We start from the raw sequence: 60,948 nt of genomic DNA, 5'->3' as shown, positions 1-60,948 counted from the left end.
ATCCATCGCAGGAGGTGGAGCAGAGTCGTGGCCATTACTGTGGCCTGCCAGAGAGTCCAGGCCTGTCGGTCAAAGCTCGGTTGAAGTGCCTGACGGAGAGAGGTGGCTATCCATCTGGAAGGAGCTCGGATGTTGCTGGCGAGCCGTCCACCGTTGGGTGCCTTGAGCATTAGTATATAGGCGAGGGCCATCTGCAATTGAAGTCGGAGATGAAGTCCGGCTCCCGTAGGAGTCCGGACGAAGTTCATCTGCAGTAGAAGTCGGGGACGAAGTCCGGCTCCTGTGGGAGTCCGAACGAAGTCTGCCTGCGGTAGAAGTCAGGGGCGAAGTCCGGCTCCCGTAGGAGTCCGGACGAAGTCTGCCCGTAGTTGAAATCGGGGACGAAGTCCGGCTCTCGTAGGAGTCCGGACGAAGTTTGTCTGCGGTAGAAGTCAGGGGCGAAGTCCGGCTCCCGTAGGAGTCCGGACGAAGTTTGCCTGCGGTAGAAGTTGGGGACGAAGTCCGGTTCCCGTAGGAGTCCGGACGAAGTCTGCCTGCGGTAGAAGTCGGGGATGAAGTCCAGCTCCCGTAGGAGTTCGGACGAAGTTTGTCTGCGATAGAAGTCAGGGGCGAAGTCTGGTTCCCGTAGGAGTCCGAACGAAGTTTGCCTGCGGTAGAAGTCGGGGATGAAGTCCGGCTCCCGTAGGAGTCCGGACGAAGTCTGCCTGCGGTAGAAGTCAGGGACGAAGTCCGGCTACCGTAGGAGTCCGGACGAAGTTTGCCTGTGGTAGAAGTCGGGGACGAAGTCCGACTCCCGTAGGAGTCCGGACGAAGTCTGCCTGCGGTAGAAGTCGGGGATGAAGTCCGGCTCCCGTAGGAGTCCGTCTGTCGTGGAGAACCTGGTCGATGCTGGTGGGGGTTTATCCATCGGCAGAGCTTGAGAATGCTGCGGAAGCTCGGCCGCCAGAGAGGTTCGGAAAGATGTCGTCGAAGGTCGGAAGTTGGCAGAATCCCCGGAGGGTCACTCCTGGCGCAAACTTTGACTGAGGGGGTATTTTGTACCCAACACCAGTCCCCCTACTTCCGAGTTCGAGTTTCGAATGGAGGAAGTACAAAAAAATTTTACAGCTGAAGTTGTCTCCTTGAATCCCGTGCACGATCGCCCTCAGATATTTTGGCATTTAATGCGCGCATGCCGGAGCCTTTTTCCAACCAGGGCGATCCGAAGGGTCCTTTCAGAATTCCCATCGGAGCGTAGTCCCAAGCGCCACATCATAATGGTCCCGCCAACGGTCAGCCCTATGCCGTGGTGAGTGAGACACGTGGCGGGCACTGGTTGACCTAGGGATATCTACTACCATAACTGTGTCAGGCCCCGTCGCTTATTTAAGCCCCCTCCTTCCCTCCAGGGGCTTCACTTCGCCTGAGAGTTGGCATCCTTCTTCTGCCTGAGAGTTTAGCCACCCCTATCGGCGCCCTTTTTGACTCCAAGCACTCTTCGTACCAGTCTCTGCCATCCCCACTGGCTCCCCGCCGCCTTCAATCTTTCGAGCCCCTTCGAGGGGTTCTCCCGCCGGGGCATCTGCCCTGGAGGCCAACCTCGAGAGGATGCCACGGACCAAGAGGAGTTGAGGGAGAAAATAGCGGCCTGCAAATTCTTCGGCTGTCGAACTGTCACTGAGGGTTCCCATCGCCTCAAAGGGGGCTCGAGGGAGAATTCCTTCAACAATAGGGATTTAATAATGGGGACAACCGGTGAGTGCGTTCCGCCCGAGAATTTTGGAGTAGTTGATAGGGGCGACACCGGTCAAGGGGGCAGAGTTATCGTCACAAGCTGTGGCGGGATTCTTGACGTCGTCGGGGCCGAGGGACCAGAAGCGGCCGGCGCCGACAGTGGGGCAGTAGAACTTGTTGCGGGGACGGTGGAAGTAGCGCATGCCGACCTTGCCGAAGTACCTAGGATGGTGGTGGTCGTGGAGCACATGGTGGTGGTGCACGCCTCCGACACCATCGCGGCCTCCAAGGTACCTCTGGTTCTTCTTGATGCAGGTCATCGTTGCCGCTGCCGTTGCCGTCGCTGCCCCTTGAATTCTATCCCACCCTTTTTCCCCTAGGGCTGGGGTTTCGACGATGGAGCGGAACAAGGCAGGGGGTGAGAGCTAAGGGATTTATCACACGTACTGAAAAATACTGCCGAGATGGACGAAACCGGAAGGAGAAGTTGGGAGCTTGAAGTGGTCTCCAACATGTTCCTTTTGAGTCTCGTAGTAATATTTTTTTTTCTCGGCCCCCAGGGTCTTGTAACGTACACCTTTGTTAATCAAGAATGAGAAGGAGATTTTGTTACTTCGTCCGCACTTTGCGTCGAATTGCTGCCTGCCGAACTTCTTTCATTTGCCATTGTTATTGTTGTATTCCCTTCTTTTTCCTTTTCTTTCTTTTTTTTTCTCGACATCGTCCGGAGATTGCTGGTCGTTGCCACGTCGGCTCGCTTTTCCAGTCATCCTTCTTCTTCAGCCTTAATGGTCCTGTAATGCATATTTAATAAATGACATGAGAAAGAAATTTTTCGCTACCTCTTTTACTCATGTATTGAATTATCGCTTGCCGAGCTTCTTTCGGCTTTTGCCTTGCTTGAAATCGATGCCGTTCGGAGGTCTCCGATTGCTGTCGCATTGATCCGTCCTTTCGTCCATGGCCACAGATTTGCCCGGGGCCGCTCGGGTTTGACGCCCTCTTTCAGAGTTCGAGCTCGGAGGTCCGAACTTCTCGTCACCTTGAGGAAGTCATCTTATCTCTGGCTCGTGTTTAGAGCTTTCTCGAAAGTCGGGGATTTTGATAAGAACTCCGATCCTTGCTGAGACAAGGTTCCTTGCATCTTTGATGCAATTCATTTTCTATTCGTCGCTGATGCAGTCCGTCGCTTTCCTTTTTAACTCCCCTCCCCTTTTTCTTTTTCTTTTTTCGAGTGAGGGTTTTTCCTCTGCTCTTGGTGGGGTCGAGGGAGCGCGAGGGGGTCACTGGGAAAGTTTTCTTCTTCCTATCTGGTCTTAAATGACCAGATCTTGACTGACGTCAGGGCGGGGTTCTTCCCCTATAATCGATTTTAGCTCAGGTTAGGACGAGGTCCTCCTCTTGTCGCTAACAGGGTTATGGGGGCGCATACGGATGCTGCGGGGCCTCTTCCTCCATCCGATCTGAGTGTAACCGGGCCTTCGACCTTGCTCAAGTTAGGGCGAGGTTCTCCTCCTGTCCCTAACAGGGCTGTGGGGGCACATATGGGCGTTGCAGGGCCTCTCCCCCCATCCGATCTAAGGGTAATCGGGCCTTCGACTTTGTTCATGTTAGGACGAGGTTCTCCTCCTGTCCCTAACATGGCTGTGGGGACGTATATGGGCGCTGCTTGGCCTCTCCCCCCATCCGGTCTAAGGAGAACCGGGCCTTCAACTTTGCTCAAGTTAGGGCGAGGTTCTCCTTCTGTCCCTAACATGGCTGTGGGGGCACATGTGGGCGTTGCAGGGCCTCTCCCCCCATCCGGTCTAAGGAGAACCGGACCTTCGACTTTGCTCCTGTTAGGGCGAGGTTCTCCTCCTGTCCCTAACATGGCTGTGGGGACACATATGGGCGCTGCAGGGCCTCTCCCCCCATCCGGTCTAAGGAGAACCGGGCCTTCGATTTTGTCGAGATGAAGTTCTCCTCCTGCTCCCGACACGGTTTGTTTTGACTGTCCTGTCGATATTGGCTCGTGCCAAGAGAGGAGACATGTAGATATGAAACTTTTATTTAAAATAAAGTTATCGGTAATACATTCGTAAGTTTTTTGAGCTCCATAGTCGTGGGAGGTCTGCTCCTCCGAGCTCCTTGAGGTAATAAGTTCCGGGCCGGACTACTTCTTTGACTTCGTACGGGCCTTCCCAATTTGGGGCGAGCTTCCCTCGATCCTGAGGTTGCGAGACGGCGGCTCGTCGAAGCACTAGATCTCCGGCTCTAAAGACTTTATTCTTGACTCTGGAATTGTAATAGCGGGCGACTTTCTGTCTGTAGGCTGCCATCCGAACTTAGGTACCTCCCACTTTTCTTCCAGTAAGTCGAGGTTGGCTTTAAGACCTTGCGAATTATGATGTTCGTTGAATGCCACGACTCGTGCCGACGGGAGTTTAAGCTCAATTGGGATAACAGCCTCCGTTCCAAAGGCTAGAGCGAAGGGGGTCTCCCCCGTGGGCAGTCTTTGGGTAATTCGGTACGCCCACAGCACATGATAAAGTTCATCTGCCCAAGTTTTCTTCGCCTTTTCGAGCCTTGTCTTGATCCCTTGCAGCAAAGTTCTGTTGGTCACTTCAGCTTCGCCGTTCGCCTGAGGGTGGGCTACTGATGTGAAGTTGTGGGAGATATTTAGGTCTTCACAGAACTCGGCGAATCTCGCTCCCGCAAATTGCCGCCCATTATCAGTGATTAGGGTTCTTGACAGGCCGAACCTGCAAACGATCGACTTCCAGACGAAGTCTTGCACTTTAGCTTCTGTGATTTTCGTCAGTGGTTCGGCTTCGACCCACTTGGTGAGGTAGTCAATCGCTACCAGGAGGAACTTCTTCTGCCCCGACGCCACGGAAAAGGGTCCAAGGATATCCATCCCCCATTGCGCAAACGGCCATGGGGCACTCAAGGGGGTAAGCTCGGTGGCGGGCTGTCTCTGGATGTTGGCATATCTCTGACATCGGTCGCACTTTCTAACGTACTCAATTGAGTCACGATGCATAGTCGGCCAGTAATATCCTTCGCGGAGCAACTTGTGGGATAAGGATCTAGCCCCCAGATGACTTCCGCAGATTCCTTCATGCACCTCCCACAGGCGTAGTCGGCTTCCGAAGGTCGAAGATATTTTAAGAAGGGCAAAGAGTATGATCTCTTGTACAGCCTGTCCTCATAAAGGATGTTCCGGGAGGCTTGATTTCTGAGCTTTCGAGCTTCTTTCGCATCATGAGGGAGAACTTCGTCCTTGAGATATGCCACCAGCAGGTCGATCCAACTGGGCTTATGATCAATTTCCATCATGGGCCACGATTCCTCCGTACTTGGGCACTTCAGAACTTCAAAAAGAACACCCTGGGGCAATTCAGCTGGAGCCAGTGTAGCTAGCTTGGAGAGAAGATCGGCCCTGGTATTTTTCATTCTGGGAATCTGCCTGATGTGGAAGCTACTAAAGGCGGGGACGAGCTCCTTTACCTTTTCAAGATACTTTGCCATGCTGTCCTCCCGCGCTTCGTAGTTTCCGTTGACTTGTCCCACTACCAATTGGGAATCGCTGTGGACTTGGAGCCGATCTACTCCCAATTCTTTGGCGATCCTTAACCCTGCGATCAGAGCTTCATATTCAGCTCCATTATTTATTGCGGGGAACTCGAAGCGCAGAGTGTACTCTGCGATGATTCCCTCTGGACTGATCAAGATCAGGCCCGCGCCTGCGCCCGACATGTTGGAAGACCCGTCCACGTAGAGGACCCAAAAGCAACCAGGGAGGTCGGCTTCTTCTTCAGGGGAGTTCGGTCGGGGCTCAAGGTCGTCCATTTCACCCTGTTCTGGTTCGGCCTCCTCCGAGATTGTGCACTCTACTATAAAATCTGCCAATATCTGGGCTTTTACCGTCGATCTGGGTCGATAGTTGATGTCGAATTCGGTGAGCTCGATCGCCCATTTCACCATCCTCCGGGAGGCATCTGCCCGGTGTAGAATAGCCTTGATCGGCTGGTCGGTGAGTAACATTACGGTGTGCCCTTGAAAGTAGGGTCGGAGCCTCCGGGCTGCAATCAACAGGGCGTAAGTTAGTTTCTCTAATTTAGTATACCTGATTTTGGTGTCTCTCAACGCGCGACTGACGTAGTAGATCGGTCGTTGAATTTTCGCCTCTTCCTTAATAAGGATCGCTGCGAGAGCCATAGGGGAGACCGTCAGGTACAAAAATAGCTCCTCTCTAGGTTCGGGCCTCGCCAACAACGGAGGCGAGCCGAGGTAGCTCTTCAGCTCTTCAAATGCCTGTTGGCACTCAGGGGTCCAGCAGAAGTTCTTCGACCGCTTGAGGGTTTGGAAGAAGGGTAGGCACCGTTCGGCCGACCTTGCGACGAAGTGATTCAAGGCTGCTACCCTCCCTGTAAGGCACTGAACCTCCTTTATCGACTTCGGGGTGGCCATCTCCTGGATGGTGCGAATTTTTTTCGAATTGGCTTCAATTCCGCGCCCCGATACCATGAAGCCCAGGAACTTTCTTGAGGTCACTCCGAAAGCATATTTAGTCGGGTTCAGCTTCATCTTATATTTTCGGAGGGCACCGAAGGTCTCCTCGAGGTCGGCGACGTGGTTCATGGAAGATTTGCTTTTCATGAGCATGTCGTCCACATAGACCTCCATATTGCGGCCGATCTGCTTCTTGAAGATTTTGTTCACCAGTCATTGATAGGTCGCACCTGCATTTTTGAGGCCAAAAGGCATGACCCTGTAACAGTAAAGGCCACGGTTAGTAATGAAAGCAGTCTTTTCTTCGTCTTCCGGTGCCATCCTGATTTGATTATAACCGGAGAATGCATCCATAAAGGTGAGAAGCTCATGGCCCGAGGTCGCATCCACCAGTTGATCAATTCTGGGCAGAGGGTAGCTGTCCTTTGGGTAGGCTTTATTCAGCTTTTTGAAGTCTATACACATCCTCCATTTGCCGTTTGCTTTTTTGACTAGGACAACATTGAAAATCCAGTCAGGATAATTGACTTCTCTAATGAATCCGACTTTCAGGAGTTTGTCCACTTCCTCGGCTATCGCTTTCTGTCTCTCTGGTGCATGACCTCGGATTTTCTCTTTCGTCGGTCGATGCTTGGGATTGTCGGCCAGGCGGTGCTCCATGACTTCCGTGTCAATCTCCGGCATGTCTGCTAAAACCCAAGCGAAAACATCCACGTTCTTTCGTAGAAAATCGATGAGATGCATCCGCACCTCTTCCCCCAGGTTAGAGCCGATCTTCACTACATGCTTCGCATTCCCGTCGTTCAAAGGGATCGAAACTAGATCTTCGATTGGGCCGCCCCTCTCCTCAGCGAGGTCGTCGCGGGCGTCCAGCCCATCAACTGGACAGAGGTCGGATTGGTCACTTCTTTGCAAGGCTATGTTGTAGCAGTGTCTGGCCAGGGCTTGGTCTCCCCTGACTTCTCCGACCCCCTGGTTGGTAGGAAATTTCAATTTCAAATGATAGGTTGATACGACGGCCCAGAGAGCGTTGAGGCCAGGTCGGCCGAGGATTGCATTGTAGACTGACGGTGCCTTCACCACCAAAAAATTCACCAGAGCCCTGGATTGTCTTGGATATCATCCCGCAGCTACAGTCAAAGTTATTACTCCCTCCACCGGGACAGCATCGCCGGTAAACCCTACCAGAGGGGAGCCAATCGGTTCCAAATGGCCGTCAAGGATGGACATTCTTGAGAAGGCGTCGTAGAATAAAATGTCGGCCGAACTTCCATTGTCGACAAGAATGCGGCGGACATCGTAATTAGCTATATTCAAGGAAACTACAACTGCGTCATTATGAGGAAATTGAACTCCCCGAGCATCTTCTTCAGTAAAGGTTATGAACTCCTCAATCTTTTGTCGCTTGGGGGGTACGGCCAATATGCTGATTGCTCCCTGTCGGGATTCTCCCGAGATGGTGTTAGCGAAATTCGTTGGAGGTCGATTGTCTGACCGCCCCACGCCGACGGCCGTTGCCGGAGGAGGAGAAGAAGACTGAGAAACTGGAGGCGAGGCCGGAGCCTGAGACCCGACCGCGGAGGCCGCGGATCACCGTGTAGATGCCTTGCGAGGAGGCATCGGGCGAAGATCTAGTGGGGGAAGGGGGAGTGGATGTCGAAAAAGATGATCGGAGGTGGTCCCGTTGAGTGCTCCTTTAAGAACAAGGGTGCTGCGAAGACACAGCCCCTTCCTCTAGCGCCAATCCTGTTGGTGCAAAAATCCGCCTACGTCGGAGAAGCTGGAGTCGAGGGAGTCTTGTTCACCGTCGGGACCTGCAAAAGAAGTCTAAACCAGAGGTGGGGTTGCTCCGACAAGACCCTCCGATACTCAAGTCAGTTCTCTGCCTCAACAAGAATGGAGTGCTCGAATAAAAATTTTAGCAGAGTTTTTAGGTAAGAAATGAGAGCTTAGAGAATAACGTATCTGGGCTCCCTTTTTTTAGGCGGGGGGAGCAACGGATTGATAGTGATTGTTTGTAAGTGCCTCGTCATGGGCTGCATGGGGCCAGGAGGAATTTATCATGAAGAGTAATGGGGTGGAGTCATGGTTGTCACCATGGCTCGCTACGTGGAATCTATTACAGAAAGTGGAGCGGCGTCCGTTGTCGTGACTCGTCAGGGAGTGGTGGAGCCGCGCAGCATCCGCCGTGGGGAGTGGAGCAAATTCGTGGCCATTACTGCGGCCTACCGCGTAGAGCCTGTTGTGGGGAGTGGTGGAGCCGCACAGAATCCATCACAGGAGGTGGAGCAGAGTCGTGGCTGTTACTGTGGCCTGTCAGGGAGTCCAGGCCCGTCGGTCGAAGCTCGGTTGAAGTGCCTGGCGAAGAGAGGTGGCTATCCATCTGGAAGGAGCTCGGATGTTGCTGGCGGGCCGTCCACCATTGGGTGCCTTGAGCGTTAGTACTATAGGCGAGGGCCATCTGCAATTGAAGTCGGGGATGAAGTCTGGCTCCCGTAGGAGTCCGGACGAAGTTCACCTGCAGAAGAAGTCGGGGACGAAGTCCGGCTCTCGTGGGAGTTCGGACGAAGTCTGCCTGCGGTAAAAGTCAGGGACGAAGTCCGGCTCCCGTAGGAGTCCGGACGAAGTCTGCCCGTAGTTGAAATCGGGGATGAAGTCCGGCTCCCGTAGGAGTCCGGACGAAGTCTGCCTGCGGTAGAAGTCAGGGGCGAAGTCCGGCTCCCGTAGGAGTCCGGACGAAGTTTGCCTGCAGTAGAAGTCGGGGACGAAGTCCGGCTCCCGTAGGAGTTCGGACGAAGTCTGCCTGCGGTAGAAGTCGGGGACGAAGTCCGGCTCCTGTAGGAGTCCGGACGAAGTTTGTCTGCGGTAGAAGTCAGGGGCGAAGTCCGGCTCCCGTAGGAGTTCGGACGAAGTTTGCCTGTGGTAGAAGTCGGGGACGAAGTCCTGCTCCCGTAGGAGTCCGGACGAAGTCTGCCTGCGGTAGAAGTCGGGGATGAAGTCCGGCTCCCGTAGGAGTCCGTCTGTCGTGGAGAACCTGGTCGACGCTGGTGGGGGTTTATCCATCGGCAGAGCTCGGGAATGCTGCGGAAGCTCGGCCGCCAGAGAGGTTTGGAAAGATGTCGCCGAAGGTCAGAAGTTGGCAGAATCTTCGGAGGGTCACTCCTGATGCAAACTTCGGCTGAGGGGGTATTTTGTACCCAACAGAACTTATAATTTGATCGTTGATAAATATAGAGATTTGAAAAATGATTACGATGCATTGCAAGAGGAGGTTAATAGGTATAAGAAAATGCTTTGTATTGTCGAGTCATCGATGGAAGAAAATTCAACGTAGAATCTATCTTTTTGCTAGTCTTTTGAATTCAGATATTGTGGAGAATATATTAAATCTTTTTTGTGATTTAGAAATTACTGGAGATATTCAGACTTTCTCTTAAATAGCTATATAATATTTTTTCTGCTAAATGATAAAATTTTAACTTAGATTTGTTCTCGCTTTTGAACTATTCATATGTATTTATCAGATTTTTCTACACTGCTTTGATATCTCCAAGAAATAACTGATAGATTATTTTATTGATTGATTTTACTAAAATGTATTGCATAATCTTGTATTAGATAACAATATATTTTGAGAAAGAAGAAATAGAACCATAATAAATTTTTGGATAAAAATATATAATTTAAATCAAAATATATTAATTACTTTACATTATTATTATGTTCTTTTTTTTTTTGTTGAGCTTTTCTGGTCCATTGCATAGTGCGGGTTACTTGCTAGTAAATATTAATGTGAGGCAATGGCTAACGCTTCAATTTTTCTTTTGTTGTTCAAAAAATGTAGCAATAACAGCATCACATTATATTTTTTTGGATTACTAATGAGTACGGATCGGATTTGGTCAGATTAAAAGAAAAATTTTATTTGATCAAATTTAATCAGATTGAAAAAAATTTTACTCGTTGCCGATCATTTATCATATATAAACCTTTTGAAACTGAAGTGAATGGTTTGGAGCGAGTTCGATTGAGTTGTATCAGTTTGAACTTCAATATTGACCCAATATTGATTTTAAATCCAATATTGACTCATTTAAGTTTATTTATTTATTTTATTTATCAATTTAATGCAAAAAAATATCTGAACTTTATAAGTTATAAATTTTAATTTTATTTTTAAATATATATAAAATAAAATAAAAAAAATAGAAGATTTACTCGACAACTACATTTGAAAGTTTTCACTTTAAAATTATTTCAAATTAATATGCTTTTATCAATAATTCAACATTAATATTTACATGAATCCAAAGAGATGACGTAATATTTTTTAGAATGAAGTATTGAAGTCTAAACAATGCCGTCCCAAAATGAAAGTGAGTTTGTAAATAATCAATTTTTTACAAACTCTAATCCGATTCTATCTGATTTATATCTTTTAATCGACCGAAAGCGATGTTTATTGGATCAGATTGGGTGGGTTTCTTCGGATTTTGGTTATTTGCTTAGTCCTAATCAGAAAAATTAACATTAAGATTGAAATCGGATCGAATACAGATCGGACACCAGCATATCCATATCCATATTTATTGTTTCTGACAAATTTAAATATGAATACGGATATTATTCGGATGTAAAAGTTCATATCTATATTTATTTTAAATAGATTTGAATAAAATTTGGATATTGAAAGTATAGATATAGTTATAGATATAAGTTAAATAATTAAAATTTATGACTATAAAATAAAAAATATTACTATATAGATAATAAATTAATTTAATAACATATTTATATAGTTATATTTTTTTTAAAATTAATAAGTGATGTATAAAATTATATAGAATTATAGATAAATTTAAATATTTAAATATAAATTAAATAATTATCTATTTATATCTATAATTTTTTTATTTTATAAATATAAATATAAATATAAATTAGATCTTCAAATTTTTATCTACATGTCAATTGATTCGAATACAAAAATATATCCGAATAGATTTTATTCATGTTATCTCCATCCCTAAATAGCGTTTTGTTTTTTTTTTTTCGTGGTTGACCGCAGCACGACGGAAGGTGGATGATGCGAGTCCGAGTCCCGCACACCGTTCCGTAATTCGCGTATCCATGTGCTGCTCCGTCCCGGTCACGTTCGTATCCGTAGGTTTCCAATCGAACGGCCAGGGCCTGCAGATCCCGCGGACGCAAGCCGCCGAGAAACGAGACGTGGTGGCAGACTGTAAAGCATCGCTGCTGTGGGCCCCAGCTTCCACCGATTTTACCGGCTGTAGCCCTAACGTATCCGTGGGCCCGCGATCCTTTTTATTTACGTTCCAGGAGTTACAATGCGGCAGTAAATGGAGTCTTAAAAAGAATAATATCAACGTGTCCATTGTTGATTGGCTGATACAGCACAAACGGCCATATATCCCTCCTTCCCGCGCTAACGCGGCGGGGAATTTCCCCCGATATAAAAGGCCCAGCGATAAAGCAAAAAATAAAAGTAAAAAGAGAAGCGGAGGGAAGAGAGGAAGGGGTGGGGGGGAGAGAGAGAGAGAGAGAGAAGAAGAAGAAGGGGGTTTTCGAATTCGTTCTCGCGATCTCCCCAAAATCCTAGGCCCGTTGGAATCCGATTCGCCAACCCCGGCTCCGAATTCACCGTCCGATTGGCCCTCTCCGGCGCTCTTCCTCTGTTTTCCGGCCGCGGATCGGGAGGATCGAGAGGGGACCGTAGAGATCTGGTTGAGATCCGTTGAGATTCTTTGCTGGTGGCATCTTCTTGGATCCATCTTCCCAGCTCCGTTCTTCGAAATCTTTGATGTTTTTCGGTTGGTAGATCGATTAGGGTTCCGAAAGGCAGCGGCTTGAGTCGATGGGCCCTGGTTCGATGGACGAGGAGGCCTCGAAGCCTCCGGCTTCTTCGAGTACGGATGATGGCGGTGGACAGATAGAATCTCGATTCGCTCATCTTTGCAAGGTTTTGTTCTTGTTATTTTCTTTGATCTGTTTCTTTTCTTTTCTGTTTTTCTTTTTCTTCTTTTCTTAGTGTATGTGATCTGAGATGGCGATCTGGCTTGAGTTGAAGGAACTGGCTCTTGGTCAGAGCATGGAGAGGCAAGCGATGGCCGCGTTTAAAGAAAGCAAGAAATTTTTCTTGACGAATATGTCAGCGATGGGAAACAGACCGGTGAATTTCTAATTACTTTCTTTTTCTCTTTATTTGATTCTTTTTGTTAATCGTCTAAAGATGAAATCTTTTTAGGCGGAGGAGATGGAGAGGTACTGGTCGGCATTTGTGCTCTACTGCGTGACCAGACTGGGCATGGGAGAGGTGAAGGAGGAGAAAGAGGGAGGCACGATTACCCTATGTCAAATCTTGAGCGCCGCTAAGCTTAAGTGAGTTGTCCTGTTCGTTTCCTTCTTCTCTTGTTGAATATCGCATGGGGTCTATTTGATCTCTTTTGATTTATTGCGTGCATTTTTTTGCAATGTAGTGTCGTGGTTTTCTTCAAAGAGGTGTCCCAGTTATCTCTCAAGGCTGGCCGTATTCTTAGTGGGCTCTACGGTTCTGACTGGGAGAAGAGGCTCGAGGTAAGAAATTGGTAGGAACAGAGTGTAATTTAAAAATATGTATTATATTAAACTAATTTGTGCTTTTGACATTTGATGAGCAGTTGAAGGAGTTACAGGAAAATGTTGCGCAGTTGATGGATCTGAGCAGGTAAAGTTGTGTCCTCAAGAAGATTTTTTATCTCTCGCTGCTACTGGTTTGAACCTTCACCACATTAACTGTTAAATTATGATATGGAATGGAAAATAAGTGGGTAAAATGAATCTGGGTTAGGCTTTCCCCGTTGTTTATTTAATCTTTTTAAAAAGGTGGGAAGAGTGTCAGCAAACTAGGAATATCGTTCTGAAGGAAATTCTGTGGATGAGCATGGGATAGTCTGATGATCTTGTTGTACTTGCCAATAACTCATGACTTTGCTAGAAATATCAACTCTTGGACTTCTGAATTCTAATTTTCCTACATCTAACACCAATGTTTGCATAAAAATGCTTCTCTGGGTCTTTGAATTTGGAGAGCATTTATCTGCCTGATATATTTATTTAAGAAGCAATTTGATCACAATACTTCATTCCTCATGCTTTTCATATTTAATGCACCATCTTTGATACTTATACTTGCCAATTATGACTGCTCTTGTGTATATATTGTTTGTGTCATCAGTAAGCAAAGTTGCTTGTGGTTTTTGTTCTTAATTCAATCATTTGTCCCATGTAAGTCACAGCTTTAGCTTATGAACATGATATGGTAATACCAGGTTCTACAGTAAGGCATATAAAGAATTCTTCTTGCTGAAGAACATTAGCAATGCTCAACAAACTGAAGATTCTAGAAGTGCGCAGTATGTCTCGGACTGTCATCGTTTTGGATGGTTGCTGTTCCTAGCACTGCGTATCCATTCAGTTGGCCATTTTAATCTGGTGACGTGTACAAATGGATTAGTGTCGATACTGGTTGGTTTTTCCTCTTCATCCTTCAATTATTCTGGGTTTTCTTTCTTCATTTTCTTGTTTATTTCCAATGAAACACGCTTTTGTGTATTATCATATTATCACAATCAGTAAGCACTAAGCACTGATGAAGTTTACGTTTAAGAGACTATGAAGTATCTGCTGATTGTGTGACAGGCCATACTCATTCTTCACATACCCAAACACTTCAGAAATTTTGCTATCCAAGATTCAGTTAGCTTTGGTAATGATATTTTGAGCCCATAAAAGTTGTTTTTTTTTTTTTCCTTATGAATTCTAGTTTCATAAATGGCACTAAAATGTTAGATCTGGTATTTGTGGTCTATCTCTTTGTTCAGCTAAGAGATCCAACAAGGGCGTGAACCTTCTTGCTTCCTTTTGTGACAAATATCATACTTCTGAAGATGAGTTGAAGAGAATGATGGAAAAAACTAACAAGTTAATCACAGATATTTTGAAGAAGAAGTCATGTCCTGCTTCAGAATGCAAAACAGAAAATTTAGATCACATCAACACAGGTCTAAAAGTCTTGTTTATTTTGTCATTATTATTGCATTTGGGTTTGTGAACATTTTCTTTATTGCCTTAAAACAAGTTCTTTGGCATCTGTATTATAACAGATGGCTTGACATATTTTGAGGATCTACTAGAGGGAAAGTCATTGCAATCGAGTATGCTTATTTTAGAGAAAGATTATGATGATGCAGTTAATAATAAATGCGACTTAGATGAACGCATGTTTGTTAATGATGAGGGAAGTTTACTTGGTACTGAGAGCTTATCTGGTGGAGCTATGGGCTCATGCAGCATAAGGGTATGTTGGCGTGAACATGCAAGTATGGCTTCGCAACTGAATTCTTTAACCTAACAAATTATTTAAGGTTCTTTACATTTATGCAGTGGAAATTTGATGGATTTGCTTCACCAGCAAGGACAATGACAAGCCTGTCAACTCCTCCTCATTCTCCTACGTCTCCTTTAAGTGTTACTTGTATCAATAGCTCTAAACTGGCTCCTGTTACACCAGTGAGCACTGCCATGACGACTGCAAAGTGGCTTCGAGATGTCATTTCTCCACTTCCACCAAAACCCTCAGCAGAGCTGGAACGGTTTCTTTCATCATGTCACAGGGATGTAACCAATGAAATTATACGTAGGGCCAATGTAATATTGGAAGCAGTTTTTTCAAGTAATTCTTTTGGAGAACGATGTATTTCTGGGAGTATTCAGAGTATAGATGTGATTGATAGAACATGGGCACAGGAGAGAAAAATGGAGGCCCTAAAGTTGTACTATAGGATTTTGGAGGCGATTTGTAGAGCAGAGTCGCAATTACTGAAAACCAATAATCTTTCTTCATTGTTATCCAATGAGAGATTTCATCGGTGCATGCTTGCTTGTTCATCTGAATTAGTTTTGGCGACACACAGGACAGTCATTATGATGTTTCCTGCTGTCTTGGAGGTAACTGGGTTAACAGCATTTGATTTAAGCAAAGTGATCGAAACTTTTGTAAGACACGAGGAAACTCTTCCAAGAGAGTTGAAAAGACATTTAAATTCTTTGGAAGAACGGCTTCTAGAAAGCATGGCATGGGAAAAAGGTTCATCATTGTATAATTCCTTGATTATAGCAAGGCCAGCTCTTGCTGCAGAAATTAATCGTTTGGGGCTATTAGCTGAACCAATGCCATCCCTCGATGCCATTGCAGTGCAACATAATATTCCAAATGGAGGCTTGCCACCCCAGTCTTCTCAAAAATTTGATGCTTTGCCAGGTCATTTCTTTATCCTTAGATGAAACTTCATTGTTTCTTTTTTTTTGAGACAATAGTAGTCAATAGTGGATCCAACATCATTAGAGGCTTTGGAAGAACCTATTCAGATGGCTTTCTCTAGTGTCATATTTATAATAAAAATTTTACAAATGTGAAAATCATTTGCTTCTTTTATCTGACATGAAATACAAATCTCTACCATGTGCATGAGTTCATACATCTTATGAAGACAATGGTATACGTTCGTTGTTAACATTTGTGGGTTTTAAGCTGCAGCTTTGTTGACTTGCTGTGAACCTTTCTTAACAATAGTTACATGTTATACATGCATGCCATTTCTTTGCAATTTCTAAAGGCCAAGGGACCCATGTTTGTATTCTTATTGTTCCTGATGCTACATTTTTAAAGCATGCTACATTTAATTCTGAAACACTGCTGCTTTATTGCTATATTAAGTCAAGAATTTCTATTTTAATCTTTTTCGTCATTGCAGTCCTGCATAGCCTAGATTTAAGAAACCTTATCATATAAATTCTGGTTAGCTGTATCAATCATGAAATTTCAATTTCTGTAAATAACACTTCATCATATAAATTTTGGTTGGCAGTTTGTCCTCATAATAAGAGTGAACAGGTCCTGGCACCTTATCGGTGCTGTCTTTTGTTCTTGTCACAGATTGAGACATAAGGAGTGAGTGTTGGAGTGAGTGCGATATTTTGTTAGGGAAAAAAGCTACTCATAGCTATACACAATTTAAATGATAGAGTTGTAGGTCTTCCTTCTAGAAATGTGTCCTGCAGACAGATTTCGGTGCATCTACAGATGGGGAATTGTTTCTAGGTTTCATTAGGGACTATGGGGGATAGGAATAGAACTTGAGCTAAAAGGGTGGCTTTTATGATTGACAAGTGTTTTACAGGGACTAAAGTGTGGTAGATAACCATTTAACAACAAACCAGCATATAAATTTACCGGGGGAAGGGCTGGAAAAAGGAGAAGAAAGAGGAAATGAAGTTTGATATAAAAGAAAGATGTGATAAATAGAACTCGAATTAAACTATATTTAGAATCCAATTTGCATAAGTTTTAGCTACCTCTCCTCTTTTTGGGGTAGAGAACCAAAACTGTTTACTAGGAAAGACTACCAAGGACTAAGAGTAAAGAAAAGATAAAAAAGTGAAAAAAGTTGCATTTGATCTCTCAAAATTCTCGAGCATTGGTAAAGAAATAAAAAAGGTTTAATATAAGTTTTGTAATGCATCTTTTAAAATAACGTTAACATAAGGAAGCTCATCAGATAGTTATTCTCCTAAAATCTGCTAATATGCTTCCGGGCTCTTAAATCTTAGTGAAGCCCCGCCTACAAGCTATCAGTTCAATTGGCCGCCGCACTAAAATCTACATGAGGTGGCGAAGGGAGAATGTCAAAAGAATGATCTAAAGTGATGCTTAAGTATACGAAGCAGTAATGGCGGGGTGTGAGTATTGGAAGATTTTTGTTGTGCCAAAGACCGAAGATGGTGATGTTGCTGCTCATAGGCAAGTTGACATAGTGGTGGTACCAAGGGGACATGTAATGAATAAATGAATAAGATGTTCTCTCTTGACACATTTATTTATTTATTTTTTACCCCTAGCTTTGCTGAATATCTTATGCATGCTGTATTAAATGTGTTATCCTTGTCACAGATCAGAATGGTGATGCCCGATCACCTAAAAGGATATGCATAGAGCATTCTTCGTTTACATCACCTGTCAAGGAACGTCTATTGACTTTTAACTGTCTCAGGTCAAAGTTACCGCCTCTTCAGTCCACATTTGCAAGGTTTGGTTTTCTTTTAGGAATGTTCCTTTTCTTTTCATATTTGTATTCTGAGAACTTAATGATATTTATTTCTTCACTGTGAGATTTTTACATTTGACTCCTATTTGCAGCCCATCACAGCCTAGTCCTACAGGAGAAGGGGAAACATGTGCTGAGACAGGGATTAAAGTTTTCTTTAGTAAGGTAAAATCTAGTGGACTATCCTTGGGTATATTTTCTTTTTTATTTGTTTGCATTTTAATTTTAAAGTTCGATTTTGTGCTTTGTAGATTTTAAAGTTAGCTGCTATCAGGATTAGAAGTTTGTCTGAAAGGCTACAGCTCTCTCAACAAATTTCAGAATGTGTGTACTGTGTTATCCAACAAATTCTGTATCAGAGGACAGCTCTTCTTTTCAACCGACATATTGACCAACTCATCCTATGCAGCTTCTACGGCGTTGCTAAGGTATGCATATCAATGCTTATGTAACTGTTGTTTGTATCTGATCATTACAATCAATGATTTCTCACTCACATTGTTTCTGGCAGGTTTTGCAACTAGGTTTGACCTTCAAGAATATTGTCAACAATTATAGAAAGCAACCACAATGTAAACCTCAAGTTTTCCAGAGCATCTTCGTTAATTGGCCATCAGCAAATCATAATGGGGTAATGTATCTTATTTTACTAGTGTAACCAACTTCTTTCTTGTCAGCCTTAAAACTGATGTTATCTCTGGACAGAGAATGGTGCAGGAGCATGTTGATATTATTACCTTTTACAATGAAATATTTATTCCAACAGTCAAGCCTTTGTTGATGGAACTAGCCCCTGCTGGAGATGTCACAGAAGATAAAAATAATGCTAACGGTATGAATTCTAATTTTTCTAATCATGTTGGCATGCTACATGGAGGTTTTCTGATGCACAGTCTTATGTCTTTCTACTGTATTAAGCAGGCCCAGGGTCACCAAAGTTGTCATCTTTCCCAAATCTCCCAGATATGTCCCCAAAGAAAGTTTCTGCTGCTCATAATGTTTATGTGTCTCCTTTGCGACAATCAAAGGTGTGCATTCTTTGATTTCACTCGGTTTTCTTCTTTTTATGGTAGGCAAGTTTCTCTGTCTTTTTCTTGGTTCAAATCCTCTTATTGCTTAGGGTGTTATTCCAAGATGAAAGAATTAAGAATTGTGTTTGCTCGGAAAAGAAGTAGGATCTGTGAAGCTAAAGGGGTGGTCCAATGCACAAGGCTCCCACCGTTACGGGGTTGGAAGAACGGGTTTGGTGTATGTCGAGCATAGAAAATATATGAAGCCGAGCCTAGAGAAATATGTGACAAGGCTTAAAAAATACAATTACATCTAGAATGTTTATTTCTCATACAATAATAATATAGGTATATTGCACTAAGACAATTAGTAATTGTATGCTTGCTCTTTTTTGCTGCCTTTTTTTTTTTTTTGCTGCCTTTCAAGGCTTTAATATGATGAATAGGTGTATAAAGATAAGCTGGTCCAACCAAGGTCCACAAAACTGGCACTGAGGAACTGTACTGGTAATGTTATTGGTGCGGTATGGTATGGTACACATCCTATATCGAGACAAGCTTCCAACACTGTTTCTCGCCTCCTACTGCCGGAAACTGGGTCCTATGAGATGGTTCCACTCAGTTTAGACCGGTATGGATTATTTCGGCTCATATACCGAACCGAACCTCGGTGTTGTACCGACACCTTATCAGTATGGTATGACATGGTATGGGCTAGTATGGCAGATCTTGGGTCAACGTTCAACTTAAGGGTGAAGATTTGGTAGTCGTGGAATATCTAGAAATCAATATCTATCGGCATTCAGACCTTTGGAAATCCGTAGTTTATAGAAGCATTCTATATTAAGCTTTCAAAATGTACACATATGAGGGTAAGAGTCTGTAAAAACCATTATAAAAATAAATAATTATTTTTGACAGCAATATGAATAAGTTACCATTTATTATAAAGGCTCTCTTTGGTTGGAGAATAGGAAAAGCGGGATATCATCCTTGATCCTCGTAATGCACCAAGATTCTGCAATCGCCCTGGGATTAGTAAACAATGCTTTTTGGTTGGAGTTTGTGAGGTCAACTGGTAAAAGTGGGATAGGAGATGGAAGAAACTTTCATCCTTTTATCAGGTTACTGTTGTTTGAACCCTCCCTCCCTCCTCTCCAAGAAAATAAAGTTAACCCTGTATAATGGGTTAAAATGCATTGACCAGAATAAACCCTAAAAGTGCATGTGGTGGGATAATGGGATAACCTAGCTCAATTCTAGGATTATCCTGCAACCAAACACAGCATAAAGTTGGATTTACATACCATGTATGCCATTGAGACCGTTATGTTATGCCCCGATCTACTTCCTTTTTTTTCAATTTTGTTGCTCTAGTGTCCATATTTTCCATGTTAGCTGTGATAGTCTGTGAACATAGGCTGGCTATATTGTGAAACCAAATTAATTATGTACGGGGGTGGAAAATGCTTTACTGCAGAGTCCTTTACATATATGTGTCTAGGCAAGGTGGAATAATTTGGTGGTCCTGGTGGTTGCATTCTTTTCTTTCTGCATTCTAGATGATTCAACAAAATGAGATGCAGCCTAACTCAACCATAAAACAATCAGTATCCCTTGCTATAACAACCTGTGGAGCTAAATTGCTAAATTGGGAACAACTGGTTCCCATGCTTACAGTCACCACTCTGATAGACATCACTGTCACTATCTAACTAAAAAGTGTGCAGCTAAATAATACGGACAAAATTTATTGGGTACATTTTGAACCAAGTTAGTATGCCTCTTTTTCACCAATCAATACCTAGGCAGAAAAGAAAAAGATCATGGGTCATGGATCTTGTGTTTTATTTTTTATTTTTATTTTTTTGACATTTAGTAATTTGAGATGTTGTGAATGTTTAGTTTGGTTATCAAGAAGCTGGACAAACTAAGTCATTTATTGTGGATCATGCCTTTCCATGTGGCCTTAGTCCTTTATCGTCATGCTGTTTAATTGATATGGGTATGCATTTAGGTATTTTCCACGTCCTTATTAGCCAATGTGATTGATTATTCTGGGTATGGTTAGTGTCTTAATTAAACTACAACAATGCACTAGCCATTTGAAGTGCTCTAAAATCAAAGCTAGATAATTTGAGCATCCATGCCATATATTATGATCTACAATGTCCAAAATATCTAAAAACAAAAGGGCTAATTTATGTGTATATACATAGTATTAATTGTTTGGTGCAATGTTTTAATTTAATTGTGGTTTAGAAGCATCCAAATGAATTAACCATGGTTTGTTTATGAAACTGAACGATGATGCAAATATGAAACCTTTAAGATGTTTGTTTTTTTTTTTTTTTTTTGCTTACATATAGCAAAGGGGCAGCCTCATGCACTAGGTTCTGGCCAGTGCGGGTATGGTATATATGCATGTGCTGGTGTATTTTTGGTTTTCAAAAGCTGGTGATGGTATCCATGGATGTAGACTCTCTCTCTCTCTCTCTCTCAAAAGTGTGCATAGTGAGTGTCATCATTATAGTGCTTCTGCTTTTTGCGATATTATTCTGTGTTATTTCCTTTCTTATGTTCCTACTGCCTGGAGACCTCAGTTCTCTGAGATAGATACTGAATGTCTAAGCTGGAAAGACAACTAACATGCGTCGCTTTCCACAATAATAGGTGCTATATAGATTGTCAACTATAGTTTGTCTTTTTCTTGAACAAGTAAATAGACTTCCAATTCTATGGGAATGATTCAAGTCTTATTCTGCTCATATATTGTATCTGTGAAAGCATTAATGCTTATCAGCAGGTTTTGATTTTGTTACTTATTACGGAACTATGAAAATTGACAGAGGGATGAGCTGATTTCACCGAGCTCCAGGAGTTACTATGCATGCATTGGTGAGAGCACTCATGCTTATAGGAGCCCATCCAGCGATCTTGCAGCCATCAATAACCGCCTTAATTGGTATGTGAGCTAAACACCGGTAAAACATAGGATCACTGCGTTCTGTTTGAAGCTGCTGATTTCTGACTCTCTTTTCCTGATCATTGGAATGCCAGTGGCAGTTTTAGGAGGATTAACAGCAGGCTCAACTTTGACATTGTGAGCGATTCTATGGTAGGTGGCTCTCTTGGCTATCCAAATGGCACTTTGGCATCTTCAGCTGCTCCTGCCACCCCAAACCTACCCATGAAACGCGAGCAGCCTGACCCCTGACTAGCTCTTGGACTACTGCCCTTGTATGTAGCCTGCTCTGACCCACCGTAACCTTTCATAGATTCTCTTTCGGGGAGAGTATAATTTTTATTTGTATCCTGCTTATATGAAATAGGGCATTAGGCGAGCAGCACATGCTGTAGAATAAATAATTCGGCTGCTCTCTCTGATTTGCTATATTTTTTTATAAATTGACATATATATATATATATATATGCTTACCTAACTTAATAAAAATTTCCTCATTGTCTCTTTAGCATGTGTTATTCTTTTGCATTTCTGTTTGTACGATGGAACCTTCTTGTTACGTCCCAAATCCAAGACATAATAAGATCATATTATCCAGATGTAGCACCCATAACAACACAATCAATCAATTCTGCTTAGCTAAAAATCATTATTAAAAATTATAAATAAAATATAATAAAATTTAATTCTATTATTTATTAAGTAAATAAGTAGATATTGGTACAAAGCATCTAAATCTAAAAAAAGATATTCAACTTATGTCTCAAAAATCATAAAATTGTTGACTACATGTTTATAATCAAATAATAATTAAAAAAATAAATTATAAAAATATCTTCTCAATTTTAATTCAATTTCACTTACATCTTCTTGTTTTCAAAAAATATCAAACTAATCATTTAAATTATCGAAATGTTTCAAAACTATCTAAGAATTTTTAAAATTTATATATATATTTTTTAAAATATACATATATGTAAATAAAAAAAATAATAAAAGATAAGATAACATTCATAATTTATAAATATGTTATTTTTTATAAAAATATATTTGTGAAATTATTTTTTATAATAAAGTATATTTTTTTATTATATATATATATTAATTATTTTTTTAATAAAAAATATGATTTCATCAATAACAGTCCATATACATGAAAATATGATAATTTGAAAATAAATAGAGTACAAAATTTATTTACCTCGTATGTCCTAGATCTTCATACTTCATTAGGAGAATCGACTAATTCTATTTAAATATTAAAAATATAATTAATTTTTTTGATAAATTCAATAAAATTAAATAATAAAAAGAAGAGATTGTTGATCCGATGATCAATTTGATAGATCGGATGGATCAGATTTAAATGACTCAATCAAAGAATTATGAAGTACGGATTCGATCAAGATCAAGATTGATCAACAAGATCCATAAATAATGGATTTCAAAGGCACTCCAAGGTGATCGACCCAACAAATTGCTTGGGCACTATAGTAGTCTGTGGCTCTTTCGATCAACTTGGATTCATAGCCAAGAGGACTTGACTTTGGACTAGTCTCAGAGAGAAAAGGGTACTTTACCTCCTTATGAACAAGGAAGGGTTTACTGGAAGCTAATACGCAGGGTGGCCACTGGGCTGATTCGTGACCCTGTTTTGTAAGGGTAAGGCAGGGGTTGATACAGGAGGTCGGGATCTTTCACTAGGTCAATGACTTGGATAAAGAGAGACAGGGAGTAGAGAGAGAATCAAGAGTGAGATCTCTTCTCTCTTTCTCTCTCTTTTCGTCTTTTTCATTCTTTTAGTTGAACAGGGAAGGGATGGTTGGTCTATAGTCCGGCAAGGTGGCGGTCGATAGAGGTCTAGCAGCAGGCGGCAAGGCTTGGCTATGGTGGGTGGCAGTGGATAGAGGTTCGACAGCGAGCGGCAAGGCTTCACCTTTGTGGATGGCGGTGCATACTTGACTACTGGCAATCAATTGGCATAAAGCTGTAAAACATGATCGAATAGGGCATTCTTTGGATCCATCAGCTTTGGGCCCTAGTCTGCTTGTCAGTGGTTGGGGCTTTGGCATGGGCTAGAACCAACATAGGGAAGAGGTCGGGGCTTCGACGGTAGTTGGGGCTCTGGCATGGCCAACATAGGGAAGAGGTTGGAGCTTCGTCGATGAGCATTAGCATTGGACATGGTCGGAAAAGGAAGATAGAGATCTGAAGAATAGTGAATTTTTGTTGGTTTTTCAGCAAAATCGATGGCAAGTAACAGTGCCTAAAGCCATAGAAAGAAGAGAGAGAGAGAGGTAGGATTGAGGCCATATCTCACTCCAGCATCAAACCCCAATGTCTAGCAAGCATGATAATGGTATGCCATGGATTCGAGGGAGAAAATAGGAAGAAAATGTGATGACTGGATCTATGGGGCCCGCCTGAGAGGTGGTGACCTATGGCTTCCCCAAAACGAGAATAGGGAAGTTTTTTTTCTTATTCTCCTGATGGTTCTTGAAGCCCCCACTGCCCTCTCTCCCTCTTTCTCCTGATCTTCCCAAAGCCCCACTGCCTCTCTCTCTCTCTCTCTCTCTCTCTCTCTCTCTCTCTCCCACTCTCTATCCCACAACCTCTTTCTCTCTCTCTCTCTCGCTCTTACCATCTCTCTCGCTCTCCCTCTTTCTCCTCTCTTTCTGTGTGTGGGCGTTGTGTGTGTGTGTGCGTGCTGCGAGTGGGGATAGAGAAGGAAAAGAAAAAGAAGAAGAGAAGAAAAGAAGAAGAAGAAAAGAAGAAAGGAGGGGGGGGAGGGGTGGTTTGTGGGGAGGGAATCTCTCTTACTTATTTTCTCTTTTTTCTCCTCTGATATCCTTACCATTTCTCTTAAATTTCTTGAGTCGTGCCTTGCTTCATCATGTTAGGAAGTCAGGCAAGATTAGTGATTTCTTTGTTATAATAATGGCTAGTGTTTAACATGGCGTTTAGAATTTTAAGAAATTAGGGAAGGATGTTAGGATTTTTATAGATTCTAAAAATTTAATTTTTAAGAATGTTGATGTGATGTTGAATTAATGTCTAAACATAATGTTGAATTATTAGGTGCTAAAGAATCCCAGGGGTGCACTTAAACTACTGGTTGTTGGAACCTGCGAGGTAAGTAACATTTACATTTATCATATTTAATCAGAGTTAAATGTGAATATATCACATCCCTTTGAAATGATACAAAAGCCTGTAATTGCATTCGATTTCATCATATATAACATGTTGCATAAATTTTCTATAATTATAAACGGATGATTGTGGTTTGAATGTTATAAGTGGAAATAAATGAAGTTACACGCTATGATCAGATCAAGCTTGATGAATTATGATTATAGCCTGTTGAAATGCATGGATCATAACAGTATCAAGTTATATCAAGTTATATTGAAGCCATATAAAAGACATATCGGAAAGAGAAGAATTTTTTGACTTATATGTTATTGATATATGTATCATCTGACTCTCAGCCTATCATGAATGATGTTCAGACTTGAGAAGTCCACCACGGAGCAAAGGATGGATTTGAGAAGCCCATCATGGGACAAAGTGTGGATTTGAGATCCCCACCACCAGGGCAAACGTGGATCTGAGATCCCCACCTCGGAGGCAAAGGTGGACCTTTTTGAGATCCCTTGCTATAGGGGCAATCGTGGCACCACAATAAAAGTTAATAGTGAAAAGAAATGGGTATCTGTATTTAAGTATAGTAATATGAAATTGAAATATCTGGATATGATGGACTATTATACTACTTACTGATTTTCATGTTCTAGAAAAATGAGCTTAAAGTATATTTTTAATATCATTACTTGCTTAAATTGATACATGATTAGGTTGAGATTTTATATTATCTGATGCATTTACATTGCACGTTAACATAAGTTAAATAAATTGGATAAATATATTTGTTACTTACTGAGCGAGGAAGCTCATAATCTTCCTTTGTTGTTTCAGATCTAGGTTTCAGAGGTTAGTTGGACCGATATTTTTAGGGATTAGTAAGATGCAAGGTCATTTTTTGTAGCTTGTGAAACCAATTATTTAAATATATGTATATTATGGGATTTTTTAGGTTGTGTAATTAAACTACCGCTAAGAGTTTTGAATTGTAAGTATTTAGATAAAAAATTTCAGCTTTATATGTTTGGTAATGTAGCAATACACACACACACACACATACATACATACATATATATATATATATATATATATATATATATATATATATATATATATATATATATATATTTATAAGATGGTGGTGAATAGTTGGTTACTCTGATATTACTGTCTCCTGTCTGTGAATGGTATAAACTACAGGTTATATTGATTCATTGACAGGTGAATACCTTGCATGTCTATAGGGATGATTTCGTGTAGGTATGCGGCAGCTGCTCATGCTCTCGATATTTAAGCCCGGGATCGGGGGCGTGATAGTTAAAGTGGTATCAAAGTATAAGTTTAGATTTGTAAGAAAATTTTGATTTTAGGATTTGACATACGTTGAGTCTAGGAGGGGTAGTTATCAGGTACCTAGAAATATTTTTATTTACCATAGGTGCTAGCGTTAAATTATGATCGTTCATGTCCTTATTGTTGAATTTTGATATTGTCTCAAGATAAATAAGAATGGCATCTCGACGTGCTAAGAAACTTGCCAGCATTGCAGATCACTCCCAAACTGCTGAATCTTTAAACCAACGGGCTGGTAATAATGATCAACAAATGAATGCTGGGGTGGCGACTAAAAATATTCAGACTGAACAATCGCAATAGCTTGTTGTACTTCAGATTGTGGAGACTATGATAAAAATGATGCAGAAACAGTAAAAGTAATTTAGGGATCAACAAGTGAAACAGCAGAAGTGGTTTCAAAAGTAGCAATTACGAATCCAAAAATAAATGCAGGAACAATTTTTGCAACAACAGTAGTAGATATTGCAGCAAAAGAAATAATAGTCTTTCAGTGTTGGACCTCAGATAGTGCAGCATGATAGTATAGTCGAATTTAGAAAAATAGCCCCTCCAATTTTTCATGGAACTACTGAACCATTGGATGCAAAGAATTGGTTAGAAGAAATGGAGAAAGCTCTTGCTATTTCAAAATGTTCAGAGGAAGATAAAATAACCTATGCCTCTTATATGCTGCAAGGGGAGGTCCTTGATTGGTGAAGAATGGTACAGACTAAGCATATTTCTAAAGTAGAGCTCTTCACTTGGGATAAATTTTGTAAAGCGTTTTATGAAAAATATTTTTCTCCTAGTATTAGAGTCCAAAAAAAAAAAAAATTTACCTCTTTGAGATAAAAGGGTATGACTGTAATACAGCATGAAGCCAAATTTAATGAACTCACTATGTTTGCATCTAAGTTGGTAAAAGATGAGGGGACTAGAGTTCATAAATTTTAGATGGGTTTAAGAGCAGAAATTTGGAAAGGAATAGCATCTCTGCAGTTCACCACCTATGCAGACATGGTGAATACTGTATTAATAGTAGAAAGAGAAAATGAGCAAGAACAGAAAGAAAGAAAGGGTCAGAGGAAGAGGTTTAAACCAGCCATGAGATAGAATAGGCAAAGTTCAACATGGTAGTCAAAGAAACCAATTCAACGGCAAGTGGTTAGACAACCTCAAGCAAGTTCAATTCATTATTCTCGGTGTGGGAGAAATCACTTTAATAAGGATTGTCTTTTGAATGCTGGTGCTTGTTTTAGATGTGGCCAGCAGAGTCACAGAATAGCAATATGTCCAGTACCAGCTGAGAGTCAGACTGCTTCAATACCTTCAATTTTTCGATCAGTGCGAGCACTAGTGAGCAGTGCCTCTTGTACCAAGTAGAATAGAGTGGGAAGCCAAAGATCTCAGACTCAGCGGCGAGTATATGCCATTACTCAGCAAGATGTCCAAGCTTCTAATTTAGTGGTAGCAGGTACTATTCCAATATACAACACCTATATATATGCTTTGTTTGATCCTGGTGCCACTCATTCCTTCATACCTACTGCATTTGTTGCAAAGCATGGTTTGCTGTTTGAACCTTTAGAGATAGTAGTATATGTTGAAACCTCAAAGGGAGATATATTAGTCACTAGTCATATCTACAAGTCTTGTGTTATTAAAATAAGGAGTTAGTAGCAGATTTGATAATATTAGACACGAGGGATTTTGACATGATATTAGAATTAGATTGGTTAGCTACCTATTATGCCTCAGTGGACTGTCATAAAAAGATCATAAATTTTCATATCCTTGAACAACCAGAGTTCAGTTTTGTGGGAAGTATAGAAACTGTCTCTCCACAGATAGTATCAGCTTTACAAGCTAGCCGAATATTAAAGAAGGGTTGTATAGGGTATTTGGCTAATGTGAAGGATATACAAATGGATGAACAGAAATTGAAAAATATCCTTATTGTGCATGAGTTTTCTGATGTGTTTTCAGACGATTTATCAGGGTTACCGCCAGATAAGGAGATTGAATTCTCCATTAACCTAGTTCCTGGTACAGGATCAATTTCTAAAGCTCCATACCATATGGATCCAGTAGAGTTGAAAGAGTTAAAGGAACAGCTTCAAGAATTATTAGATAAGGGTTTTACTTGGCCTAGTGTATCACCTTAGGGAGCTCCAGTTCTATTTGTGAAAAAGAAGGATGGGAGTTTTCGACTTTGTATTGATTATAGGGAATTGAATAATATGACTATTAAAAATAAATATCTCTTATCCAAAATTGATGATTTGTTTGATCAGCTGCAGGGAGCCCAAGTATTATCCAAAATTGACCTTAGTTCAGGGTATCATCAATTAAAGATCAAAGCAAAGGATGTGCCAAAAACCATCTTTCGAATTCGATATGGGCATTATAAATTTTTGGTGATGTCATTTGGATTAACAAATACCCCAGCTGCATTCATGGACTTAATGAATTGAATATTTAAGTCTTTCTTGGATCAGTTTGTAGTAGTATTCATTGACGATATATTGATATATTCCAAGAATAAAGCAGAACATGAAGAGCATTTAAGATGTATTCTCCAGATCTTAAGAGAAGAGAAATTATTTGCTAAATTTAGCAAATATGTATTTTGGTTGGACAGAGTAGCATTTCTTGGACATATGATATCTAAAGAAGGTATTTCTATAGATCCTAAAAAGATAGAAGCTATTGTGAGCTGGAATAGGCTGACCAGTGTGTCTAAATCCATAATTTTCTGGATTTGGCCAGTTATTATCGAAGATTTGTAGAGAAATTTTCTAAAATTGCTGCACCTTTAACTCGTTTGACTCAGTAAGGAGTTAAGTTTGAATGGTCAGAAGAATATGAGAGAAGTTTTGAGGAATTGAAAAGAAGATTGATATCGGTCCCTATCCTCACTATACCTTTTGGAAGTAGAGGTTTCACAATATATAGCGATGCTTCCCAAAAAGATTTGGGATGTGTTTTAATGTAGCATGGGAAGGTTATAGCATATGCTTCTAAGCAATTGAAACCTTATGAACAGAACTATCCTACACATTATTTGGAGTTAGCAGTAGTCATTTTTGCACTTAAAATTTAGAGACATTATTTATATGGTGACATTATGAAATATTCACTGATCATAAAAGTCTGAAGTGTATCTTTACTTAAAAGGAACTGAACATGAGACAGAGAAGCTGGTTAGAATTGATGGACTATGATTTATCTATTAATTATCACTCAAGAAAAGCTAATTAGAGGCTGATGCATTGAGCAGAAAATTCATCGATAATTTGGCAACATTAGTCACTTGAGGCATGTTCTGGTGGATCTGATGAAATTTGATATTGAGGTACGGAGGCATGAACATGGGGCACAGATAGCACATTTCAGAGTACAGCTTGATCTAATTGAAAGAATTAAAGATGCTTAAAATAGTGATTTAGAGTTGCAAAAAATTAAAGAATAAGTGAATTCTAAGATATAATCAGAATTTCAAGTTCATGAGGATGGGTCTTTGAGACTGAAAAATAGAATATATGTATCTAATGTTTCAGAGTCAAAAAGAAAAATCTTAAAAAAGGTTCATAAGACTAGCTATACCATACATCCGGGTAGTACTAAAATATACAGGGATTTAAAAAAAAAATTTTGGTGGAATAACATGAAAAGAAAAGTTGCACAGTTTGTTGCCCAATGTCTAACATGTCAGTTGGTGAAAGCTGAGCATCAGAGATCAGGAGGATTACTGCAGTCATTACTGATTCCTCAGTGAAAATAGGAGCATATCACTATGAATTTTGTGATTGGTTTACCAAGAATTCCTAATAGTAATGATGCAATTTAGATGATTGTGGATAAATTAACTAAATTAGCTCATTTCTTGGCATACAGAGTTGGTCACACTCTTGAAAGACTAGTTAAGCTCTATATTAAAGAAATTGTAAGGCTGCATGAAATCATTGTGACTATTGTATCAGATAGGGATACTAGATTTGTATCTCAATTTTGAAAAAATATGCATAAAGTCTAGGAACTAAATTAAATTTTAGTACTGCTTTTCACCCCCAGACAGATGGACAGTCAGAAAGAATTATTCAAATATTGGAGGACATGTTAAGAGCTTGTGTTATTGATCTTAAAGGCTCTTGGAAAGAACATCTATCTTTAGTAGAATTTGCGTATCGTAACAATTATCAATCTAGTATACAAATGGCACCTTATGAGGTATTGTACGGAAGGAAATGTAGATCTCCAATATGTTGGGATGATGTGGGCGAGAAGAAATTATTAGGATTTAAATTGGTACAGCCAACAGTAGAAAAGATTCATTTAATCAGAGAATGTTTCTGTATAGCACAGCGTAGACAGAAGAGTTATGCAGATACTAGGAGGTGAGGATTAGAATTTCAGATTGGTGATCATGTATTTCTGAAGATATCACCTACCAAAGAAATTGTAAGATTTGAAATTCGAAAAAAGTTGAGCCTTAGATATGTTGGTCCATTTGAAGTGTTGGAGAAAGTTGGTGCAGTTGCTTACAGACTTGCCTTGCCCCCTATACTAGTTGGTGTACATAATATTTTTCATGTTTCTATGTTAAGGAAAGAGATATCAGATCCCAGTCATATTATAGAATATGAACCCTTATAGCTTAGAGAGGATTCAAGCTATGACGAATATCCTATACAAATAGTGGACCAAAAAGATCAAGTGTTGCTAAGATGCGTTATTCCATATGTTAAAGTACAGTGGAGCAACCATTCAGTGTGAGAGGCCACTTGAAAATTAGAGGAAGAAGTAAAGCAAAAATATTCATATTTGTTTGAGAATCCAAATATTTTAATTTTGAGGATGAAATTTAATTAGGAGAGAGAATGTGATGACTGGGTCCATGGGGTTTGCCTAAGAGGCGGTGTCCTATGCCTTCCCCAAAACAAGAATAGGAAAGTTTTTTTTTCCTGTTCTCCTAATGGTTCCCAAAGCCCCCACCGCCCTCTCTCCCTCTTTCTCTCAATTCTTCCTGAAGCCCCACCGCCACTCTCTCCCACTCTCTCCCACCACCTCTCTCTCTCTCTCTCTCGCTCTCACCATCTCTCTCTCCCTCTCTTTCCCCTCTCCGTGTGTGCGCATTGTGTGTGTGTGCTGAGTGGGGACAGAGAAGGAAAAGAAGAAGAAGATGAAAAGAAGAAGAAGAAAAAAAAGGAGGAAAGAAATCTCTCTTATTTATTTTCTCTCTCTTCCCCTCGGATACCCTTACCATTTCCTTTGAATTTCTTGACCCGTGCCTTGCTTCATCGTGTTAAGAAGTCAGGCAAGGTTAGTGATTTCTTTGTTATAATAATGGCTAGTGTATAACCTGGAGTTTAGAATTTTTAGAAATTAGGAAAGGATGTTAGGATTTTTATAGATTCTAAAAATTTAATTTTTAAGAATGTTGATGTGATGTTGAATTAATGTCTAAATGTGATGTTGAATTATTAGGTCCTAAGGAATCCCAGGGGTGTACTTAAACTACTGATCGTTGGAACTTGCGAGGTAAGTAATATTTATATTTATTATATTTAATCAGAGTTAAATGTGAATATATTACATCCCTTTGAAATGATACAAAAGCCTGTAATTGCATTCAATTTCATCATATATAACATGTTGCATAAACTTTCTATAATTATAAATGGATGATTTGTGATTTGAATGTTATAAGTGAAAATAGATAAAGTTACATGTTGTGACCAGATCAGGCTTAATGAATTATGATTATAGGCTGTTGAAATGCATGGATCATAGCAGTATCAAGTTGTATCAAGTTATATTGAAGCCGTATAAAAGACGTATCGGAAAGAGAAGAATTCTTTGACTTATATATAGTTATTGATATATGTATCATTTGATTCTTAGTCTACTGTGGATGATGTTCGGACTTGAGAAATCCACCACGGGACAAGGCGTGGACTTGAGAAGCCCACCACGAGACAAAGCATGGATTTGAGATCCCTATCATAGGGGCAAACGTGGATCTGAGATCCTTACCATGGGGGCAAACGTGGATCTTTCACTACAAGAAATCTGATTTTTTTGCAACGAAATTTTTTCATCGCTAAAGATAAAATTTTCGTCACTAAAATTATGAGCGACGAAAATTTTCGTTGCTAAAAATTTATAGAGAAAGCCTCATAGCAAAAGATCTTAGCGACGAAAAAATTTTATTTCGTCGTCAAAAGTAGTCAATCAGACAACGAAAAAGTTCACAGCATTAGCGACAAAATATTTTTATCGTAAGAGCTTAAACTTTCGTCGCTAAAATTACGACGAAAAATATTTTCATAATCAAAAATCAATTGTTACTCGTTTGAAAATTTTTTTTTTATTATTTTTTTCAAATTTTAACGATAAAAAATAGCATTTTGTCGCAAAAATTAGTGACGAAAAAAAAATTTTGTTGCTAATTTAGTGACGAAAATAAATTTCATCGCTAATTTAGTGACGAAATATTAAATTTAGTTGTTAAATTTTTGACAAAAAAAAATTATTGTAATTTTTGCAAGGAAATAAAAAATTTCATCATAATTTTTGCGACGAAAAAAAAATTTTATCGCAATTTTTGTGACGAAAAAAAATTTCATCACAATTTTTTGATGAAAAAAATTTGTTACAAATTTTGCAATAAAAAAATTCATCACTAAAAGAAAAATAAAGAAAAAAATAAAATTTGCGATGAAAAAAATTATTTTTAGCGACAAAAATTCTTGTCATCACCATTTTAGTGACGAAATAAAAAATTTCATCGTAATATATAGTGAAAATTTGAATGTTTTAGGATCATCAAAATTTTTTAATTATTTTTTATGATAAAATTAATATTTTATCGCTAAATTAGATTATGGATGAAATAAAATATTTTTTATTTTTTTATCATGAAAGCATCTGTTTAAATGTAAATTTTCATAAGATCAAATATATTTTACATAAAAATATATTAATACAATAAAGATATTCAAATTCTAAATAGCAATTCTAAATAACAATAAGTTTCATAGCCATCATTGTCATATATAAAAATATGAGTTCATGCATCATTTAAAATTTAAAAAAACTATAAACTATGTATCATTAGAGTCATTGACCTCGTTTCCTCCTCCAGGCGTCGATCCCTGGCCTGATGTGTGTTGCGATGGCTATGTAGAGATGGCATCATGCGGCTGTAGAGGTACTAACTTGGAGGCATCGATACCGAGCCATCTTGCCATTGCAGTCACTATCCTCTCGAGCGTTTGATTACGATTCATCCAGTAAGTAATTTGATCATGCATCATGCTCATCGATATCCTAACTATCTCTAGCACTGAGGCATCATTAGATCGATCGGACGACGAACTATGGGATTTCTTTGATCGCATGTTATGCCCAGATCCTAACTGTCACCCGAGGACGATATCCAGGATCGCATCATCTGTCATCGAACAAACCTGCTGCGATCCAGCATCGCTGTCAAATCCAACCTCTCTCATCGCCTGCTCTCTCAATTTTAATATTTTTTCCTTCATAATAGATCAAATAACATCATAAATTTATTTCAAAGTCTTTAAAAGCATTCAAAATGTAGAATAATGATACTTACATGATGCTGCCTCACCTCCTCAGTCACAAACTCGCCACTCTTGTTTTGATAGAATTTACCATAGGCGTCGATCTCGGATAGTCCCTATTCAAATAAAAAAAAAGAAGAAAAAAAATATCAAAATAATTTAAATATTTAATAAGAACTTACAAAGTATAATTGCAAATGTAGTTACGTACCATCCTCTTCATTTTCTGTGTAAAAGAGGCACTTCCTTGAGTGTGAGTAGAATCAATCTTACTCCTATTCACTTTATTCGCCTCCGATCGTCGCTATAAAATACATACAATTATAACCAATAAAGGATATAATAATATCAAAATAACTTGAAACACCAAACATACCTGAAATGCCTCACTCCCAAAATGCTCGCATAACCACCGCCAATCGTCATTAGACCCAGCCTAATTTTTATAAGGCTAGGTCACAGGGTCAATCCCCTTCGTCTGCAGCTCATTGCAGTATTTATGAAGCCTACATCGCCGATCTTTGTATCTATTTGCAGTCATTTTGAGAATACATGCAGTCACTTGTTCGTCGGTGAAATCCTCGAAGTCAATATTATCCTATACATATGAACATTCATCATAACAGAAAGCAAATATATAAAATTATTCATATAATAAAGAATTATCCATATAACAAAAAATAATATGGATCATGTAATGATGTGCAATACATTCGAAGTTAATTCTTATCTTGATGTGAGAGACTAGGGCATCGCGGTATCGAGGGGCTACATACTTGAAACTTTCGACGGCCCACAAAAAATGATTCCATATATACAGACTGATCTCATTTGTGACTATACTAGACTCTGTGCCAATCGGATGATCTCAAAATATCTGTACTTTCAATTTTTTATTGTGCGTATGCATGTATTTCTCCAAAATGAGGCCCCTACTAGGACCATGCACTGTGCGTCGCTGCTGTGTTCTTGCGTATGAAAATTCATGAAATATACATATATCATCTACCAACAGATATATATAACAAAAAAATGTACATAGTTTATAAATTGATAGAGATGTACCTGCAGGGAGATGATGCTGCGGTGCCATGACCTCTGATTGGGCAGGCTCTGGCTGAGCACTAGTCTGCTCTGTGGACTCGAACAGCTGAGTCTCATCTAAATCCTTTGACTTGTCGTGCAAAATGCTAAAATGAAGATGTGTATCATCAAGTGGGGCTTGCTGTCTATCTCGTGAACGTCTATGTTCAGGACCAGCCATAATGCTGCAATGATTAAAATAATTTAAATCAGTATATAATAAAAAAAACTCAAGTATTACATGATGTAATAAAAAAATAAATTGAATTACTTATTCATATTAATTATTATTCTCAGAATCTGAACTCGTGTCTATATAGTCGTCCTCAACAGGACTTATAGAAGGCATCAATCCTGAAGTGCTATCATCATCGTCGTTGATGAAATCATCATCTATATGTGATTGTGATCTCAAATTATTGTTGGATCGTGCCCGTGCCCGTGCCCTTACCGACGTTCCAACAATAGAAACATCCTCAGGTTCGTAGTCGTCTCTTTGCAATTTCGTATGTCGATCGTGTCATCTGGCACTAATATGTTATCTAGTGCTTGCATTTGATATGCTTCGTTTTCAATAGTTGCACAGACTTCATTCTCTAGATCTTCATCATTCGGGTACGTGAAAAGTGCGGGATCGAACAAATGTTTATGTTGAGTCTTTATTGCAACTCGCTAAGGCTCTTTCATTTTGGTATCATCAATATACCATACTAGTCTCGCTTGCTTTGCAAAAATATAAGGATCACTTTCATACCACACGTGACTAGTATGGACACTGATGAGTTGAGGGTCTATAACAATTGGCCTGTATCATTCTAAAATATACCATCGATACTTGAATAACATGACCCATCGAAAACCACTATATCTCAGCTCTATAACCTCATGTAGAACACTAAAAAAATCTATTATTTTATCCTTGTGCTCGCCCTCCACGCTTATTCCATAATTTTGTGTGGTTCGATCGCGATCGCGATTTTTTGTTAAGAACCGCACACCATTGACTATGCATGCTGAATATACCGATGCACATCTGTCAAGTTTTTATGCAAGTATGGCTAAGTCGTCACTGATATAGTTAGGATTGCCTATACGTAGCTGAGCTATCTATAATTAAAAGAACAATAAGCATGTTAAGTTTGACAACATAAATACTATATAAACGAACCTTTAAATCATGGTGAATATTAACATAACTTAGCCATTCATCAAACCATGATGCGAATTGATTCCTATGTCATGTCGCTGCTAATGTAAGATTGATTCTTCTGAGCTCACTTTCATGCTTACTGAAGTGATACAGTAATAACATGTATATTTTAATTTAGAGTCTATGAGTACGTACATTCATGCATATATCAATAAAAAAAAATTAAATGTATATAGTCACATCATGTACGCTTCCATCTTCTCATAATTGTTTAGCACATACCAATGCATGTCGTTCATTTCTTGTGGTGTCAATATTTGAAAATCTTTTTTACCATATGGTTGGGCAACATTGGAGAACACAGACAATCCATCGGTCAGAATGTCGTCAACATCGACATTCCATTGTGGCCTTGTAAATTTGGTCTCCACTCTTTGAAGGTACATAGAGCAGAATGTCAGATATTCATTCATAACGTGTGCCTCTGCTATTGAACCTTCGGATCGTGTTTTGTTAGCGATGGTACTCTTGTATTCTCGCATCTCCCTATCCAATAAATTATCAATTGATATACATATATAATAATGAATGCAATAATGAATAATAAATATTACAATATCATGTAATTATCTTTTAATTAGATACATTCATTTTGTATGTACTGGCCCATCCAGTGTAGCCTCATGTGGAAGATGAACTGAAAGATGCACTATGATATCAAAGAAAGCGGGAGGGAATATCATCTTGAGCTTACAGAGAGTAATGATAATCTTCTTCTCTAATATGTCGATCTGACTTCACTTCAACGTTTTCATACATAAGTTCCGAAAATAAGTTTTCAGATCAAGAAATGCATCGCACACATTATCCAACAACAATCCACGTAAACCAACTGGGAGCACATGTTGTAGAAGCACATGGCAATCATGACTTTTCATCCCGATGATCTTCCTATCTTTCGGCTTGATGTACCATTTCAAATTTGAGGCATATCCATTGGGAAATCTTACTGATCTCAAATATGTGAGAAATTGATTTCTCTTTCTTCGGTTCAGTACATAACATGCCAATGGCTTCACCAGCCTATCCCCTTGTCGAATCAAATATAATTCCTTTCTAATCCGCATGTCCTCCAAGTTAAAACGAGCCTTCATGGTATCCTTCGTTCTTCCTTCGATATTGAGAATGGTATAAAATACATTATCAAATATGTTCTTTTCAATGTGCATGACATCAAGATTGTATTGAAGAAAAAATATTTTTCAATATGGAAGATCGAACAACTTGCTCTTTTTTCTTCAATTTTTGATACTTGTTCGCACGTCTACTTGGTTGGTCGGACCCTTATCAAGTATGACATCCTGTGAGTCAGGTAGCTGATTTAAAATATTGTCCGTAGATCAGAACCTTGACTGGGCACGTCGTTCATACTTGCTGTTGAACTTAAGACTTTTCCTCCATCTATGATCATCTGACAAGAAACGTCGATGGCCGATGAAACAAATCTTTCCATGAATATGGTCCGATGAAATATCATCATTACAAGTTGGGCATGCTTTATATCCTTTTGTACACCACCCAGAAATATCATTATATGCAGAAAAATTGTTAATTATCCAAAGCAGTGCTGCATGCATGCGAAAGATACCTTCTACAATATGATCATACATTTTGCACTCTTCTTCCCACAAGTATTGCAACTCTTCGATCAACGGCTCTAAAAATATATCTATGTCTCTTCTAGGGGCACGGGGACTCAGGATCAACAAAGCCAGCAGATTAAAAGGTGATTTCATGCACCTTCAAGGCGGTAAATTATAAGAAAACATCATAACAGGCCACATACTGTATGTAGTGCTAAGATTACCATATGGATTAAATCCGTCTGTTGCCAACCCTAGTCTAATACTTCATGCATCAGCTGTAAACCATGGATGTTCATGATCGAAATGTTTCCACGCATCTCCATCTGATGGATATCTCATGACATTATCATCGATGTTGTTTTCCTCATGCCATTGCATGTCACAGGCAGTGTTGGGTATAAAATACCCCCAGCCGAAGTTCGTGAAAGGCCGACCCTCCCAGGGATCTTCTGGCTTCTGATCTTATGCGGTGTCTTTCTGAACTCTTTGTCCGAGCTTCCATAATAGCATCCGGACTTCTCCAATAATGAGCTCCTCCATTCATCTACCGGACTGCTCCAAACGCTCTCTGAGCTTCACTATCAGTCGATTTTCTACAGTGATCGACTATTCTCCGAATCTTTTCCAGACTTCTTCCAGCCACGATCGACTCTACTCCGAACTTCTATTGCAAGCGGACTTCATCCGAGCTCCTACAAGAGCCGGACTCCGTCCGAACTTTTACAGTGGACGGATCACAAACGAACTTCTACAACGGACGGACTCCACCAGACGAATCTCTACTCCAAACTTCTTCCGGACTTCGTCAATGATCGAGCTTCTCCAGCAGCAGGACTTCTACAATAAGAAGTCTCCATTCGAGCTTCCATGGCAGTCGATCTTCGTCCGAGATTCTACAATAAGCGGACTTCATCCAGACTCCTATAAGAGCCGAACTTTATCTGAACTTCTACAACAGAATTGAATCCCGGACTCCTACAACGTTCGACCTTCCCCAGTGTCCTCAAGACTCCTCCAGCAAACGAACCTCCATAGCGCCATCCGAACTCCACTGTTGGACGACTCTCTGTCGGATTTCTCATGAAATCGGACCTCTCCGACGGATAATCTTCAGACGAGCTTCCACATCAGATAAATTTCAGACGGACTTCTCTAGCAATCGGACTCTTACCGAACTTCTCCAACAGAAAGTCTCCGTTCGAGTTTCTACAGCAGATGACTTCCGCCTGCAGCATCAACGCCCAAGGCATCCGACAATAGTGGATTCGTCAGCAACCTCGAAAACATCCGAGCTTCTCTTAGATTGCTGAGACAGAGAGCTATTCCGCTTCATCAGACGTCCCAGTCAAGCTTCAGCCGTCAGGCTCGAACTCTCTGGCAAGTCGCGACAATGGCCACTACCCCACTCCACTCTCTGTAACAGATTCCACGTGGCCCCACCACTCTCTGGCGAGTCGCGACAACGGACACCACTCCACTCTCCAAAATAAACTCTACGTGGCCCTGAACGGTCCCCTGATGCCACTACTCTCCGTAACAAACTCTATGTGGCCCCGAACGGTCTACTACCGGGCAGTTACAGATGTCGCTGTCAATCAGTTACGCTCCCCGTCTATAAAAAGGGACCTCCAGATACGTTCTTCTCTAAGCTCTAAGCTCTAAACTCTATCTCGAAACTCTGCTAAAATCTCACTCGAGTGCTCCATTTCTGTTGAGGCAGATTACTGACTTGAGCGTTGGAGGGTCTTGCCGGAGCACCCCCAACTCCGGTTTAGACTTTTCTTGCAGGTTTTGACGACGGACACAATCCCCTCAACTCCAGCTTCTCCGACATCGGTAGAATTCTGCACCAACAGAATTGACGCTAGAAGGAGGGCTGTGTCTTCGCAGGACCCTTGTTCTTAAAGGAGTACTCAACAGGACTGTCTCCGGTCATCTTCTTCAACATCTTCTTCTTCTTTTGCCAGATCTCCACCTGATGCCTCTCCGAAAGGCATCCACCAGGCGATCCATGGCCTCCACGGCCAGATCTCAGCGAGATCCGCAAGCTCCGACCGCATCTCCAGTTTTTCAGGCTCCTCCTCCGGCAACGACAGTCGGCATGGAGTAGTTTGACTTGTTGGTTCAGCAGGTCAGAGGCCTCACCGAAGCAGTGCAGGTCATGCAGCAGCAGCCGCAGGCATCTGTGCGGCTGGAAAAAGCATCGTCAGAGTTCCAGAATCCGACGATCGGGCGGGCCACTTGGGCCAGTCGCCCTGTCTTCCCCGAAAAAGGGAAGCAGAGGGCAGAGAGCCCACCGTCTGATCACGATTCTATCTCCGGAGGGTCCCTACCTCCGTTCTGCCAGAAGATCCTCGAGACTCGCAGTCGAGAGGATCTCCTGGATCAAAAGTTTCAGGAGATGAACCGACGGATCGAAGAGCTCCATCATGCTCCCCCTGCTTACGGTGAGGATATCTGTACTGATCCTCCTTTCTCTCAAATGATTATACAGGAACCAATCCCGCCAAACTTCAAGCTCCCCCAATTTGAGAGCTATGATGGGACCTCGGATCTGGTTGACCACCTGGAGGCCTTCCGGATAATGATGCTGCTCCATGGCGTGCCAGACACCATCCTGTGCCGAGCTTTTTCGTCTACCTTGAAGGGAGCAGCAAGAAATTGGTACTCGGCACTGAAGTCGGGTACTATCTTCTCCTTTGATCAGATGAGCCACCAGTTTGTTGCTCATTTCGTCAGCAGCTGGCGTCCCCAGAGAGGTTTGGAGTCCCTCATTAACATCAAGCAGAAGGAGGGAGAATCCATCCGAACTTACATTAACCGTTTTAACGCCACTGCATTGGAGGTCCGGAACTTGGATCAGTCAGTTACAATGGCTGCCCTGAAAAGTGGTCTTCAAAAGAATGATCTTCTATTTTTTTTGGAAAAGAAGTATCCCAGGGACTTCGCTGATCTGCTGGCTCGGGCCGAAGGATATGCCCGAGCAGAGGAAGCCTTCAAGCTGAAGGACGAGGAGGCCACGAAGGAGCGGCAGGCGGGTGACTCCAGCAAGCTCGCAGTTGAAAAAGGGCCGAGTGAAGCTCGGCCATGTTCTCGAACTCCCTCCGGACACAAGCGTGTCTGCACTCCTCTCCGGGCTCGTAGGCAGAGAAGTCCGGACTGCAGAGTTCGGCGGAGCTCTCCCTTAGGAAGGTTCCACAGCTACGTCCCTCTTAATGCTCCAAAAGCCCAAGTGCTGATGGAGGTCAGGGAGCAGCTGCCAAGGCCGGAAAGGATGCATACACACCCCGGGAAGCGCAACCCTAACAAGTTCTGCCTCTATCATCGTGACCACGGCCACGATACGGAGGAGTGCATTCAGCTCCGAGACGAGATCGAGGAGCTCATCAGATGAGGTCGGCTCGACAGATTCATCCGACGTCGGCCTGAGGGTAGGGAAGATCGGCCGAGGGCCCTACCACAATCAGAGCCGTCTAGGAGGGAAGAACAGCCTGAGGATCGACCTTCAATCAGGATCATCAACACCATCTCTGAAGGACCCCGATGGAGAGCAGACCTTCCGCGACCATGGGACTCAAAAAATCTACGAGTGTATTATCAATAACTTTGCCTTAAATAAAAGTTTCATATTTGCATATCTTTTCTTTTGGCATGAGCTTATAACGACAGGGAGTAACTCCTTCAGACAATCGAAACTAAGCGTGTCAGGAATAAGAGAAGGACCTCGTCCCGACACAAATGAAGGCCCGATTATTTAGAGATCGGATGGGGGGAGAGACCCTTGTAACGGTCCTTATGCACCCCCACAGCCATATTAGGAACAGGAGGAGAACCTCATCCTAACATGAGCAAAGTCGAATGCCCGATTATTTAGAGATCGGATGGAGGGAGAGGCCCTTGCAACGGCCTTTATGCCCCCCCACAGCCCTGTTAGGAACAGGAGGAGAACTTCGTCCTAACATGAGCAAAGTCGAAGGTCCGGTTATTTAGAGACCGGATGGGGGGAGAGGCCATTGCAATGATCCTTATGCGCCCCAACAGTCATGTTAGGAACAGGAGGAGAACCTCGTCCTAACATGAGCAAAGTCGAAGGTTCGGTTATTTAGAGATCGGATGGGGGGAGAGGCCCTTGCAACGGCCCTTATGTGCCCCTGCAGTCCTATTAGGAGCAGGAGGAAAATCTCATCCTAATATGAGCTGAAATTGACTGTGTCGGGAACAGGAGGAGAACCTCATCTTGACACAAATAGAGATATGATCGTTTAAGACCGGATGAGGGGAAGAGCCCCCTCAACGGCTCTTCTACACCCCTACAATCCTGTTAGGAGCAGAGGAAAAACCCTCGTCCAAATATAAAAAAAAAAAAGAAGAGAAAAAGAAAAAGCGATGAGCCACGCCAGAGATAAGGAAAAAATGAACTACATCAATGATGCAAGGAACCTCGTCTCAACGAGGAAGGAGACTCTTATCAAAAATCCTCAATCTCTAAGGGGGAACCCAACACTGATCGGAGAAAATAGACTTCCTCAAGGTAACGAGAAGTTCGGGCCCCCAAGCTCGAGCACCAGGAGGAAGCGTCAAACTCGAATGGCCTCGAAAAGACCTTCGGTCATGAATAAAAAGGGCAAATCAATACGACAATGATCGGGAACCTTCAAGCAACGTCGACATCGAATAAGGCAAAAGACAAAAGAAGCTCAGTAAACAATAACTCAAAGTAAGGATAGACAAGGTAATGAGAAAACTCCTTTTCATTTCATTAGTAAAGTGTGCATTACAAAGCCTTTGAAGGTAAAAAAAAATGACAAGAAAAGAAAAGAATACATGGAAGAATGAAAGGTAAAAAAAGCTCTAAGGAAGCTCCGCTTCTTCCGACTTCGAACTCTCGGTTCCAGCCATCATCAGGGATTGCTTTAAGTTCTCAACTTCTTCTTTCAGTTCTTTCTTTCTTAACAGCATCTCCCGATATATTTGGTAGAACCGCCGACTCTCGTCCTCCGACTCCCGAAGCCTCTTCCTCAGAACTTCGGACTCCGTCTCAGCATCCTTGACCGCCTGCTGCTCATAGGCCCGCTGAATCTTCAGTCGCTGCAGTTCGGCCTTCTCCTGTCCAAGGGCCATGGACAGTTCTTCCATAGTCCCCCTCAAGGAGCGAAGCTCGTCGGAGCCTTGTACCGAAACGGCCTGGACTCTCTCAGACAACTGCCTCTGAAGGCGGGCAACCTCGTCGTTCACCGTCTTGAGCCTCCTTCGGCAGTCATCTACTTGCCCGCACCAGCCGACTCGATAGGCGTTGTAGTTCGCCTCGGCGTCCTGCAGCTGCTTCTGAAGGTCGGAAAATTTCTTCGACCAGTCCCGATCGCGGTCGGCCTGAGTTGTGAGCCAGGATGAGCTCCCTTCCAACTGACCGATCTTCTCCCGTGTAGCCGCCAGCTCGACCTCAAGGGAGCTGATCTTGGAAGCCTGAGTCCAAGATCGATCACTGGCGCATTTTCTGAGTTCCTCAAGCTCCTTCATGAAGTCAGCCTTCCTTCGGGTGTAGTCTATGAAGCCATTTTTGTGGAGGTCCCGAAAGCGAGTAGCCTCCGCAGTGGCTTCCGAATGGCTCTTCCTCAGTCGGTGAAGTTCGTCATCCAACTTCTTTGATTTTTTCATTAAATGACGAGCTTTCCTTCTCAAATCTCGGATCATCGACTTCAAAGGGATCCCCTGTGGTAGGGGAAGAGCTTCAGCAGGGCACTATTGTTGGTAGACAAGAGCGTCACAACACAAATCAGTGCAAGAAAATAAAAGAGAAGAAAAAGGATGCAGAATAAGAAAAAGGAGCCCTCTGTAAAGAAGAATTCGATTTCATTGATTAAATAGTTCTTAAGTACAAAAGAATGAGGAAAAGTCACAACAAAAATAAAAACAAAATTAGAAGTTTCGGACCTCTGGGGCAGAAGTGGAGGAGCTCGGCACCTTCGGAAGGTCGGTCGCAGCAGCTGCGGCAGTCGAAGAAGTTCCGACTGGAGGAAGACCGGCAGCGGCTTCAGAAGGTCCGGCTTCATCGTCAGATGCCTCATCCAGAAAGCTGAGGTCCAGTTCGAAAAACTTTTCGACCACCTTCTCCTGGCAGAACTCGAAGCCCTTGATGCAGGCTGCCTGGCTGAACTGGACCTTCAGATCCCTCATCTCGGAGGAAGTTTTGAACTCCTCCACTGTCCGGACCATTGCCTCCGAGACCAGGATCGGGATCTGCGCCTTCAACTCGGAGACCTCGGCCTCGACCTTCTTTCTTTCCTTCTCCAAGGCAGCCTTTAGATCTGCCGAGGTTTGTTCCTCCTTCTGCAGCGCCTCTTGGAGACTCGCGACCTCGGCGATCTTCTCCTTGAGGCGGGCGGCCTCGGCCAAGCGACCTTCCTCCACCTGGGCCGCTTCCTTCTTAGCGTTGTTCATCGCCTCAATGTTGGCGATAAGCTGGTGCCCAATTTGCAAGAGCAGCCAAGGAGTCAATATAAAAGCTAAGGAATAAGCTGAGTAAAGAAGCAAGAAGAAGAAAGAAGTAAATTGATCTACCTCGAGAAAAGATCCCAGAGAGTCCCAGACCCGCTGCTCAGGATCGACGTGGATGATCCTGTGGACGACCTCGGACAGGATGCACCCATCAATCAATCTCTTTATCGAATCCCTATTGTTGAAGGGATTCTCCCCCGGGTCCTCTTCGGAGCCGTCGGCCTCCTCGATGGCAGCCCTGCTGCTGCGGCTTTTGCGGGCCAACGTCTTCTTCCTCCTCCTCCTTTCAGCCTCCGGTGCCTCCTCGAGACGAGCCTCTGGAGCGGGAACCTTGGTCGGGGGGCTTCTTGAAGAGGCTCGGGGGACTACGGCCTGGACATCGGAGGAGGCGTCGACGGCAATGACCGCCTGGGCAGGCGCGGTCGAGCTCGTCTCTTCTACCCTAGCCTTTTTCGCCGACTCAGAAGTTGCGGCGCCTTTCCTCTTGTGGGCCTTGAGACTCTTGGCTAACGTCCAAGCTGCGTCTGCATCCATATCTGCAATGAAAGAAGACTGGCACAGCTTAGAAACAGAGCCACGAAAAAAGGGGGAAGTGAAAGTCGAAGCCCGATGCGGAAAGCTTCTTGGTATAAACAGAAGCAGCCGTGGGGAGGAGCGCTAGCCCGGTCAGTTGGCCTGGGAAGCTCCAGCTCGTACTCCGGAGGAACCCCGTACTGAATTCTGATCAGCGACAGTTCGTCCGAAGTCAGAGTGCTAGGAATGGTGTCTGGTACAAAGATCAGACGAGGTTCATCTACAGAACTAAGATGTTGGAGAGCTGGAACGGACGAACTTCTAGAACTGCTATAGGAGGAAGTGTTGGAGGACATTTTGAATCAAGAGAAAATCCTAAAAAATCTCGAAAAAATTAGAAAAAATAAGAAACAAAGCGCTCGCGGAGAAACCGAACGAGCATAACGCGAAGGATAAAAAACGAAAGAAGAACAAGAAAGAGAGGGGTTCCAGAACTAACCTAAGCTAGTCCAAAAGATGACGGATGGCAGCAAGGGTGATGGGGATCGACCCGAAGAGCACCTAAAATTGAGAGGGACATGCTGGAGGAAGATGAAGTTCTCGAAGAAGAAGAAGGGCTCCAACAGAATTCTCAGGCAAGGTGAAACCCCTGAAGGAGGGGGGAGGATTTAAGTAGGCAACGAAATCCGGCACAATAATAACCACAGATTTCCTCTGGCCGATCTATAATCATTGCATGGCCCACTCATCGTGGTAGGTGGCTAAAGATGGCTTACAATTGACAGAATCATTATTGCGCCGTATTTAGAGCAATGCTCTAGTGGAAATTCTGAAAAAAAATTTTCGGATCGCCTCGATTTGAAAAGACTAGCACCAGTGCACCAAACACCAAAATATCTGGAAACAATCGAGTACAAAAATCGAGGGAGGCAACTTCGGCTGTGAAAATTTTTCTGTACTTCCTTCATTCGGAACCCAAACTCGAAAGTAGGGGGACTGGTGTTGGGTATAAAATACCCCCAGCTGAAGTTCGTGAAAGGCCGACCCTCCCAGGGCTCTTCTGGTTTCCGATCTTATGCGGTGTCTTTCTGAACTCCCCCGACTGTCCGAGCTTCTATAATACCATCCGGACTTCTCCAATAATGAGCTCCTCCATTCATTTCCCGGACTGCTCCAAACACTCTCTGAGCTTCACTATCAGCTGGTTTTCTACAGTGATCGACTATTCTCCGAATCTCTTCCAGACTTCTTCCAGCCACGATCGACTCTACTCTAAACTTCTATTGCAAGCGGACTTCATCCGAGCTCCTACAAGAGACGGACTCCATCCAAACTTCTACAGTGGATGGATCACAGACGAACTTCTACAACGGACGGGCTCCACTAGACGAATCTCTACTCCGAACTTCTTCCAGACTTTATCAATGATCGAGCTTCTCCAGTAGCGGGACTTCTACAATAAGAAGTCTCCATCCGAGCTTCCATGGCAGCCGGTCTTCGTTCGAGCTTCTACAATAAGCGGACTTCATCCAGACTCCTACAAGAGCTGGACTCCGTCCGAACTTCTACAACAGAATTGAAGCCCGGACTCCTACAACGTTCGACCTTCCCCAGTATCCTCAAGACTCCTCCAGCGGACAAACCTCCACAGTGCCATCCGAACTCCACTGTCGGACGACCCTCTGTCGGATTCCTCATGAAATCAGACCTCTCTGGTGGATAATCTTCAGACGAGCTTCCACATCAGGCAAATTTCAGAGGACTTCTCTAGCAATCGAACTTTTACCGAACTTCTCCAACAGAAAGTCTCCATCCAAGCTTCTACAGCAGATGACTTTCGCCTGCAGCATCAGCGTCCAAGGCATCCGACAACAGTGGACTCGTCAGCAACCTCGAAAACATCTGAGCTTCTCTTAATTGCTGAGACAGAGAGCCATTCTGCTCCATCAGATGTCCCAGCCAAGCTTCAGCCGTCAGGCTCGAACTCTCTGGCAAGTCGCGACAATGGCCACTACCCCACTCGACTCTCTGTAACAGATTCCACGTGGCTCCACCACTCTCTGGCGAATCGCGATAACGAACACCACTCCACTCTCCATAACAAACTCCACTGATCCTGAACGGCCCCCTAACGCTACTACTCTCCGTAACAAACTCCGCGTGGCCCCGAACGGTGCACTACCAGGCAGTTACAGACGTCGCTGTCAATCAGTTATGCTCTCCATCTATAAAAAGGGACCTCAGATACATTCTTCTCTAAGCTCTAAACTCTATCTCGAAACTCTGCTAAAATCTCATTCGAGTGCTCCATTTCTGTTGAGACAGAGTACTGACTTGAGCGTCGGAGGGTCTTGCCGGAGCACCCCCAACTCCGGTTTAGACTTTCCTTACAAGTCCCGGTGGCAGACGCGATCCCCTTAACTCCAGCTTCTCCGGCGTCGGCGAAATTCTGCACCAACAGGCAGTATGCCTTGACATAAACAATCGATGCAATCGTGGTGTAGTCAAAAAGTACCGCAAAATCTTGCACGGTATTTTTTTTTCTTTTTTTTTTTTATCATAATTTTCTTTCCATCTACTTGAATGACAAATCAGACATGCTTGTAGATCTTTTTTGTCCTTTCGAAACAGAATAATCATTCGGACATGCATGTATCTTTTCACAGTATAGGCCCAAGTCATCGACTCACAACCCGAGTCCTTTCAATAATTTTTTGACTTCATAATGACTTGACGGAAGTAACTCTCCCTCAGGCAGTAGGTCCTTCAAAAATTTAAGCAATCAATTAAACGAGTTATTTGACCACTTACCCAGTATCTTCATATGTAATAACTTTAGTACGGCAGACAACAGAGAGTACTTTTTACAACTAGGATAAACGTTACTTTGCGCATTTTTTAACAGACGCTCGAATCTATCATTCACAAGCATGTTACTGTCTTCTTCAGCTTCTTGTCTCGAAATGGGATGCTGATGTTCTGCTTCCGCTTCCACATTTGCTTCAAATAACTCTGGATGGAGATCCTCCAAAATTTCTCTATCTTCTACACCAGGTGTTTGCCTTTCATGATTGGATGATCCATCTACGGACGATGGATTTGTGGGACTCCTAGGCAACATGCTCGAGTAGTTGGCAAATCTTTACCATGATAAGTCTATCTCTCGTAAGTCACATCTATACCGTGTTCGTATAAATAATTTTGAATATCCGATAGGATACATCAAAATAAATTCCTACATCGATGACATGGACAACGAGCTTTTCCATCTTCTCTAATGTGATTGGACGCCACATTCATGAAAGATGTCACACCCGCAATATACTCGAAATATAACTTATCGTGCAATGACATCCAACCACGATCCATGCCTCCGTGTTTATGATGCAAACTAGACAATCAATCTTATGTAATAATAGTTGACTAATGCCTTATATCCCCTATCTATAGGGTGATAGTCCTATCCCATTTAAGAACGTAAGAATTTAATATTGTAATATATGTTTTCTATACTAAAAAAATTTCGACAGCATTTCGGCGTAGTTTTTCAGATACACAAACACTAAAATTGTACTATATATCCAAAAAATATGATTGAAAATACCGATAAAACTCTCTGATGTAGAAGCACATGCTATGCAACATAAAATTCACTCACGTGCCCAAACTGTCCACAAGAACAATTCGAGGATTGTGGGTACATCACTAATAATTTTTTTCATTAAAAAATAAATATTAGTTCATGCACGCTATCCTCAAATGAAAATTCTAATGTTTATAAATTTGTTATACTATAATTAATATATTATTATTATAATTATTATTATTTTTAAACTATTTTCAGATCATGAACTATGCTTCAGAGTAGAACAACAAATAATCATGCCTAACAACTAAAATCAATTAAAAAGGGAGAACAAAAATTTAAAAAATTATAAAAATAAAAAAAAATTAAATTTTTTGGCCTAATCTTCCAATCCTCCCATGAATCCCACACAGAGAGAGAGATGGGTACCGAGATAAGCGGATGCCGGCGGCTGTGCGGCGACGGCGACGGCGGTGACCTACAGGTGGACTGTGAGAGAGAGAGAGCCAGAGAGAGACATAGCCAGAAAGAGCCAGAGAGTCGTATATATCTGAGAGATCGCGGTCCGATGGACTTCAAAGAGGGACGACGGCGACGGCGGCAGCGGCGCGGTGATGGCGACGGCCCTAAGGAAAGGAACAACTGTAAGAGAGGGAGAGAGAGAGAAAGAGAGGGAGAGAGAGAGAAAGTGAGGGAGGGAGAGGGAGAAATTGGAGAGGAAGGCGATGGCGGTGGCAGATGGAGGATGATGGTGGTGGCCTCAATTCGATCGGTGCGGTGGCATGGAGGGAGGACGACGGCAGTGGCCTCGATTCGGACGGTGCGGTGGTGTGGATGGCTTCAATCTGGTCGGTGACGCGCTCGACCGGGGAGGGAGGACGACGGTCGATGCTGAGCTCGACCGGGGAGGGAGGAAGAGGACCAGTGGCAACGGCGTGAGAGAGCGAGAGATGGGCGACTCAGTCGGCATGGTAGCATGGAGGGAGGATGCCGATCGGGGAGGGCTTCAACTCGATCGATGGTGCGCTCGACTGGGGAGGGAGGACGACGGCCATCATCGAGCTCGATCGGGGAGGGAGGAAGAGGACCGATGGCGACGGCATGAGAGAGCGAGAGAGAGACGAGCGACGGCCGGCACGGTGGCGTGGAGGGAGGACGCCGACTGGGGAGGGCTTCAACCTGGCCAGTGGCGCGCTCGACCGGAGAGGGAGGACCGAGCTCAACCGGGGAGGGAGCGGCATGTCGGCGGCATGGGATAGCGAGAGAGAGACTCACGTTTTGGGACAAAATTTTGCCTTAAAACAATTTTTTTTTCCAACTAAACAATCTTTAGCGACGAAATAATTTCGTCGCCAAATATAAAAGTTTTGTCGTAAAAACTATATTTTTTTGCAATAAAAATTTTTTCATCGCAAATGATAATTTTTAGCGATGAAAACTTTATTTCATCGTAAATAATTTCTTTTTGATGATGAAAAATTTATTTCGTTGCAAAAAAATAAAACTCTAGCAACGAAAAAATATTTTATCGTTAAAAATATACTTCTAGCAACAAAAATTAAAATTTTATCACAAAAGATTCAATTTTTTTTCAACAAAATAATATTTAGCGACGAAAAAATTTCGTCACCAAATATAAAAAATTTTGTCGCAAAAACTATATTTTTTACAACGAAAATTATTTCATCGCAAATAATTTAATTTTTAGCGATGAAATTTTTTTCGTCACAAATAATTTTATTTCTGATGATGAAAAATTTATTTCATCACAAAAAAAATCAAAACTCTAGTGACAAAAAAAAATTTTATTGTTAAAAATTTACTTCTAGCAACGAAAATTACAACTTCATCGCAAAAGATTTAATATTTTGCGACGAAAATTTTTTTCATCACAAATACTTAATTTATGGCAACTAAATTTTTTTTCGTTGCAAAAACATACTTATTTACGATGAAAAATATTTATGTCGCTAAAATTTCATCGCTAAATAACAGATTTCTTGTAGTATTTTTGAGATCTCTTGCTACAAATTTACTTCTAGCAACGAAAATTACAATTTCATCGTAAAAGATTTAATATTTTGCGACAAAAATTTTTTTCATCGTAAATACTTAATTTTTGATAACGAATTTTTTTTCGTTGTAAAAACATACTTATTTACGATGAAAAATATTTATGTCGCTAAAATTTCATCGCTAAATAACAGATTTCTTGTAGTGTTTTTGAGATCTCTTGCTACAGGAGCAATTGCGGCACTTTAGTAAAGGCTGAGAGCAAAAAAAAATAGGTATTTGTGTTTAGGTATAGTAATATGAAATTAGAATATATAGATATGATGGATTTTTATACTACTTACTAATTTTTATGTTTTAGAAAAATAAACATAAAGCACATTTTTAATATCATTAATTGCTTAAATTGATATATGATCAGATTGAAATTCTATATAATATGATGCATTTACATTGCACGTTAACATAAATAACTTGGATAAATATATTTATTACTTACTAAGCGAGGAAGCTCATAATCTTTTTTTGTTGTTTCATATCCAGGTTTCATAGGTTAGTTGGACTGATATTTTTGGGGATTAGTGAAAGGCAAGGCCGTTTTTGGTAGCTTGTAAAATCAGTTATTTAACTATATGTATATTATGGGGTTTTTTAGGTTGTGTAATAAAACTACCGCTAAGAGTTTTGAATTGAAAGTATTTAGGTGAAAAATTTCAGTTTTATATGTTTGTTAATGTAGCTATATATATATATATATATATATATATATATATATATATATATATATATATATATATATATAAAAGATGTTGGTGAATAGTTGGTTACTATGATATTACTGTTTTCTACTTGTGAATGGTATAAACTGCAGGTTATATTAATTCATTGATAGGTGAATGCCTTACATGCTTATAGGGATGATTTCGTATAGGTATGCGGTGGCTACTCATACTCTCGATATTTAAGCCCGGGGTTGGGAGTATGACCGAAAGAGAAAGAGAGAGGAAGGAGAGGCGTTCTCGTCGATGGAGGATTGTGGAGGGAAGGGTTTTTTTTTTTTTTTTATAGAGGAGCCATGGAATCCCAAATCCCTGGGACTCCAATTCTTCTAAGAAGAATTAGAGAAGAGGAACGGAAGACCCCTTCCTCCCTATGCGGGCCGTGGCAGGCCTAGCCCCAGTTGGCCCGGTCAAGTGGACCGGGCCCGAACTGGGCTGTCACACTCTTAAATGCATTGGTGCTCTACCGACGTAAAGTTTAAGCATTTATGATTCTTTCCAATTCATTCATCTCAACTTGCTGATAGCAAATCTTTATCATGGAGTGCAACCATTGGTTTGTCTAAACAACTGCATGAATATTATTTATCTAGGAGATAAATTAATATCATTTGTTTATCCGAAGAAGAGCCGCTGGTGTCATTTATTTAGGTAGGATAATCTCACACCAGCAGCTAGCAATGAGCCATCAAGGCAACATGATTATGTTAACATGAATAATAAATAATAGCGACGAGTAAGTATTGGAGGGGCAATGAGAGGCAGGCAGCATAGGGACCTCAGAGAGTTCATTTCAAGGTGAAATGGCTACTGCTAGTATAAGAGGAGCCTCATTGAGGAGGTGAATGGACCGGACCCTTCGGATGGAGGAGCTGGTTGTCTGGGGGTTGCAGTGGCTGCCGAGGGCGATGTGCACACCGGGGTTGTGCTGGGTGCAGATGCTGTCAAAGATGATCGAGTCGCTGCGCACCACTGTGGCCATTAGCCTCGTCTTTGTGTTTGTTGCTCCTCTGGCTTCCTTCTTGCCACCTGTCATTGATCTTATTGGGATATACCGACTGACACTTATACGCCGACTTATTCTCGGACATCCTATCGACGTCCGACTCTACCCATCGGACGGATAGATGACTCCGACAATGACCGTCGACAATATCCGATCAAAAATATGTCGGTCAAACAGACCAATACTGTTTCCAACCGACCGAGCGGCCGAACCCATATCACCGACTCACTGTCGGGGGTGATGGCCGACGTCCGATTTTCACAAGGCACTAAATCAGCCGACGATGTTTTCGAGTCATCATCCGACGTCCCGGCAACCAAATACCGACATATAGTCGGCCAGCCCATCCAAATGCCGTACAACCGTTATGAGCTGTTGTCCTGCCAAAGATATGCTGTACGACCGTCATGGGATATTGTCCCGTCAAGAACATAGGTTAATTCTGATGACTTGACAATCCACAATGATTTGATAGCCCCCGACGATTCGATAACTCCCCAGTTGTCTGCATTATTAATGACGGGATTATACTGCATTCTACTATAAAACGGAATAAAGCAACAGTTTTGGTAAGCTTTCTCAGTTCTCTTAAGCTTTCTCAAGCTGAGCCCTCTTAAGCTTTCTCAACCTGAGCCTCTAGTTTTTTTCACTGTTGCCTAGTCTCCTCTCTGACTTAAGAATCGGAGATTTTTATCGGAGACATCTCTTACAGGTGTCCGTTCCTGATGATTAGATGATGAAGAGATTGGCCGCAACAGATCTGTTGCTCGTTTTCTGTTGGAAAGGTTGCAGACTTGCAGGGAGTACCTGGATCCATGTTGTAAAGGTGAGGATGGTTGTTTGGTAGGCTCGCCGGTCTGTGGTCCAGGCTCTGTTGGTTCCCGTTGCGGAGTCAACCAAAGGTTGGGTTAGTGGTGGTGGCAGCTGTGGCGGAATAACTGCAGTAGATAATATTGCTTTACGAGATGGTGGGTGGGACGTCTTCGGGGTGGCTGGGCAGGCTGAGGCGGTGGCGGGCATTCGGGCTTGCGATGCCAGCAGGAAGTAGGAATATTGTCCGGCTGGTGGTCTGGTATTGCAAACGCTCAGATGGCAGCCAATAGCAAAGGGGGGAAGAGGAGGTTGCCAAAGGCAGGGGTGATCGAGCATGGGCTGGCAAGCCACCTCATGGGCTGGAGTGCCCGGGAGATGAGCTCGAAAACAATTAAGAGGAGGAGGCAAGGGGAAGAACCAGTGCCTGAAAAGAGGATGACTGGTATGACCATTTCATGCATGCATGCATGCAGTCAGTCATGAATATATGTCGTTCACTGGGGTCTTTTTGCCTTCGAGTTGTCTTCTACACACTCGATCGATACTTGGACTTTGCCTGAACCAACTGGCTGTATATTTACGGATGCCTTTGTCCTTCGTGTTCTCTTTCTTCCTTTCGGGAGCGGCTGCAATCTGGTAATTCCCCATGGCCTGGAGCTCAACGACAACCTGCTCCTCTCACGACGTTGACGCCGGAATGGGGGTTCCAGTATCTGATGAACAACTGTGTTCCCTCTGCTGTCACGTTCTTCAGGATTTCGATCTTTTCCGGCAAGTGAAGACATGACTTGCAATGCTGCTGTCACATCCAGTACCCAAAGACCATACGTAGGCATTCCAAAAGTGCGAACAATGGGGCTGGTTATATTGCACTGTAACTAGAAATAACAGTCGTACGTTCATCCCCTTCGGGAAAAAAAAAAAAAAAAAAAAAAAAAAAAGGCAATTTTGCTTTATTCGCTTGCAGCGGGCATCTTAGGAGCGAAGTAAATTTCAACCCATCCCGCAAGCGATCACCTGACACTTGGCTCGTACACCACAAGGAAAACAAAGAAAAAGCTTGTTCTTTATATTAGCCGCACCAAAAAAATTAATCCTTTCTTCTCATAATTGCATCCTGATCGTTTAAACAAGTTTCATCAGTTGTCAAACCATATACAGTTGGTGAGCAGTCAACATGTCACATTGTGATCGTAATTTTTTATTTTCTAGCACTGATATGAACCCGATATTAATGATATTTCTAGTAATGCTCACACTCCCTTGCCTGGTAATCAAATATTTTGGATTCTAGTCTTGGATGGTGCATTCGACCATATTCTGAACCCATTGTAACGAATCTGCACGCATATATAGGTCTATATCTACCCGTTGGCATCAGCCAACGGTTGTGTAAAGATTACACGGCTCAGTTAAGTGGAGTGTTAGGCCCAATCGTAGGCCTAACTTATTTGTCAAACGGGCTGTTCCAAAAAGTAACGGGCTGAGACTGATGGTCTGGACCTGTTGAAATTAATGATGGCATGGAAAGCATATTGAATCTTTCAAGTGCTGATTCAAGAAAAGATGGTACAAGAGCACCCATTCCAGCTGCTTCCCAGGTACCACAGGAATTAGGAAAATACTATGTTTACAACAGCTGCATGAATACACATAGCCTTTTGAATTGCAGATAAATCATGGTTTGAGTTGTCTCCTCCGACGTGAATTGAGATTTAGCAACCAAAGATTCTAAATTTAAGTCTTAGATGGTGTATTTTAATAAGTATTTTATCCGGGATAATTATAATACTTAGAGCTTAGATTTGTTAGCTCGAAAAGAAAAGGGAGACGACTGGAGTCGGCTCAACACATCATGCATGGTGTGCTACTAGTGCTGCATTAGATCATTGGATTGGATGATCCAATAAACACTGGCTACCAAAGAAATAAAAATGGTCTAAAAACATCAGAACTGACCAGGTTGATGTGTCACAAGCTACAAAATGCGATTGCTTTTGCTCTATGCACCTCCAAGCAATGATTACCATCTCTAGCTCATGTAACAGCCAACTATTTTTTGGCCCGTTAGCAATCAAACACAACGTTCCGCCTAAATATCACATGGAGATGTTTCCTCCAAAAAAATGCCATGTGGAGTGCTTCCACCACCCACGTGAGCTACACTTGCATGTCTTCTTCCACTCGTATCTTTTTCATGTCTGCTGTTTGGCTCCACGCACTTGATCACACCCCAAAACGACCCAGTGTTCTAAGCCGACAATTTATATAATTTTTTTTTTTTTTTTTTTTTTTTTATGTCCACTTCATCACAAAGAGGAAACCTTGTGTCGTAACATAAACACACAACAGCAAGAGAAATAAAGCTCAAAAAGGTTAGAAACAGAAGGGTAGGGAAAAAGAAAAACCTTGAAGCCCAACGCAAACCCAAGAGCCAAACAACCCCGCACAACCCCACGCCACGTCCATGCGGGCGCCCGCACGCTCAAAGAAGAAAAGTCAAGGTCAAAAACTCAAAAGAAGTAAGAGGAGGAGGAGGATCCCCAAGAGGAGGAGGAGGAGCCCCCCAGCTGGAACCCGTCGGCGAGCCCCGGCGGCGCCGCAGCGTCGTCCACCGCCGGCATCGGCCCGAACAATGGGCTGTGCACGTACCCCTCCTCGAAGAACATCCCTCCACAGCCACCACTCGCCGGCACCGGCGAGCCGCATGCGTTGAACTCCCCCACGTCGCACCACATCGCCGCCGCCACCTCCTCCGCCAGCCCAGCGTTGGAGCACTCCACCAGCGGAGCATCCGACTCCGATGGCATCGCCTTCAGCGAAGCCATTGGCGTTGGAGAGGGTGTGAGAGGAGTTAACAGCGAAGAAGAAGAAGAAGAAGAAGAAGAATAGTAGAGCTGATCCGGTTGGTGGATTCCAGCAGCATTCATGGCTTCATGGCCGGCAAAAGGTTGGTGGTGGGGTAAGGGGACCGCGGGGGGTCGAGGGGAGTCATGAGTGGTTGACGAGGTGTAGAAGGGGAGGAGAAGGTTGTGTTGTTGGAGGTCAGGGGAGAGGAAGGGAGTGAGGGAGGAGCCAGGTGGGAGGTCGGGATAGGCAAAGTTGGTGCGGGCGCGGGGGCCGCGGAGGGTGCGGGCGGCGCGGTCGTATGCGACGGCGGCCTCCTCGGCGGTATCGAACGTGCCAAGCCAGTGGCGCTCTTTGGTCGCCGGGTCACGTATCTCCGCCGCATATCGCCCCCATGGGCGACGCCGCACTCCGAGATATCTCGTGCTGCCACCCGTGCCATTGCTGCTGTTATCTTGTTGCTTCTGTGGTGATTTGCGCTTCGGTTTCTTATCTTGAGGAACGTTGGAGATTGGTGAAGTAGTAGAAGAAGAAGAAGAGGAGGAGGAGAAGAAATAGGAGAAGTCCATTCGAGTAAGTAGTAAATAGAAATATACAGAGAGAGAGAGAGAGTTGGAGTTTAGGGTGGTTGGAGTGGTGCAGCATGGGGGCGTTTATATAAGGAGGAGAGATAGATAGAGTGATATTCCTTTGAGATTTTACTGTGATTGCCATTGAGAAAATTTATGATGGCAATTTAGTCCGTGGATTTGTGGTTTGATTCTATGTGGAGTCCAGCAGTGGTCAAGCTAATGATTTGGACTGGTGGAAGGAGGCCACGTGGATATCTCCATGCCTCCAAGGTAACAACTATGGGTATTGTATTGAGCTAATGTTAGTATGTCATGATGAGGAAGACTCTTAAGGTATCCGCCTTAAAAATGGATTTGAGAGCACCCAACAATTAGCTTCATATGCCAAGAAATCCTGAAGAACCTTGTCATGGTGCGCAGCAATGATCTCCTGCTAACAAAGAACCGCATCAGTTAGGTGGAAAACTTGAAATTTGTCTAAGTTTTCTACAAGAAAAAAAAAAAAAACAAAGAAAGAAAGAAAATTGAAGTCAGAATCATTAAGTTGACAAAGAAATTGGTCCATAGAGCAAAATTGAGACCTCATAGTTTGCAAGGAAAAGTCAATAGCCTAGATGCAAGAATTGAATGCATATGTTTAGGGGCAAAGTGTGCAGTTGTGATCAATAAACAGGAGCATTAAAGATCAAAGGAAACTTGAACAACTGATGTAAATTTTCGATTTGAAGGTAAAAAAAAAAAATGGTTTTCATGCATCTATATTTGCATTAGGTGCCTTTTACTAATCAATTTTTTTGCAGCCATAACATTATTCATGTGGTTAAACACCTAAGTTGCGGTCTGATTTCACCAACAAACATGAGCTGATGCTTAGTTTCTATCTTTTCCCCTTTATGGTCCAAATCTTGATTCATGAATGGCATTTGAAGACATTCATCCATATGCTTAGTTTCTACCTGAAAGCTGTCATAACAAATCGATGGTTGAACCAAAAAGTGCATGTCAAAAGCTAATGAGTAGCCCAGGAGATTTTTTTATAAAAAAAAAAATTCTCTGATGATTATTCTCTGATGGAATAAGTTTCTAATGATGAGGAGAGGTTCTCACAAAACAAATGTAATCACATGATTAGAGGGCTTCACAGAAATGATTAGCATGTGCCATCTCTTCCCTTCAGATGCCTTACCTTAAATATTCGAATTTAAAAGTACTTCTTCCTCATAGACAATTAAATTATACAAGAAAAAGGGCTAACACAGATATGATAGAGTAAAACTAAAATAGTCCAAAGTTGGATCAGAAACTAATCATAGATTTCATTGCATCCACGGGAAAATACGATCACCTTTATTGTTCTCTACCTAAATTTGTTTACTCCTATGCATGAGATTTCCCTGCAGCTTTCAAATGTTCTCTTTCCTTTTAAGTTTTTCATTTTATTTATAATCTCCAAGATTTTCTTTTGAATTATCTACCTCTTTGATAATTATTGCCCTTTAACATCATCTAGACATTTCCATATTATAGTTGGTCTTGCTTTCCACAGGCTTGAAGTATCTTCCTTCCACCATTTTTTGTTAAGAAAATAAAACTTATGAAGAAACTGAGGTGGTTTCCTATGCTTAATTTCAATAGTATTTGATGTTTTATGGCCTTGCTTATTTGGAGAAGTAAGTTGAATGGTGCAAAAGGGGCTGCCTTTTCTTAAGAAACATGCAAAACCATGATGAGTATCAACATGTTACATCCAAGTAGTCACTTTAAAACTATATAATAGATTTACAAAATATTCTAATATAGCGACTTATTGTGACTCCTCTTCGCCATTGAAAAGAGTGATCTCATGTGGTCCACCACAGAAGTTGGCCGATGAAGGTTCTTAAAACCTAATCAATGTCACATAAAATTATCCTCTCAATACTAAATCTTGGTGTACTTCAGAATTTTAGATCAACACTGACTAGATACATTGAAAAGATTGATTTGTTTATCAATTGTGTTCACCATCTATCAAGTCATATACAATTCCATATTAATCACTAAAGTGGGAATCTAACAATGGATTATTGTTCGCCTTTTGACTTAACACACTCATATTACCAACCATGCAAGGTGAAGTCTGAGGTCCCAAGAGCTTGGTAATTTTCAAATAATTAAGAGGTTAGGTACACTAGAATATTTTACAGGAGCTCGAATGCAGATCATGTTCTGAATCGGATGCATAAGTTTTTAAAACCAAGGTATGAAAGGACTATCATTGCCTATCCATGTGCTTCCAATTTGAGCCAAATCAATGATCGGTTCCACAAGCCATCACCTTTTTAAAGCCAATGGCTCCCTTTTATCTTTTCAATCTCATGGGTGTTTGTAGGTTTTTTTTTTCCCAGTTGTATATTTGTTTGTGAGGCCCATAGAACCCTGAATGAGTCAAAAGAAATGTTGGGCTGCATGTGAGGGGGGAACATGTGCAAGTATTGTATATAGTGAAACAACGACTAGGCACTAGAAACTTTCATCCCCTATACCACAAATCCACTAGAGTAGAAGAGCTCTAATAAACAGCAGCCAAATCTTTTGTTTTAAGGGTTCTTGTCACTATAAGCTCATGTCCTTAATCAATATAGCCTTTTAGAAGCTTTCTGACAAAAGCAATATGGTGCTTTGCCTAATCACAGATGCATTAATCAAAGACAATACACTGCCTTTGATAAAGTTTACCATGGAATCCAAGGAGATGGTTCCATCATTTCTTGGTAATCTAACTAATAATATACAACAAAAAGGGCATTTAGATCCTGGTGCTGCAGAGAAGGTGTAAAAACCTAATGAGATTAGGGATTTACAATTCCTTTGGTGACATAATCTTGCAATTGTGAACAAATCCAAATGCCATGAGCCTCTATATATCCAGACCAAAAATTTCTGGATTTGCTCGCGCTGCTTTTCATTCTATCTAGGTGATTAACCTAGCTATAATTGAACTAATTATGTAATGTCTCTATATTCAAGTTGTGATGACCAGAGCTGAAGGCATGAAGACTCTTCTCTGCATTCTGAGAATGTCATAAAATTCCCTAAATTTTCAATATCAGGTTCTTACTTATCCTATGAAGTCTCTCCAGACTTTTTTTTTTTTTTTTTTTTGATTGAAAAAATCTTCCAAACTGAGTCATCTAGCTTGTCTTTTGTCTTAACTTGAGACCAAGTAGTCTTCGGTAAATATTTCAAATCTGTTAGCCCATACTTACTAATTTAATGAAATTGAGAAATGAATACAAGAGTTCAACAGAAGAAAGTAGGCAGAGAAGTTCCAAGGAACAAGCAAACACGAAAGGATGCAGCTTAGAGGACATTGATGGGTTTGCAACAGAGCACCAATCTTTCCCATAAGAGACAATGAAGACTCCCAGCTTTTGGATTGGAAGATCCTTTGAGTTTCTTTATCCTGATATTCCACCAGATTGCCATAGATAATGGAGTCCATCCATGCTGTAGATATTTAGGAACATGAATCCTTATCCAAGAAACATAGAGCAGATAGAATATGGACATCCAAAAACTGGTGAAAAAGTTCCAGATTTTCCTTGCGTAGTAGCAGTCTAATAAGAGGTGAAAACCAGAGGTGATCTGGCATTGCTTTTCGAGGCTAAAAAACATCTTGCATAAGGCCATGAGCTCTTTTTGATAATTTTAAGGTATTTTGTAAGAATTTTGAATGAACTTTCTGGCTCCTCCAAGTGTTGAAAAAGATCTACTAGGAAAAAAAACTCCAATTTAGAGTTTTGGGCAAAAGCTCTAGGATTCAAATCTTGGCAACAAAATTTTTAAAAATAACTTACGTTTACAATACTTTATAATAGCAATTTTTGATAGTACAATAATACAATACTATATCATCATCATCATCATTATAGTATAATGATCATATTATAATAATTTAATATTATTACATCATAATAATATTATAATATTATACTTTGATATACTAAAATAATAATAGCATATTACATTATAATAATAATATTATGATAATATAATTATACAAGTTAGAATTATTATATTTTTATAATAAATTTAGAATTTTAGTATTTGTTATATTATTTAGGTTAACTATCAATATAATGTTTATAAATTAAGAATACTTTATAATAATGATTTTTGATAGCATAAATAGTTAAACAATTGAAAGTACTATGTAATGACCTTTATAATCATATCCCAATACTATAATTATGTTCTCAGTTTAATGACCAAATAGATATTAAAGTTTCATAGTACTTTAGAAATATAGTTACTAAATAGCAAATATTTTTTTATTAAAAACTCTACAAGCAAATGCTTTCCTATCCAAATTTTTACAGATAAAAGCTTTACTATATTTTACAGCAATGTCAAATGAGGCAATATATTACATCACACAAAACACAAGCAAGATTCTATTCAGAAAGAAAAAAGAGGCACCGGCTGCAGCTAACCTCATCTAGTTAAATGTTTCCTCATCTTGTAATAAAGTTAGGACTAATCCAAAAATCTTATCAAATGTGTAGTGATATTGAATTAGGCTCGTGATATTCTTTGGTCAAGAGAACCTAAATGAATGACTATGTGAATAAATGAATTTTTTCCATTGGAATTTGGATTTAGTAGATTGGCGATGCCTCTATTATCTAAGCCTATTGTTCAAGTCTCGTGACCCTCTATCCAAAACCCAGTAATTGGAATTGTCTTGAGGCATCCTCATCAATGTTTATCAGATGGTCTCCCATGAATGCCCTAATGGTTTGACTTGGGGAGAGTGAGGACTAGAAATCACATGGTATGCTCAATAGGAAACTGTTCATATTATTCTATTAACGTGGGACATGAGAGATGAAGGAAAATCTCCATTTTATTCTGGTTACACTGAATCTAGATTGGGCTGGTGACACTTGAAAACAACTCTAACAACTAGCCTAAAATATTGTCACTTAACATTGGTCCCCCTATCTTATTATTATTATTATTTTATTATTTCTTTTCGAGAAAAGGAA

The 60,948-nt window shown here is 41.5% G+C and overlaps 2 protein-coding genes across 3 annotated transcripts; one reads left to right on the top strand and one right to left on the bottom strand.

Moving 5' to 3' along the window:
* Nucleotides 1-11,774: 11,774 nt before the first annotated feature.
* LOC105050965 (retinoblastoma-related protein) lies at nucleotides 11,775-21,852 on the top strand. Of its 2 annotated transcripts, none has more exons than XM_019852929.3 (18): nucleotides 11,775-12,187; nucleotides 12,296-12,397; nucleotides 12,473-12,606; nucleotides 12,705-12,801; nucleotides 12,885-12,931; nucleotides 13,536-13,731; nucleotides 13,906-13,972; nucleotides 14,088-14,267; nucleotides 14,370-14,563; nucleotides 14,650-15,526; nucleotides 17,216-17,351; nucleotides 17,462-17,534; nucleotides 17,621-17,797; nucleotides 17,881-18,000; nucleotides 18,075-18,201; nucleotides 18,291-18,397; nucleotides 21,229-21,344; nucleotides 21,440-21,852. In XM_019852929.3, the coding sequence occupies exons 1-18, from the start codon at nucleotides 12,083-12,085 to the stop codon at nucleotides 21,594-21,596; spliced, it is 3,012 nt and encodes a 1,003-aa protein (XP_019708488.2). In that variant the 5' UTR covers nucleotides 11,775-12,082; the 3' UTR covers nucleotides 21,597-21,852. The 2 variants fall into 2 exon arrangements, with proteins under 2 accessions (XP_019708488.2, XP_029122241.1); XM_029266408.2 differs by having other exon boundaries at nucleotides 11,834-12,187; nucleotides 18,087-18,201.
* A 32,980-nt stretch (nucleotides 21,853-54,832) lies between these two features.
* LOC105051002 (uncharacterized) lies at nucleotides 54,833-56,177 on the bottom strand. Its single transcript, XM_010931251.4, has one exon. The coding sequence runs from the start codon at nucleotides 55,913-55,915 to the stop codon at nucleotides 55,013-55,015; it is 903 nt and encodes a 300-aa protein (XP_010929553.2). The 5' UTR covers nucleotides 55,916-56,177; the 3' UTR covers nucleotides 54,833-55,012.
* Nucleotides 56,178-60,948: the final 4,771 nt, after the last annotated feature.

This window comes from Elaeis guineensis, chromosome 9 (assembly GCF_000442705.2).
Source record: "Elaeis guineensis isolate ETL-2024a chromosome 9, EG11, whole genome shotgun sequence".
Lineage (NCBI taxonomy): Eukaryota > Viridiplantae > Streptophyta > Magnoliopsida > Arecales > Arecaceae > Elaeis > Elaeis guineensis.
Note: the sequence above shows the minus strand (reverse complement) of the source record. Positions and strands in the feature narration are given on the sequence as shown.

What these genes read in the sequence shown, in the direction of transcription:
- LOC105050965 (XM_019852929.3), top strand. Translation starts at nt 12,083, where the DNA reads ATGGGCCCTGGTTCGATGGACGAGGAGGCCTCGAAGCCTCCGGCTTCT. An exon ending in CCAAGATTCAGTTAGCTTTG is followed by an intron (nt 13,973 to 14,087) that starts GTAATGATATTT and finishes CTCTTTGTTCAG; the next exon opens with CTAAGAGATCCAACAAGGGC. An exon ending in TTTAGATCACATCAACACAG is followed by an intron (nt 14,268 to 14,369) that starts GTCTAAAAGTCT and finishes GTATTATAACAG; the next exon opens with ATGGCTTGACATATTTTGAG.
- LOC105051002 (XM_010931251.4), bottom strand. Translation starts at nt 55,915, where the DNA reads ATGGACTTCTCCTATTTCTTCTCCTCCTCCTCTTCTTCTTCTTCTACT.